This window comes from Papaver somniferum, chromosome 2, assembly GCF_003573695.1.
Source record: "Papaver somniferum cultivar HN1 chromosome 2, ASM357369v1, whole genome shotgun sequence".
Taxonomy (NCBI): Eukaryota; Viridiplantae; Streptophyta; class Magnoliopsida; order Ranunculales; family Papaveraceae; genus Papaver; species Papaver somniferum.
Window position 1 is genome coordinate 208,755,583 of NC_039359.1, and position 71,067 is coordinate 208,826,649.

The 71,067-nt window shown below is 36.6% G+C and overlaps 5 protein-coding genes, 1 long non-coding RNA gene and 4 other non-coding genes across 18 annotated transcripts; 8 read left to right on the forward strand and 2 right to left on the reverse strand.

Annotated features, from left to right (window-relative positions):
- Positions 1-20,578: 20,578 nt before the first annotated feature.
- Positions 20,579-26,390, forward strand: LOC113350367 (golgin candidate 6-like). The gene is made up of 19 exons (XM_026594481.1): positions 20,579-20,720; positions 20,806-20,858; positions 21,023-21,156; positions 21,315-21,367; positions 21,487-21,633; positions 21,720-21,793; positions 21,901-21,970; positions 22,172-22,225; positions 22,309-22,404; positions 22,505-22,552; positions 22,634-22,720; positions 22,854-22,964; positions 23,056-23,127; positions 23,472-23,657; positions 23,840-23,943; positions 24,048-24,096; positions 24,298-24,363; positions 24,811-25,551; positions 25,687-26,390. The coding sequence occupies exons 1-19, from the start codon at positions 20,676-20,678 to the stop codon at positions 26,200-26,202; spliced, it is 2,706 nt and encodes a 901-aa protein (XP_026450266.1). The 5' UTR covers positions 20,579-20,675; the 3' UTR covers positions 26,203-26,390.
- A 123-nt stretch (positions 26,391-26,513) lies between these two features.
- LOC113350368 (protein SENSITIVE TO PROTON RHIZOTOXICITY 1-like) lies at positions 26,514-28,823 on the forward strand. 4 transcript variants are annotated; one of them, XM_026594483.1, is made up of 2 exons: positions 26,514-26,863; positions 27,267-28,823. In XM_026594483.1, the coding sequence occupies exon 2, from the start codon at positions 27,301-27,303 to the stop codon at positions 28,612-28,614; it is 1,314 nt and encodes a 437-aa protein (XP_026450268.1). In that variant the 5' UTR covers positions 26,514-26,863; positions 27,267-27,300; the 3' UTR covers positions 28,615-28,823. The 4 variants fall into 4 exon arrangements, with proteins under 4 accessions (XP_026450268.1, XP_026450267.1, XP_026450269.1 ...); XM_026594482.1 differs by having other exon boundaries at positions 26,621-26,863; positions 27,243-28,823; XM_026594484.1 differs by having other exon boundaries at positions 26,643-26,863; positions 27,314-28,823.
- Positions 28,824-30,050: 1,227 nt separating this feature from the next.
- TRNAK-UUU lies at positions 30,051-30,122 on the forward strand. Its single transcript has one exon. It is a non-coding gene; the product is annotated as a tRNA-Lys (tRNA).
- Positions 30,123-31,547: 1,425 nt separating this feature from the next.
- Positions 31,548-32,797, forward strand: LOC113354462. Its single transcript, XR_003361890.1, has 3 exons — positions 31,548-31,626; positions 31,952-32,007; positions 32,662-32,797. It is a non-coding gene; the product is annotated as an uncharacterized LOC113354462 (long non-coding RNA).
- On the forward strand, positions 32,365-32,436 carry TRNAK-UUU. Its single transcript has one exon. It is a non-coding gene; the product is annotated as a tRNA-Lys (tRNA).
- A 554-nt stretch (positions 32,798-33,351) lies between the features above and the next one.
- Positions 33,352-33,423, forward strand: TRNAK-UUU. Its single transcript has one exon. It is a non-coding gene; the product is annotated as a tRNA-Lys (tRNA).
- Positions 33,424-33,946: 523 nt separating this feature from the next.
- Positions 33,947-37,648, forward strand: LOC113350369 (probable UDP-arabinose 4-epimerase 2). 4 transcript variants are annotated; one of them, XM_026594486.1, is made up of 8 exons: positions 33,947-34,208; positions 34,581-34,682; positions 34,838-34,959; positions 35,932-36,045; positions 36,134-36,333; positions 36,447-36,588; positions 36,671-36,895; positions 36,997-37,648. In XM_026594486.1, the coding sequence occupies exons 2-8, from the start codon at positions 34,643-34,645 to the stop codon at positions 37,369-37,371; spliced, it is 1,218 nt and encodes a 405-aa protein (XP_026450271.1). In that variant the 5' UTR covers positions 33,947-34,208; positions 34,581-34,642; the 3' UTR covers positions 37,372-37,648. The 4 variants fall into 4 exon arrangements, with proteins under 4 accessions (XP_026450271.1, XP_026450272.1, XP_026450273.1 ...); XM_026594487.1 differs by having other exon boundaries at positions 33,947-34,203; XM_026594488.1 differs by lacking the exon at positions 34,581-34,682.
- A 6,583-nt stretch (positions 37,649-44,231) lies between these two features.
- TRNAK-UUU lies at positions 44,232-44,303 on the forward strand. The gene has a single exon. It is a non-coding gene; the product is annotated as a tRNA-Lys (tRNA).
- Positions 44,304-50,186: 5,883 nt separating this feature from the next.
- LOC113350370 (solute carrier family 25 member 44-like) lies at positions 50,187-51,727 on the reverse strand. Its single transcript, XM_026594490.1, has one exon. It carries the CDS (start codon positions 51,495-51,497, stop codon positions 50,439-50,441), a length of 1,059 nt encoding a protein of 352 aa, XP_026450275.1. The 5' UTR covers positions 51,498-51,727; the 3' UTR covers positions 50,187-50,438.
- A 10,335-nt stretch (positions 51,728-62,062) lies between these two features.
- On the reverse strand, positions 62,063-66,658 carry LOC113354463 (F-box protein At3g07870-like). 3 transcript variants are annotated; one of them, XM_026597789.1, is made up of 4 exons: positions 66,448-66,658; positions 64,596-65,762; positions 63,952-64,012; positions 62,063-63,437 (listed from the first exon to the last, which is right to left on the reverse strand). In XM_026597789.1, exons 3-4 carry the CDS (start codon positions 63,971-63,973, stop codon positions 62,128-62,130), a joined length of 1,332 nt encoding a protein of 443 aa, XP_026453574.1. In that variant the 5' UTR covers positions 63,974-64,012; positions 64,596-65,762; positions 66,448-66,658; the 3' UTR covers positions 62,063-62,127. The 3 variants fall into 3 exon arrangements, with proteins under 3 accessions (XP_026453574.1, XP_026453575.1, XP_026453576.1); XM_026597790.1 differs by having other exon boundaries at positions 64,364-65,762; XM_026597791.1 differs by lacking the exon at positions 64,596-65,762.
- Between the last annotated feature and the right edge of the window lie 4,409 nt (positions 66,659-71,067).

Genomic DNA, 71,067 nt, shown 5'->3' on the forward strand with positions numbered 1-71,067 from the left:
ATCAGTTCTCAGAAGCATCCGACGGTCGCTCCTTCATAGAGCATCAAAATCTGAAGTCTCTGCCAAGCACCACAGCGATGAAATTCCAAGCCTTCAGATTAGATGGTATTTGAATCCAACGGTTGCTCCCTTGCTGTGCATCGAAGTTTGATATCTCCGCCTTACACTACAGCACCTAACCTAATCTAGCACCGTTCGTTTCGTTGTATCCCTTCATCCGACGGTCGATCCTCGCTCGCCTCCGCATCACCGTCCGATCTACCTACCAGCTCCACATCTCTCGGCTTAGTCTCGCTGAACATCAAAAATCGATGAACTCGCCTCACACCAAAACAACCCTAGGATATATAACCCAAAAAAATGAAGAAACCCTAATATTTTCACTTCTCCTTCTCTTTCTTCCTCTCTGCCCGTACCACCTTCTCCACCGAACACCATGTCCGCCACCGTACACCACACCATTTCTCCCCTAAACCTACCTTCACATACCCTTTCCTTTCACTCTCTCTAGCCCTCTATTTTAATGATTTCACACCATAACCCTAGGTGATAAATCATTAAAACAGATGAGTCTAGAGAACAAAATAGAGCATGGGAATGGAGTAGGAGCAGAGAAGAAGCATGGGTCGACATTTTGAAGCTGTTTTGTCACGTCAATTAGGTGAAGTTTCAAACCCTAGAAAAATTAGGGTTTTCAAAATTAGGGTTCTGCTTACATTTTTTTTGTATAAATAGAAGAGATGGGTATGGTGTAGAAGGTGTTCTTGGGCTAGCCGAGATTCCCCCAAAATTGGGTTAGTTTAGGTTTAATTTCAGTTCTTAAATTTCAATTAGATTTCAATTTAGGGTTTCAATTTTAATTTCAAGTTCTGTTAAATTCTGTCACTTTTTATTGCAATTTGTGTTTTAATTTTAAGTTCCTGTTAATGTGCTTGTTTTAATTTCATGTTTTAATTTCCTGTTTTCATATCCTGTTTGTCTCCTGTCAAATGTGCTCCTGTTAAAATTGTTGCTCCTGTTTAATCATGTGTTCTGTTAATGTGTGTTGTTACTGTTAGATGTTGTTTACATGTGTCCTGTTTAATGTTATGCATGTTTAGTTCCATGTAATGTTAATATACCTGTTTTGTGATACATGTGAAGTGATAGAATGCTAGGCTAGAAACCTTTGAAGCACTGAATTGATTGAGTAATGGAAGAAATCAGTGCTCATAGCAAGCTGATTATCTTGCCATTCCATTTTTGTATGCTTAGGTTGCACTGATTTGATTGAGCATTGGGAGAAATTAGTGCTCATAGCAAGCTAATTCTCTTCCCATTCTTTTTGAATGCCTTAGCTTTGCTTTGTTACTTCTTCTCCACACCCCTGCCCTTGGCCTTAGGCCTTGGTTCATTTATCTTGTTCACACTGTTTTCTTCATTGTCATCTTTCTTTTGCTGTTTAGTTTTTAGTCTGTTTAATCTTTGCTGTTTTTGCCATTCTTTTATTCTTTGGTTTGCTTCCAATTTGGCCTAGAGCCACTGTTTACACTCCTCTTTTGCTACTAAGCCAGAAACACCTGTGCTGTTGCTTTTGCCCTGTTGTTGCTTCCCTACCCTGCTACTCAGTGCTTGTGCAGCTGCTTTCTTTGCACTGCTGCTGCTGTTGCTGCTGTTTTCTCCAGCTTTGCTGCTGCAGTACTGCTGCTTTCCTTCTTCACTGCCTTGTGCTTCTGCTCCACTGCTGCTGCCTGTTCCCTGTCTGCTGATGCTCCAAAGCTCATAAGTTACAAAGCCCAAGTTCAATTCAGTGAAACCAAAGGCTAAAATCCCAGGTTTAATCCCAAGGCCCATCCAACTGAGCCCAAAGCTCAGCTCATTCCAAAAAGCTAAGGCCCAATTCACTGTGAAAGCCAAGTGCCTTCAAGGCTAATTTCAGTTCACTGAGCCCAAGCCTAAGTTTAAGGCCAAAGCCCATTTACACTTCAAAGACCAACTGAGCCCAAGCTCAGTTCATTTCATTGTTAAAAACAAACCCATTAGACCCAATTTACTCAAAGGAGAATCAAAGCCCAACAATAGCAATTTAGGAACCCAATTAGCTAGAAACAACAAAACACACCCGATCTCTGTGGATCGACCCGTACTTGCACGAGCTACAACCGACGACCGTGCACTTGCGGTATTACTGTAGGCCCCCGTTTTTATTGCGCTTAATTTTATACATATCTCCGGGCCCACCAAGTTTTTGGCCGGAGATAATTTTTAGGACCTTTTAGAAGCCTACCAAGTTTTTGGCGCCGCTGCCGGGGATTGGTGTTGTGTTTTTCTTGTTGTTTTATTAGCTATTTTTGCATTTCATTGCATAGCATTTGCATCTGCATCTGCTTCACTTCATTTGCTGTTGGACCTGCTGTTCTGAACCTGTTTTTCTCTGCTGGGACGCCACCAAGGAAAAGAACCAAAACCCAACTGGGTTTTTGCAACAATATCAGAGCAGCTGGGCTGTGCTTAAAAGGTAACCCATTTAAGAGAACCCGAATTGTGGGCTTCCAATTTTTAATTGTGGGATTGTAATATTAAAGCCAATTTTTGGGCTTTTTATTTTTTGTTGGGTTTGTAATTAATTTCTGTGGGCTTGTTTGTTTAATTTGTGGGCTTGCATTTAATTTTTGTGAGCTTGTTTAATTTGGACTTGTATTTTGTATTCTGGGTTTTTAAACCCAGCTGAGCTTGTAACCGATCACGCTAGTTGAACTCGTTAGTGGGCCGAGTACCCAAATTCTAGGCCGAGATTTTGGACTCAGTTCCACAAAAAGTTTTCAACCAAGCGGAGCCAAAGCAGACACAAAACAAACAGTGGGCTTGCTCCCATTCAAAAACCAAATTTTATTTTCTTTTTCTAAAAAAAAAAAAAAAAAAAAACCAAAATTTTCTTTTGCTCCCATTCAAAAACCAAATTTTATTTTCTTTGTTAAAAAAAAAAAAAAAAAAAAAATTTCTTTTGCTCCCAATTTCAAAACCAAAAATTTCTCCCATAAAAACCAAAGTTTTCCAAATGTCTCCCGACAAAACCAAATTTTTCCCAAAAAGTCCAATCCTATTAAAAAAAAAAAAAACCAAATTTTCTTGTAGATAATGTGTTAGTTAAAATTCCTTTTGTATATATTTTGTGCTCATCCATTGTGACTCCGAATATGTTGGAGTTTTGCCTTGGATAACGGAGTTTTAATTCTGCTTTCGCCGAAATCGGGTATTCTCTCTCCTTTTACTCTACTCAGCATGTCCCTTTCCATATGTTGCATTCTAATTCTTTCCATATTTTTAAACATTGAGGACAATGTTTAGTTTAGGTTTGGGGGTATAGAGTAGATACCACGATAATATGCCATAATTGAAAACAAAACTCCATCTTTTTGAAAAAATCGAAAAAATTCAAAAAAAAAAAAAAATTAAAAAATGAAAAATCATAAAAATGGAGCTCATTTACCTTGAAATGTTGACTCTTGTGCAAATATGTATTTTATTAGGAGTCTTAGTCTAGATATTTAGGCACCCTGATTCTAGCACAATTCACATAGTGATATGAAATTTGCACGCGCACGATCTACCAATACATGTATGGCCTCGATCTTCAAGGTGTTTGATAGGAAGTTACGATTGCCAATCACTTTAGAATACTGAACGAAACTTGACTAGCTTGTTCTTTGGTTGGTTGGGATAGAAGGTGGAGGTTACATTAAGAAAGACAACCATCGAATTTAACTGGGTGCATCAAAAAGGGCTACCTCTTGCAAAGTGTCATGTAATCTTTTGTTTCCTTTTGTATATGTATCAAAAGTGTTTCCTTCTTCTATTAAAAAAAAAAAAAAAAAAAAAACGATGTATATATTCAGAAAGAAAAAAAAAAAAAAAAAAAGAGAAAAAAATACAAAAAAAAAATCAAGTACTTATCAATTCCATCATCTCTTGTTCCAAAAATAAAAGAGAGTAGTCAATGTAAATAAGAGTCATGTAAATAGTCATTTTGTTGTTTTATTGTAATAAGCAAGGAGGGTGTATGCCATTGATGTACAACGCGAGTAATTGTGAAATACCTCCAACTCATTCACAATTCTCGTAAAGTCCGGACAGCTAGCTAGATTTCGACCTCAGTTCTTAGCCTGAGAAACTATCTCTTGGTGATTAGTAGTCATAACTTCAGATCTTTCTTTACACATGTGTAGATACACTTTACACTCTTATCACATGTCTTTTTTTGTTATCAGTGCTAGGATTGTGCCTTCGATAGCTAGATTGACATCTCCATTTTGCTGTGAGCTTAAACTGTTTTGCACATGTCACATTTGATGGAATCTGAGCTTATATTTTGACCTAGAACTTTGTAGGTACGTTCTAAGCAAACCTTCACGAGACTTCAACTCGTCCACTAGGGACACTTAGTGGTTTAAAAGGCTTAGTGCATACGCTAAATGCATTCGAGAGACCAGCGACAGTGGTATAGTTAGGATTTCCTTAGTTTTGTTTTATTTGATGAGTGCCTAATATTGTATATATTTATCCCTTTTTGTTGGCATTTAACTCATCTTTTGTGCATTAATTCTACATTTTATCCCATATTCTGTATTTTCATTGTTTTCAAGAATAAATATTTTTCTTACTTAATTTTGCATTTTTAGGTAATAAATAAAGTCTGGATGACTTGTGGAGCGAAAAGAGCAGAAAAGTAGTGAAAAGCCGGGAGAAATCACGCAAGGAAGCCGCGAAGAATGGTGCGCACAACCTCATTTTCTACACACAAAAACGCCTCCGTTCTCAGCCATCAGATCAGTTCTCAGAAGCATCTGACGGTCGCTCCTTCATAGAGCATCAAAATCTGAAGTCTCTGCCAAGCACCACAGCGATGAAATTCCAAGCCTTCAGATTAGATGGTATTTGAATCCAACGGTTGCTCCCTTGTTGTGCATCGAAGTTTGATATCTCCGCCTTACACTACAACACCTAACCTAATCTAGCACCGTTCGTTTCGTTGTATCCCTTCATCCGACGGTCGATCCTCGCTCGCCTCCGCATCACCGTCCGATCTACCTACCAGCTCCACATCTCTCGGCTTAGTCTCGCTGAACATCAAAAATCGATGAACTCGCCTCACACCAAAACAACCCTAGGATATATAACCCAAAAAAATGAAGAAAACCCTCCCGAGATTAACTCAGTCACTAGGTCCACCTAGTGAGTTAGGTTTTTATTTTTCTAGATTAGATTTGCTCGAGGACTAGCAAATAATAAGTTTGGGGGTATTTGATAGACACTTTTGTGTGTCTAAGTTGTCCTCAATTTTTTGTATTGTTGGGACTCGATTTCTTACTTATTGTGGTATTTTATGTGTTTGTAGATATTTTTTGGAAATAAACGTTTTTGGAAGAATCAGCTCGAAAAACTGCTAAAGGCACCCCCGGAGGACATTTTCTAAATGGACCCTAGATTTGGCTAAGGGGCTCCCAAGGTTATGTGCAGCCCAAATTCATTCTCAGCACCCACGACGATGTGTAGCCTAAATTTATCCATCGCACCCATCTTCATCGTTTGAATTTTATTTTGGCGGGAAAGCTTGTCAGACAACAGCATAACTTCTGGTGGGATATTTGGCGAGTTTTAAGGAGATTAAAGAGTGTGAATTGGTTGGAGATATCCTGTTTCGATTAAACAGGACTGGTATGCCAGTTGGATTCGTCTAAATTTTGCTACAATCTCGCGTGGACTTTGCAAAACAGAACAGGAAGATTCTCGGGATTATGCCGATACTGATATGGAAAGATTGCATGCATTTTCAACGTCTTGACCCATTCCTTGATGATCTGGGAGCATGTTTGGGGCGTGTAGACACTGATTGACAGCGTGAGAAGGCAAGAAAGGAAAGAATATATCTCGAGTTTATTTTTATTTACTGCGGAATGATGGAAAGATTTCCGTAAGTAACAAGGTGATATTCTTGTACCTGTTGAGTATAAATTAGAGGCTGCGATAGTAGAGAAAGGTTACGAAGTGATTAGGGAGAGTTCAGAGCATTACAGAGTCAAAAAAATCAGAGTTGTAGAGCACAACCATTGCTGCTGCTGTGAAGAACATAAGACGCACAACGGACAATCGTAATTGCCACAGTGACAACGACAGTTCATTTTTATCGTACTTTGTAACAGTTCGGTTTGTAACAAATATAATTGTTACAAACCCGGTTTTTCATTATTTCTCCCTTATTCATCATTTGTAAACCATTTTTGAGCATAAATAAATTCTTTGAGAGGGTTTTCAACATGATGAGCGGCTAAAATACACAGTGACCGAGGCAACTGAGGAAACTATTCACTCATGCTTGATTGGTAATTTCTTTTATAATTTCTTTAGTTATTTATTTTATTTAATTCACTAGGATCAATATAAAGATAAAATTGGTTTTCTTAATTAGTTGTGAATCAATTCGATGTGTTATGCTTAGAATCAATTCTTTGATAATTCATGCTTGGGGATTACAATTTAATGTTTGGACTCCATATAGATTAATAGTTAATTAATGAGAAAAAGAACTTAATAATAATTCTTTAAATATCATTATTAACCAATCAACTAGGAGGAATAGTGGAATCCGGAGCCTTGGTCTATTTTTAAATCTTGAAATCACTTTTTATAATAAGTTTTGTTTATTTTTAAGTCTCATTAAGTCTAAATTTTATTGCTTTCACAAGTCTTGAACGAACTTTTTACTACAACAACATTGAAAAATACCATCAGACGATCAGTAGCTCCTCTCGTGATAGTAGTTTAGCAAGCAACAATACGATTTATTCAACCAGAAGTGGCTTATGTTGTTCATGTTCTTCCACCACCAGAAGTTTGACTGCTCTTCTCCTCGTTTTAGATGTTACGAAAATTTTGGTGGTTTTTGTTTTAAATTTTTTGTTAGAACTCTAATTTTGATGAGATTTGGGTATGTCGACTGTTGTTTTCCGAGTTTGCTTAAAGATTAAGAATCACTTTTCATATCTATGTCTCTATGATTATAATTCTAGTTGATTATTTAATATGAGTTGTTAATGATGGTGGTGTGAATGGATAATCAGACCCATTTTCATGTTGTTGCTAGCTTTTGATGATATTGTTGAAATTTCGAAATTAGTGTCCATGTATGATATCCATTGGTTTTGTTGGTATATAGGTAGGCTAAAAATATATTAAGTGGGTAAGAATGCTTGATATTAATGGGCTAAAGACAAAATTTCAAAAAAAAACTGCATCTAAAATAATAGGAAAAATTTGACTTTGGTGCCTACAAAATGGTATATATGGTATTCTATTTGGTGCCTAACTTTGTTCAAATTTGAATTTGGTGCCCAGTCAATAAATTGACCACCTTTGACCGTGTTGACCATCCAGTTCAATGTTAAAATTGTGAAATGACCAAATAAAATAAGATTTTCAATTTATTTACTAACTTTACCGGTTAGGCACATGGGTTCATATCTGATTATTGTAGGATAGTGAATGGATAGGATCCTTAACATGGACGATACATTACCTTCTTCTTCTTCGGTTCCTCAGATTTGAAACTCCCCCTTTTCTTTTTTGATTTTTATTCTCTTCAACTCCAATCAAGGTAGGAACTAGACTATATTAAGCCACACCTATTATAGATCCTTTCAATCAACATAATAAGCTTTTTTTCCATATATATTGATTTGAAGATATTGGAAATCAATAACAAAAAAATTCAGAAAACTCAATGTATTTATACAAGAATTGTGTAGAGGACAATTAACAGTACTACGAAAATCAATTTTTTGATGTTAAAAGATGCTTGACACCGAGTCTCCAAATTTGCCAGAGAATAAGGCATACAAAACAAAACAATGAGAAAGGATGGTTTTGCTGCTAGTTCTTTTGTGATCATTAGAGTAAGTGTATGAATAACATCTTTAGATGTTAATCCAATTCAAATTCGCAGAGAAAAAGAAAATATAATAGGGTATCCGATACCATCTGCAAATGCATACAAAATGTTCGATAAAAGGCCTAACCACCATTGGTTAGTTAATTATTAATAAAAAAATATAATATTTGAATTATAAACGGTGGGTAAGGGCTTGTCCGTTTCGTCAACTGTTTGACTGGGACCCACCGGGCACCAAACTCAAATTTGGACAAAGTTGGGCACTAAATACAAAAGTATATCATTTTATAGGCACCAAACTCAAAATTTTCCAAAATAATATTGGGCTAAAATAGGGGCGGGCTATAGCTTAGGTTTTCCCTTGTTAACCCCATCCCTGACTTGATATTGATATTTGTTAAAGGATCCAACTAACAGATCGTAAATGGTAAGAATAGAAGTGAATTTCCAATTTTATCTATTTTCTAATTTAATAACGATGAAAATAAAGAAAGAGTATATAAACTTAATATATGAAGCCAAAAGTCACCTTTGTATTGGCAGACGAGTTTTAGCACGGTGGATTTGCACCACTGTTATATTTATAATGCTTTAGGAAATAATAAAGCCTGTATAAGGTGGCCCAGTATTGTATAACTCTATATCCTACATTATTATGTGATTTATGAAAGTTATTTTTCTTAGTTGGTGTTCTCTAGTTTTGCTATTGTGTTTGTGAATCTTTATTGATTTCACACCAGTTTTTTCATTATCAATTAGATTTTTGTTCCAACTTATACGCTTCTGCTACGTTAAGCGGTATCACAGGCTTGATTGAGATCCTCCACTAAGATAAGTATATATTGAGAAAAAGATTGAAGAGTTCAATAGCATGTTGAAGAAAGACCTAGAAGAATTTTTTTTTTTTTTTTTTATGTTGAATAAGAAGTTTATTAATCATTAATAGCCATAGTGGTCATATTGTCTAACAAAAGATTGTTTTCGATAATACTTGGCGGACTAGTTAACCAAGTTTTACTGACTCTAAACTTGTTGCTGAATTTAGCTAAAGTATCAACAACTTTATTACATTTCCTAGGAACAAAACTACAGTTCCAGGTTTGAATATTTTCAATCTTTCAATTGCATCAAGCAGGATTGTCTCATTTTCCCATGCTATTACTGAAGTATTTTTGTTTATGTAAATCTCGATTCCCTGAAGATCTGTCTCCAAGATAACTTGAGTTAATCTCAACTCCAAACTCTAGTTGACTGCACTTGAGAAAGCTAAGCACTCTGCTTGTTCCGAATTTGATATTTCTGCATAGCATTTTGAGCAACCTCCCCTCCATTGTCCTGCATGATCACACAACACAAGAGCCACACCATTTAGTCCTGTATTTGAATCATAAGAAGCATCACAATTTAGTTTTAATTAAGGGGAACTATGAGGTTTCCAATATGGGATAGAGGGCAACAAGTTATTGTCAGCTATCCTAGACACTTTATATTTATTATTCAGCTTCTCCATGTAATTTATGAAGCTCAAAGATTTTCTTGCAAATCCTTGCGGTTCCACTTTTAAGTTCTAAAATTGTACTTCACATCTTGTATTTTATATGGTCCAAGAGACTATCATAGCCGTATGAAGCCAACTTGTTCTGTCTGACTGTTGTTGATGCAGTTGGTACCAGCTTTCAAACATTGATTCTGTATTGTTATGAATTCGAAAGAGGACTCTTGAGCCGCCTAGTATCAACAACCATACATCTTTTGAGAAATGACAGTTGAAGAGAACATGCATGAAAGTTTCATTATACTGATTGTAGAGAGGACACTGCTGGTTGATGTAGTTGCAAGCTCTTGAACTCCTGTCTTTTGTTGGAAGTATATCAATGAAACATTTCCAAAAAAAATTTTTCGTTCTTGACCAAATTTGGATCCCCCAGAAGTATTTCCATCTTATATTAGTGCCAAGAATGAATATAGAGGATTGCTAATTCCCCTTTATTTCCTCAAAAAGTCTGTTGTAAGATGATTTTAGAGTGAAATCACCATTTCTAGTAAGGTTCCGTATCATCTTGTCTTCAGCAAAAGCAGGTATACTCATATTTAGAATTAGATTCGCAGTAGAAGTATCAAACAAATGCTTAACCAGGTCTGCATTCCATTAACTGTCATTATTCATTATGAGTTCTTGAACCCAAATGAAATTCTCAGAATCAAGAGATTCACTTCTTAGAATTGGAGGAGAATCCATTCTTGTAATCCAGACGTCAAGCCAAATTTTTATTATATTCGCTTTACCCAATCTTCAACGACTATGCTGCTTAATAAACTTGATTTGCTTTTGAATTCCATTCCAGACCCAAGAGCAGTTAAATTTGATACTAGCATGAAGAAAGGTAGTGCCTGGGAAATATTTTTATGCATTGCTTTAACTCATTGTGCTTCAGTATTGGTGCATATTATCCAAGCTTCCCTGACCAACAGAGCTTGATTGAGAACTTTTAAGTCTCTAAAACCTTGGCCACCAAGATTTTTATGGAAACTCAAACTCTTCCAAGAAACAAAATAAGTTCCTCTTTTTTCTTCAAATCCCCACCAGAAATCTCTCTATGCTACATCAATATTTTTATTCTCTCAGCTGGAATCTGAAGACAGCTCATTGAATAAGCCAGTATTGTGTTTGTAGCAGTCTTTATCATTAACGACTTTCCACATTGAGACATTGTCTTTCCATCCCAAGCAGATAACCTGTTTTTAACTCTGTCATACAAGTGCGTGAAGCAATGTATTTTTTTTCTTGCCAATTATGAGTGGTATCCCTAAGTACTTTTCAGTAGAGATCATCTTAGGCACCTTCAATCTTCTTGAAATAATTCTAGCAAATCTCTGCGGTACATTTTCACTGAAGTGCCCACTAGATTTTTTGAAATTTACCAGTTGACCTGAAGCATTACCAAAATCTTCAATGATCTTTAAAACATTATCAACACTATGGAGATCTGCTTTCATGAATAACAGGAAATCGTCGACGAAGAACAAATGAGAAATAGATGGTGCACCCTGAGCAATTTGAATCCCTTCAATCTGTTTCATCTGTTCAGCATGGTGTAATTTTCTGGAGAAAGCCTCCATTATGATAATGAATAGATAAGGTGACAATGGGTCACCTTGTCGCACCCCTCGAGTTGGTTGATATGCTTCACATGGAGCTCCATTAAGGAGTATAGATATTCGTGTGGTGCTAAGACATTGTAATATAAGATTACGTCATTCAAACAGAATCCCATATGTTCCATAATATCCATAAGGAATGACCACTCAAGGCGATCAAAATACTTTGACATATCGAGCTTCGGAGCTAGAGTTCTTGATTTTTATTTTTTATTTTTCATGGCATGCACAATCTCTTGAGCCAGCTGAATATTGTCTGAGATTTGTCTACCTGGAACTTATGATGCTTGGAGTGGAGATATGATTTTACTCATCAGTTTCTTCATTCTAGATGATAAAATTTTGGAGATGATCTTGTAGCTTGTATTGCACAACGCAATAGGTCATAAATCAGATTGGAATTGCTTATCTTTCGTCTTTGGTATAAGAGTAATATTTGTGGTGTTTAAGCATTTCAGCATATGGCCTATGCGAAAAACTATTGCACCATCTCTACTACATCAGATCCTACTACATCCCAATGACTTTTAAAGAATCCTGGGGGAAATCCGTCAGGTCCTGGTGATTTCCAAGATTTCATTCCTTTGAACGCCTTAAAGACCTCTACATTATCTGGTATTTTCATGAGCTCTAGATTATCCATATCTGTAATAACTTTTGGTATATGTTGAAGGATTTGCTCATTTCTCGCTGGTGAACAAGTAGTATGAATGGATCTGTAATGAGTTGTAAGTAATTCCTACAGGTCTCTCCTAGTCGTACAACAATTACCTTGATCATCCTTTAAAGAAACAATATTATTTCTCGATCTTCTCTTGTTTGCATTTGCGTGATGATACTTCGTATTTTGATCCATCTCCAAGTAGTATTCATCTCTTGCTTTTTGACCCCAAAAATCATTTTGAACCTAATGCCAATGTTCAATTTGATTCTCAATTTGCTGAACTTGATCAGTAGAATTACCATCTTGAGTACCAGCATGTATAGCTTCCATTTGTTGATGAAGAAGAGATATGTTGCTCTGTATATTCCCAAACTTTTCCTTATTCCATTTTGAGGCAAACTTCCTGGTAGTGATAATCTTTCTCGAAAATTGGTAAGCTTTTGACCCTGTGAACTGTTGATTCCAAGCAGCTGCGACTTCAGGTTTTAGTGTATCATCCTTCTCATAAAACTAGAAGTATTTCCAGTTACTTTTCTTGTCTCTAGTTGATGCAGCAGTATCAGGCATTATGGGGCAGTGATCCGAACCAAGCTGTGGCAAATGGAGCAATTTAGCATCTGGGAACTGAATGACATAATATTCATCGGTGATGTCCCTGTCAAGTCTTAATCTACGAATACCAGTACCATGAATGTTAGAAGACCAAGTAAAGGATCTACCTGAGTAGCCCATATCCTCCCGCTTCATGAATTAATTCGATGTAATGAGAATCTCTTGAAGAAGATGAAGAATAAGAAGTATTAGATGAGTTACTACCCCTTGCTCTTATGCCTTCATTTGGAAATATCAAGTTTAAGTCTCCTATAACAACCCATGGCTGGTGAATTGAAGGACTTAAATCTTTGATATAGTTCCATTGTTTATCTTTATTGTTTGGGTATGGAAACCCATACATGCATGTGACTAACCATTTCGGCTTACTTGGATCATCCTGCATAGTATAATTAATAATCCAAGACTCCGAATTGACAATATTAAGATGAAACCCGTCTTTCGATAAAAGAATTAATCCTCCAGCTAGACCTCCAGAGGGAACTAATTTGTTGTTGGGAAACCTAAATGGTATGGTGAACTTTCTCATTTTATCTTCCCCTATTTTGGCTTCTGACAAGAATATGATATCTGGGTCATATCTATAATTGAGGTCCCTAAGATGATCTCTAGTTTTTTTGTTTGCAAAACCTTGGAAATTCCAAGCTATAATCCTCATGATTAACCAATGGTAGTGATTATGCAAAAAATTAAACTTGCAAATATAACTAACTGACCAAAAATGAATTATGTAAGAACTGAAAAAATCATTAGCACAAAAAAAATCTAGGATAGAATTAACCCGAGTAATGTGGGCTCCTTGTTCTGGCATTGGATCCATCTTTGTGTCCAAGTTACAGTCTTTGTTTGCACCATTTTCCGCCATTTCCATAAGATCAGCTTGATTGCTTGTAGAAGCAGTATCATTATTGTTCCCTCCATGAGTAACTAGAATGGGACCATGAATGGATGGGTTTGAGCCATTTGTTTGGGTAGGTTGGTTCCTAGATCTTATAGACTGCCTAGATTCTTCAGAATTCATTTCTTGTTCATTCTCCACATGAACATAGTCATTGGCTTAAATATATGCTTCAGTTACAACTATTATTCCTGCATTTTGGCTTTTAGATGCACAATGCTCTTCATACTCCTCTTGAGTCATGGACCTTTCACGCAGCTGTTCGGCTACTTCTGCACACTTAGTATCATCATGGTCAATAGTGTAACACTGGTCACAAATATTGTGAGTTTTTTTAAGCCAGTGGTATCTTATCCAGATTTGCTCTCCTGTACTGGTATTCCACCATTCACATATCTTCAGTGGTTTTTTGAGATCCATCTCCACTCGAGCAGTTATCACGTTTGTTCCACGGGGCCTGCAATTTTTTTGATCTGTTGAGATCTTTTTTCCTAAGTCTTCAATTGCTTCATTGATAACATCTTCATGGTGATGTTCCAAAAATAATCCCTTGAACTGCACATTCCAAGCCTGAGTTGTAAACTCATAGTCCTTATAAGCCTTTGCAGTGGTATATTCTTGTAAAGCCATCAGACCCTTCATTACATTCCAAGGCGATTTTTTGATCACATCTTTCTGCGAGTAGAACTTAAAGACATAGAGGTATTTTCCCACAACTTTGAGTTCCCTATTCTTATACTTCTTTCATAAAACATCCAGTTCATCCTTGACTTACGAAGCTTCAATATATTCTTCATCAGTTTGAAGCTTTCAGATTAAACTATTTTACCAAGCCTCAGCAGCTTCATTCAGGGTTCTTCTAGAACCAATAGCTCCTCTATCTATCTTAATGGTAGCAGCTTCCATTCTGGCAGTGATATCTTGCATATTGTTATTGACGTTGTTGGCTTCCATTGATTTGCACAAGATGAAGGTGTTTTCTGAGAGAATAGTTTCTAGGTTTTGGTGGCAGTATCTATAGTTTTTGATATCTCTTATTAGGGTTTGCCTGTTAATGTAAAAGATATTTTGTTTCCTAAAGAAGTGCCCAAAATAATTCCGTTTTGGTAACCAAAGTAATCTGCTTAGCTGTCATTGCATGCTTATCCTTTTTTTCTTGTTGACTATGTAAGTTACGGGATTGAATAGGGAGAAAATTTGGAATTTGAATTTTCTGGGTTTGAATCGTATATGAGGCAAATGAACTCACCTGGTTACTCATGGTTTTCAAAACTTGAAAGGGATAATGATCATAGATCTCATATTGAGAAAGCTTCATGGATGATATATTTTGATGTAGCAAAAATGATGGACTGGGAAAATCTGTTTCAGGTAATACTACCACAGTTGATAAAAATATGTCGTGATCTTGATTTTTTTGTTTGTTGCAAGGTTTCCGATTTTCTAAATCGGTTTTCTATGTAATCTATTGAGGTTAGCCTTTTTTTTTGAATATGTTAAGAGATCTAGTAAGTAATTCTATATCTTCAATTCAAATCTCATCTCATTTTCGTAATTTGGCTAGCCCACAAATAGTACTCTGTAAATATCAGAATTTAACATGCATAGATATCACTATAATACAACGATAAGATGATGATGATATCAATGATCTAATTCCGAAACTCGCGAAGAATCTAACGTCCATTTCCAACCTATTTTTAGGTCTTTTCTACTGCACCAAGCACTCAACTAAAATATGAAACCCGGGACCACATAATATTTCCTTATCCACATCAAAATAACTTCTAGCAGGACCCACCCCTTCATCAAGACGTTCAAGTTCCATATTTTCAGTATCAACGACCCTAAATTGCTTACAACAACTTAACAGAACATAGTCAGTGTAATGCTCAATCATAAACGAGTTTCATAAAAATATTTCCACTGGGAGAGACAAGAGACAAAGGTTTCTTCAGGAAAATGCAAAACTCTTGAAAAAAATTTCAATCAAAACCTAATTAATTGAAACTCTTAATTATCAAATGGATTTCAAGCTTGGTTGAATCAATCTTAACAAATTTGCTCAGGTAATAACATAATTGATTGCTTGTTTTTTCTTTGTTTTCTTTTAGAAATTTATTGGTTAATTTTTGGTACAGGGAGTTGGGGGCTTTGTTTTTGGGAAGGATACTTCAAATTCTAATTATGACATGTAAAATTATCAAGTTAATTTTGTAATTAAAACTCTTTTTATAGCTTCATCTGTGCTAATGACGAAATAAAGAGGGGATAAGTGAGATCTTGTTTTTTTTTTTTTGGAATTGACTTTTGTTTTTTGCATACAATGATTTTTCTGATTTACATCCGCACCCGTTGGATTAAAGATATTTATAGTATTGTTACAAAATATGGGGTTAGTTTAGTACTTTAATTAATAGTACACTATATAAAAAACTTATCTCCTCGTCATTTTGTTCCATCAAACATTTAGCGTTTGAGATTGAGATGCAAATTCAAGTTTTTTTTTTTTCCATTTTTCTTGGTTGGTCATTGTATTTAAGTCATTTATGTTAGTTTTTTTTTCTACTTTAATGTTTTAATTATAAAAATATTATAAATATCTTTCAAATTCATTTATGTTTTTTTTTTTCAATTTCTCTTGATTGGTCATTGTATTTAAGTCATTTATTTTAGTATTTTTTTGTCAATTTAAAGTTTAAATTATAAAAAGCAAATTCATTAAATTATCGCATCCAATTCGTCCACCATCTTTATAGTTTTAGTATTATAAAGATGATAGTGTTGATGATATGATTGGTGGTGGAGGAGGTTCTGGTTCTGGTGATGGTGATGGTGGTGTAGGTCCTGTTGGTGATGATCATTGATGTTGGTTCTCATGTGGTGGGAACACATGCATGAAGAAGAGTTTATCATCATCAGTGGATTTATCTTTGTCAGTATTTTCCATTTTGTAGTTGGTGTGTTTAATTAATCTTTCATAGGATGTTGTTTTGCACTTGGATGGGAATTAAGTTTAATGGTTAAAAAGATGTGATTTTGATCTGTTCATCTTTACTTTTGTACGATCTAGTTTAGGTTTTGTTATGGATATAATCTTTTAATTTTTACAATTTAGGTTTGGTCAGTTTGTTTCGTCTTCTTGATTAATATAGGGTTAGTGGGTTATGTTTGGATTGTGATCCATCCAAAGTCAGATTGGGTGTGTGGATTTGGGTTTATCATATCATTTAGTTTGTCTATGATATTTTTTCCCCTTGTTTGTTTTTAAAGTACCCGCCCCCAATTCGATTGGATGGGTCTATTTTGTTTTCTTTGGGTACCTTAATTAGGAGGGTACCATTCTTTTTTTATGGATGTGCAGTAGAACTACCAACAACCTAACTTATGTAGCAAAAAAGATGGGTTTAACAAATGAAGCATACAACTTATGCAGCAAAGTAACGGGTTTAAAATTATATAAGAGACACAAATTATGTGACAAAACAATGGACTTAAAATGAAGGGACGAAACTTAATTATATTACAACTTTCCATGTTTTCCAAGAGAATGTCACATTTATATATTGTATGTTTAACATATCAGACACATTTTCATAATTAAGTTATGGTTGTTGCATATAGTGGATACATTATGGTAATATAAATTGATCTAATTTTTTTTCATAGTCGAAGGAGATGAAGAATGAGGGTTAGAAATCTGATTTGGCGGTTTGGGCATACTTGTTTTAAGATGTTTTACTTGAGAACCCTAATTTTGATGGTTGGGGTGTTTTTTCTACAAGATTGTATTCTTAAAGCCCTTAATAATTGGGGTATGTTTCCTTCATCTTATTGATGTTTACAAGAGTTTGATTTGAAGATTAAGAATCCTTTCAATGTTTATCTTTCTATTTGATTTTTTAATACGTGTTGTTAATGATGGTGATATGAATAGTGACTTACCATATACAACTTACTCTTCTATTACTGTTATTTTTGTGTGTGATTTATCTATTGAATTCATGTCATATACTACTCATTTTTCTGTAATGTCACCTTTGAGAAAACAAGTTGGATAGTTAGAGGTTCAAAATGTCCTCCTTAATTTTTTGCTTGACATGGTTTTTTGGTTGCCATAGTAGGGAGACGGGAAATCAACATATCATGTGATGATAGATTGTCAAGCTCTTTCTGCTTATATTCTTACTTAACTCTATTAGTTATTGTTTCTCAATTTCTTAAAATATATTTCTTAGCAATTCATGTGTATGTTCAGATTTGGATCATATTTGGTTTATAACATGTTATCGGAGTGAAGATTATATTTTGTATCCCGTTTCTCGTAATGCATCTTTCTAACTATAAAAGAAGTTATGAAGATTGGAATGAGAACTGTATTTCGCTTACTCGTTAGTGATACTGAATCATGTGGTCGTCAATTCGAAGTTTTAAAAATTTTGTGATTCTAGAATGTTTATATGATCATCTACTCTCTTTTATGTGGTAATACTATTATACTAGGTAACTTGTTCGCTATAGTAAATTAGTTAACTATTGTGACTCCAGTTCCTTATAAGGATGTTATTTATTTTAGACTCGAGGAAACATTGTTGTATGAGATTTTTTCCCAATCTAAGTTAGTGAACTCATGGTTAAGGAAATGACGTTTCGAGAGTTTCATTTTCTTATTTATAAGTTGGCATACATGGCCAAGGTCTTTCAGTGGACTAGGCGTCATGTACGTTAAAATTCTTGGTTTTTCTATCTCAAAGAAGAATCATCATAACTACGAGTACGCCAGACACTCGATACCATCAGTAGATCCTCTCATGATAATAGTTAGCAAGCAACAATACATTTTATTAAACCAGAAATAGCTTATGTTGTTCATCTTCTTCCACCACCAGAATTTTGACTTCTCTTCTCCTCGTTTTAGATGTTAAGAAATTTTTGGCGGTCTTTGTTTTAAATGTTTTTCAAAACCCTAATTTTCATAAGATTTGTAGTTCTTTTAAAACCCTTAATAACTTTGGGTCTGTCGATTATTGTTTTCCATGAGTTTGATTAAGATTAAGAATCACTTTTCATGTCTATGTCTCTATGATTATAGTTCTATTATTAGACCCAGTTTCATGTTGTTGTTAATTTTAGATGATATTGTTAAAATCTTGAAATTAGTGTCTGTGTATGTTATCCCATGGTTTTGTTGGTATATAGGTAGGCTAAAATATATTAAGAGGATAAGAATGCTTGATATTAGCGTGCTAAAGATAAAATTTCCCAAAAAAAATGCATGTAAAATAATGTTGGGATAAAATAGGGGCAGGCAATAACCTAGGTTAGCCCCTTGCTAGGCCCATCCCTGGCTTGATTTTGATATTTGTTAAAGGGGCCAACTAGAATATCGTAAACGGTAACAATAGAACTGGATTTCCATTTTAATCTATTTTCTAATTTGATAACGATGAAAATATTGAAAGAGTATATAAAGTTGATATATAAAGCCAAAAGTAACATTTGTTTTGGCGGGTGAGTTTTGACACAGTGGATTTGCACCATTGTTATATTTATAATGCTTTTAGAAAATAATTTTAAAGCCTATATAAGGTGGCCCAGTATTTTATAATTCTACATCCAACATTATTATGTCATTTATTAAAGTTGTTTTTCTTATAGTTATTATTTTCTAGTTTTTTTATTGCCTTTGTGAATCTGTATTGATTTCACAACAGTTTTCATTATCTATTAGATTTTTGATCCAACTTATACGCTTCCGCTACGTTAAGTGGTGTCACCACGGGCTTGATTGAGATCCTCCACTAAAATAACTGTTAAGGAAAAGCTTGAAGAGTTCAAGAGTGTGTTGAAGACATACCTAGAAGAATATTTTCAAGCATTGAAACTTAAAGAAGAGATGGTCAAATACTTTGCAGATCTCAAAGAGGTGTTATCTTCTTCTATCCTAGTATTCTCTGATCTACGTTTATATTCTAGTTTTTATTTTGGGATTAGTCCTTTTCCGAAATTGTTCTTGTTGTTTCTTATGGGTTTCTTATTAGATTCGTGGAATTGTAGTGCATGTATGGTTTGTGCGAGAAGGATTCGGACCATGTCGGCACCATCGGTTAGAATCTATGATCAAATTCAAGCAACAAGAACCGTATTAGTTCTTTCAACAGATCCATTAAAGCTAAGCAGACCTACTTTAGCTTCTGCTTTTGGTGGTAATTTGTTTGTATTTTTAATTTATTTACGTGTGTTAATTAGGATGTTTAATAGATCGAGATCTTTTTAGATCTCTTTTTGTCTTGGCAGTTAGGTCTTGGTGCATGACATTTTGAGGAGCTTGTGATTATCTAAGTAATGTTGTTATTAATATATTTTTAATTCTTGTTTGTGGTGTTGTTGATACTTTAGTTTATCCTGACTTAATTTTAATTTGGAAGGTTAAAAGATCAGTTTTTCTTGTTTTAGCTTTGGTTTGTTTTAGACTTTGTAGTAAAGGAAAAAGACAATACCAATTCGTCCAAGATCATCATCAAGTTCAAGTCAGCCTTATTCGTTCCGAGACAAACACTTAAAGACCGACTTAGATTACCGCCATTACTTGAGACACTTTGGTTACTATTTGAGAAACTTCGGGTTTTTTTTTTTGGTTATTGTTACTACTAATTGGGTCACTACTACCTTGATTGCATTAGGCAACCTAAATTTTCAAAACTCCATTTCATGTTATTTACATGTTCTGATGAACATTGAGTTGGATTTGATCCAGTCATTGCCTTGTGCTTTGACACGTATTGGTATTGTTTTCAAAGTCAGTTTGGCGTTAGTTGTTTGGTCCTCTTCTTTCCGAAAAAGAAGGTCTTCTGAAATTGTTTTTAGTTTTGATAAGATAGATTTGATAGGCACAAATTGATGGAGATACAACAACTTATATGAATATGTTGTGATCATGATTTTTTTTTACAAAGTTTCCGATTTTCTAAATCGGTTTTCAATTTAAATCACGTCTCATTTCGTAATTCGACCAAGCTACACGCAGTACTCTATAAATATCAAAATTTAACGTGCATAGATATCACTATAATACATTGATAAGATCATCATTGGGTGATGATATGAATGATCTAATTCTGAAACTCCAAAGAATATATGAAACCCGGGCCCGCATAATTTTTGCTTATCCACATCTAAATAACTTCTATCAGGGCCCACCTCTTCATCGAGAGGTTCAAATTTCATATTTTCAATATCAGCGACCCAAAATTGCTTACAGCAACTTAACAAAACATAGTCAGTGCAGTATTAAATCATAAACGAGTTTCATAAAAATATTGCCACTGGGAGAGAGACGAAGGTTTCTTCAGGAAAATGCAGAACTCTTGAAAAAAAATTCAATCAAACCCTAATTAATTGAAACTCTTAATTATCAAATGGATTTCAAGCTTGGTCGAATCAATCTTAACAAAGTTGCTCAGGTAATACCAATACTTGATTGATTCTTTATTTTATTTTTATGATTTTGATGAGAAATTAATTTATTGGTTAATTTTTTTGGTACAGGGAGTTGGGGGCTTTGTTTTTGGGAAGGATACTTCAAATTCTAATGATGACAGGTAAATTATCAAGTTAATTTTGTAATTAAGCATCTTTTTTTATAGCTTCAACTGTGATAATGATGAAATACTGATGGGATAAGTGAGATCTTGGTCTTTTTTTTTTTGGAATTTGAAATTGACTTTTATTTTATTGCATGCAATGATTTCTTTTTTATTTACAGTTATGTTCAAAGTTTGCTTGAGCGTATAAAGAATGTTGAGGAGGATAATGATAATAAAAGGATTGAAGCTTTGGATGAACTTCAGTCTGTTGTTGAAGAAAGTGTTTCTGCTCAGCTGGCATTTGGGGAACTAGGTATGTCTCTCTCTTTGTTAGGTTTTTGATTTAAGTGGCTAACTTAGTAGTACAATTTGAACCGCCGATAAGTACAATTTGAATCGCAGATAACCGAAACCAATAAATGTTAATTAGATTACTATTATAATGATACTTGTGATTGATTTTGGCTACAGGGATATCAGTGCTAATGGGAGTAATAAAGGGAGAGCGTGATAATGAAAAAATGGTATGTCACGTCATTATATCGACTCTGCTGATTTGTTCATATTGCGATTTGTGAACCTTTTTTAGTTTTGGTTATGAATTAGTATTCTTGACTATGACACTTGGGTTGGGAATATGAAGGTAAAAGGTGCTTTGGAAGCCCTTGCTAGTGCGTTGACTCCGATTGCTCCAGAAGGAGGAGTGAAGAATGAGATACATCCAGCTATGATGAATTCTGATTTGCTTTGTAGAGAAGCTGAAAACATATCTCTTCTCTTAGGTTTGCTGGTGAGTTTTACATGGTTTGGAGTGCTGTCTACTAGCATTGCTGCGTTGTGCGTGTCCTTAGTGTTTATTCTTTTGTACTTGATCAGGACTCGGACAACTTCACTGTCCAGTATCATACACTTCAACTACTGACAGCCCTACTTACTACTTCTCGAAATAGGTACCTATGAACACCAGATTGACAAATGCTGATTCCTTTTTCTTGGTGCTCTTAGATTTCTGAATTCGTCGTGTCACTAAGAAGGAGTATTTTTTAATCTGTTTCAGGGTACAAGAAGCAATACTTACGATCCCCCAAGGAATAACTCGCCTTATGGATATGCTTATGAGCCGAGAGGTAGGATGTGATTCTATTTTCTGATGTGGTTTCAAAATATTTCACCGTTAAGCTGTTATAATGTGTAGTGGATACATTTTTCCTCAAAAGCATGGAGTTCTGTTCCTTACTTCCTTACTTTATCCTCTAAGAGAAAATAAAGTAACAGTTATGTCCTGCATATGCTGTTTTGGAGACTAATTTTTGTTTTTTCCTTATTAGGCTATACGAAATGAGGCGTTGTTACTTCTTACTTATTTGACTCACGAAGCCGAGGTGATTCGTTTTTCTCCTTTCTTAGTTGTATTTTTGGGTCAAAATGCATATGGGTATTCTAAATTTGGTCTATTTAATTTCAGGAAATTCAAAAAATTGTGGTGTTTGAAGGTGCATTTGAGAAGATATTTATTATTATTCAAGACGAAGGTGGTGCTGAAGGTGGTGTTGTCGTTGAGGTGTTTATTTGTGACCTCTTTGCTCGTTATATCTTCCCTTATTTATTGTCACTGTTCATTACTGCTTACTTGCTTCACTAATCTCTCTCTTACATCACAGGACTGTCTTGTACTGCTGAACAATCTTCTACACTGTTTGTCAAATCAGGTTTGTCACAATTTATTGCTTTTCTTATACTTGCCCTTCCACATATACCAGACGGTAAAGTTTGTTCGTTCCGTGTTTCAGAGATTACTCAGGGAAACAACAGGTTTTGAGCCTTTAATATCAATATTGGTGCTTGAAAGTAGGGTCTCTAAATTCTCAAAGCAAAAGGTAAGATATGGTTAACTGGTTTCTAATTGTTTTGTGCTGCGTCGAGTACCAGATTATATAGCCAATCACATCAGGACTAGTCGTGTGATCCTTACTGGTATGTTATGTCTGAAAATAAACTTCATGCCAGTAGACATCAAATCTCCTTAGAGCGTTGGAAATCGTTGAGATGCTGTTAGTGGGAGGACCAGCAGCTGAGTCTGGGAAAGATAACAGGATTTCTAACCAAACTGTCCTGTATCAGGTTCGTGAACATACTAAACAGCCTAATGTTACTCCATGGTGTACCTTTTAAATGTCAAGAGTTTCATCTTCTGCATTTTGATGGATTTCAGAAAAAACTTATGGATGAACTTCTAATGCTGGGAGTTGAGAACCAACGGGCGGCAGTTAGTCTACGTTGTTCAGTAAGTTTCCTGTACTTTTTGGTGTTCTAATATATATACTATTGGACTTAACATAGAATCAAATGATTCTGGCGAGGAATGTGATCTACCGCAGCAAATACTTTAATTTAGTGACTTAGTGTATTGAGCAGGTGTCTGCTGCATTTGTATTTATTCTAAGAGGCTTTGTTTTTTCATGAAAAGTGAACTGTACTGCCTGCTAGAGCTTTATTCTTGAGCCATTTGTGTATTTCTCGTCTATTTGCCTAAATGTCTCACTTTTCTTGGGTGCTTTAGTCTATCATCGAGTCTATACAGCCAAGCAGTTTCCATATTGCTATCTAATTTAAGTGGATACGTTTCAGGCACTTCGATGCATTGGTTATTTGGTTGTCGGTCATCGTCAGAACCTTGATGCGTTCGCGAGTAAAGTACTTGGGGAAGAACCAAATGTTGAACCTGCCCTAAACTCAATACTCCGCATCCTTTTAAGAGGTTCTACTGCACAAGAATTTGTGGCGGCGGACTTTGTGTTTAGGTGCTTTTGTGAGGTTTGTCATCTTTCCTAATCCAAACTTTGTATGCTCTCTAACAGTTAATCGCATAGTGTACAGTTGTTCAATGCAATAATGTCCCACAAAATGAACAAGAATGTGCATTCTTTTGTATACATGCAGAAATCCATCAGTTAACATTTTTTCACCAATGGTTTGTTTGTTTTTGTACCAATCAGAAAAATAGTGATGGCCAAGGATTGTTAGCATCCACAATGATTCCACAACCACAATCAATGTCGGATACTCCTTTAGAGGAGGACATCAACATGTCTTTTGGAAGGTAGTTGCGCAACCCAATTTCATGGTGCTTTTATGTGCAGGTAGAATCTTTTACTGCTGTCATTTCTTTATAACACAATCTTTCTAACTTCATTATTATGGCAGCATGCTGTTACGTGGTCTAACTGTAAGCGAGACTGACGGAGATCTAGAGGTAACACACCTATTCTTGTGCTCATATTTCCACTGGACCTTTCTGCTTTTTATGCGTTAGATTTAGCTCCCTGGGTTATTGTATGTGTCCATCAATGTCATTTTAACAAAGTTTGTGTTCCTCATACTGCTTTGTGATTGTTGTTATTTTGACATGTATGGCTTGTATCTAGTTTTTGATTAGTTATTGTTTTTTATACAGACTTGCTGCAGAGCTGCCAGTGTTCTTTCACATATACTGATGGACAATATTCAATGCAAGGAAAAGGTATGCAAAATGTGGTTGAGATTACATACTATCTTCTTCTCTTTATTTTCCTTCTTCATTTTGTATGCTATGCCCAACAGCTTGTGCCCCTACTCTACCATCAGATTCCTCTTCAGTTGTCCGATAACTACTTGCATCTCCATAACATTAGTAAACCAACGGCAACATTAAACTAGAATATTTTTGAAGTAAGGGATCATTTCAGAGAAAATAAGAAGAGTAGAAGACACCTATGTTGTGTTAGGCGCGCTTAGGCGCCCGTGGAAACTAAAAAACAAAACAAAAACTATACACATCTTGGCGCCTAGGGCGCTTTATTGCCTAGGCTCCCCTTGGGCGACTCGTGTGCCTAGGGCGCCTTCCACAACATAGGAAGACACACTTTACAATTTACATGCTTGATGATTCACCTGTGTCCTATTTTAATGCCATTTGGGAATTGCTTAGGTTTTACGAATTGAAGTTGAGGCACCAATCCCATCCTTGGGTTCACAAGAGCCACTAATGCACAGGATAGTGAAGTACTTGGCTCTTTCCTCCATTAAATTTAAAGATGGAAACCATAAGACGTCAGCTAGAGACTCATATATACAACCCGTTATCCTCAAGCTCCTAGTTACATGGTTGGCAGATTTCCCAGATGCAGTTCACTGCTTTCTAGTTTTGCGGCCGCACCTCACGTATCTTCTTGAGCTTGTGTCAAACCTATCTGTATCCGTATGTACAAAAGGGTTAGCAGCCATTCTCTTGGGGGAGTGTTTTCTCTACAACAAATCCGATGACAAAAGTAAAGATGCTTCTTTAGTGGTTGATGTCATAAGTGAGAAAGTCGGGCTTACCTCATATCTATTAAAGCTAGACGATCTGCAGAGAAGTTATGTGTTCACGTCTACAAAAGCGGGATTGCGTGATAGTATGGCGGAGATGGATGATATTAGTGCTAATAACGAGACTGATTGGAAGCATGATGAGCATCCAGTTCTCAACTCGCTCTTTGATGCCCAGTTTGTCGACCTTGTCAAAAAGCTGGAAGAAAATCTTAGAGCGAGTATCGTGGAGATCTCAAGTCATTTAAAGAACAAGGTGGTTGCACTACCAGTTGAATTGGAGCAGCAAAGTGGGGAGAGCGACGGGGACTATATCAAACGTCTGAAATTATTTGTAGAGAAGCAGTGTACTGAGATGAAGGTATGCCATTTGCATAATTTTTAAGTTAAAGTAATTGCATTGTCATATGTTGTATTGCAAGGTTTCCAAAGCAGCTATGCCTGTGTACATCCAAATATTGTCTTTTCCTAAGATATTGGTGCTTGTTTTTCTTAGGACCTTCTTGGCCTTAATGGGACTTCAGCCGAGGCTTTGGTGAGGGCAACTGCAAGTGATTCTGCCGGTACAGATAAACTCCGTCGGGACCTTCAAGAAGCAGCCAAACAAGTCCAGGTTCTCAAGTCAGAAAAAGCTAAAGTTCAAGACGAGGCACATGCACATCGCAGCTTGGCAGACAAGATGAAATCTGATCTAAAGAGTCTATCGGATGCCTACAAGAGCCTTGAGCAAGCAAAGTCTCTATTAGAATCCGAGGTGAAGGCTTTGAAATTTGAAGCCAAGAAATCTCCAGATCTCGATGCAATCAAAGAAGAAGCAAAGGAGGAGGGTCGAAAAGAGAGCGAGGTAGAACTTAACGATCTACTTGTTTGCTTAGGGCAAGAACAGGCCAAGGTGGAAAAGTTAAGTTCAAGGTTAGAGGAGTTGGGCGAGGATGTAAGTTCCCTTCTTGAAGGAGTCGGAGAAGATCTTGAGATGCCTGAAGACAGTGATGATGACGATGATGGAAAATAACGAAAACTTCGATTTGCCACGCAATTCTCTCATGTCATTTAGTAATCTGTACATATTTATGCAGTTTGATACATTAATGTTAGTACTGTAGAATCTTTCGCTGTATGTTAACAATTTTGCCAGAGATCCTTGCTTTTAATGGACTGTGGTTGCATGTTCTTTTAAAGAAAAATTGTTCTGTTGTTATCTTTGTACTTGGTATTGTCATTCAGATTAGAAAATTGTAATAATCTTTCTAAATAACAATCCTGAAGTTAATAAAAAGAAAGCATCAAGCTCTCATGTAAGATGTATGGATTTACCATCTTGCAATTACTGTTGGGTAGCACCAGCAATGTCAAAGCTGCTTCTTCCAATGCAGTACATGACTGGCTGTAAGGTTTAATAATATCTCTGCTGAAGATGCAGCCAATAAGGCAATGACATAAAATAATATGATGTGCTCCCCCATTTGTCAAATGGATTTAGTTTAGTGTTATCTTTCTCCTTGTGTCCACTGGATTCTGTATAAAATGGAAAGCTGAAGACAATTGACTTCCTTGTCCAATAAAACACAGCACTTTGAACAAAACCAGAAAAAGAAGAAGATATACTTGTATTGTATACTACTAATTCAAAGCCGACAAACCACCACCACCACCAGCAGCAGCTCACATATCAGGTACTTCGTTTTTCTTTTCTTTTCCACAGATATGATTGATTATGAGACAAACCCACCAATATAAACAAGTTTTTTATGATTGAAATGGGTTTAATTTTGATTTTTTTTTTTTTTTTTTCTGTTCATGGGTAGAAAAACATGAGATATGAAGTTGATTTGAGTTGAAAAGATTCAATTTTTTTTATTAGTAGTAAAGATTTCACTAATTTTGAGGTTAAGTAGTCCATACTTTCACTAAACAACATGAACCCCCTTTGAATCCTTTGATCCTTGGATTTGGGGTTGATTCAAATTTCCGTATTTCATCCGAATTTCTAAGGCATGAATTTGTGTTTGTTTGATGAATGTTATTTGTCTTGTATAAATATCGATTTTGCAGTAAGTATTTGTGGTTGCTAATTAGGATTTGATTGCTTCGGATAAGAAATTGAAACTAAATGGATTTTGAAGATACACCACTAGGGCATCAGAAGTGTGATAAAGAGATGGATGAAGATGCTGCTGCTAGAAAGCTCCCAGATTGGGATCCGCAAGCGATGTTATGGAACTTATCGTTCCTTGAGCACAAGATCCATCAACTCCGAAGCATGGTGCATTTGATTGTTCAGCAACAAGATTGTGTTTCGCATCGATCAAATGGACTCTTAGCTCAACAGCAGCAACTTGTTTCGGCTGACTTAACGTCTATCATTGTTCAATTGATATCAACAGCTGGAAGTCTTCTGCCATCATCAAAAACTAGCCCCTCCACGGCAAATGTTCCCAGAAGCGTACATGTAAGCGAGGCAGTGGAACAAAATAATGTTATTGAACATTTGGAGATTGGACAGGCGGTTAATTACGTGCTTGAGCAAAATGATATAGGTAAGTCTAATCTGACCGCTGCGGCAGTTGAAGAACATGAGTTCAAGGAGGAAGAAGATGTTGAAGAGGGACATGATCTTCATCCTGGTTCTTATGAAGTCTTGCAGCTAGAAAAAGAAGAAATACTAGCACAGCATACACACTTCTGTTTGATATGTGCCAAAGGATTTAAGAGAGACGCCAATCTAAGGATGCATATGCGAGGTCACGGGAATCAGTACAAGACTCCAGCTGCACTTGCAAAACCAGCCAAGGATTTGAGTACGGAGCCAGTTGTTTTAAGAAGGTACTCGTGTCCCTTTGTGGGTTGCAAAAGGAACAAGGAACACAAAAAATTCCTGCCCTTGAAGACCATTTTGTGTGTGAAGAATCACTACAAACGGACCCATTGTGAAAAAAGCTACATCTGCAGCAGATGCAACAACAAGAGGTTTTCTGTTAGTGCTGATCTCAAAACCCATGAGAAACATTGTGGCCGTGATAATTGGCTTTGTTCATGTGGTTCAACTTTCTCGAGAAAAGACAAGCTTTTTGGGCATGTTGCTCTCTTTCAAGGACATACTCCTGTCCTTCCTTCTGATGAAACTAAAGGATCAGTATCAGATGGAGGTGAAAGCCATGAACTCACAACAAGGGCTGGAAGTACTAGATTCAACTTTAGCTCAGGTGCTTCTAGTGGAATTGATATTCAGAATGTTCTGGGTTCAAGAAACGGTGAGGATGATCCGTCAAGTTCCTACTCTCAAATGGATTTCGAAGCGTGCAATTTTTATGGGTTTCCTGAGTTGCCTCGAATACCATCAGAAGTTTCAGAAGGTTCGCTTTCCTTTCTTCTTTCTGAATCCTCTAGCGTCAGAAATGGAGGGTCACTAGATGATGCTTTATAGTACCTGTTTCCATTTTCATTTTCAGTTGTTCTTCCAAAACTCTACTGTAGATGTATTTGTACAACAATACCATCACCATGTACCTTTCATATTTGGAATCCGAATCCATGTGTTACATTCATCACCTCTTGCCTTGTACGTTGTATCCAACGCCACATTCTTCAGTAAAAATTGTTTCCATTGAATAAAACGATATCTTTTCGACCTCTTATGGAATCATTGCTGGCCTGGTGATAAAATTACATGCCATAATCAGCTATCAGTTACGGTAATCAGTTGAGGTATTGAAAGTCTACCTACCGTAGCCTACGGTATTGATATTTCTCGTTCCATTTACCCTCTGTGTTTTTACCAGCTCTTAATGATATGCATAATTTGTTGTAGCCTGAAATAAGTTGCTAATCTCATTTCTTTCAAGCTTGGAAAGAAAATGGCTGAGCTGTGGACGAGTTTTCCCTGTTCGGGAGTTGGTATTCCTCATCAGTTCGATTCAAGATTAAGCTTTTCTTTTGTTTCAACAAAGGGATGCAATCCTAAACACCACACAGGGTAGCTTGGAAAAGTGGGTTCCACGTGTTTCATCTCTGCCCTCAGTTGGGGAGCGTTGGTACGGATCAGGTATGGTTAACATTTATTTCCGTAGTCCTAAATTGGATAGTTGTCTTGGAGATATGAAGGTCTGAGGTACCTTCAAAGCTCTTGCAAGTATCTCCAATTGGATTGATGATTCAGAGTTACTAATACCTGCTGTTCTCACTACTGGCGTGGAAACATCTTTGTCTCTAAGTTTTTAGTGAGTGACCAAGTGTTCCCTGGTTTAGAGTGTTGTCTACTGGCATTGCATGGTTTACCTTTGTACTGTACTATTCATTTTTGTGTATTTGAGAAATCAGAAAGCTCCATAGCTCAGTGCCGTATTCGTAAATTTTTGTGTGTCCTTGTTGCTCATCAGGATGTACCCTTGTATCACAACTTTGACAAGGGTGCTCGTACGTTACTGAACTAATCAAGTTGCTCTGGTATGAAGTTTTCTGAGTATACTCCAGGATACGGAAAGCAATTCTGACAATCTGTTTGCCGAGTGTGATTGGGTTTCCTAAAAAATGGTTCTTGTTTCATTGCAGGAAATTTGAAAGTGGGAAAGTGCATCTGATACTATGCTTATGGTGAGCGAAAGTGCGTCTGGGAAATGTTTTCAAGACGAACAAGGTACAAAAAGGCGGGTGTGCCTGTGTCACATGGTTCTGGAGTCATTCAGGACTTTATTTCATTGCCTTTATAATGTATCCCTCCCCAGCTCTGCTCTTCTTGTTTGCTTAGCAGTTCTGGAGTAATTGAGTATCTGCTTCCCTAGTTGCCTTACAAATGACTGTCTGACTGCTTGCCTCTTATCATGGCAACATGTTATCAGACTGCATTTATCTATTCAGCAACGAGCCGACTTAGCTCAGTGGTAGAGCGCGTGACTTTTAATCCCGTGGTCAAGGGTTCGATCCCCTTAGTCGGCGGCTAAGAATCTGTTTTGCATAGCCGCTGCTGGACAGTTTCTAATGCAAGAAAAAGGTATCCAACCCAAAATATCAACTCTGTTTATTTTTGGTCATTAATTTGGTATTGGTGTTGTTGCAACATTAAAGATGCTGACCTGATTGCCTATTGGCCTCCACTTGGCCAGCAATATGGTTTGATGGAGAGATAAACAAGTAGAATAATCTCCAAGGATTGGTAGACCCGAAGAGATGAATGAATTCTAGCAATCATCTCTGTGTCCAACAAATAGGAGTTACTGCTTGCCAAAGAGAATCATGTTTACATATTCTACTTTGTAATTCTTCCAACCATGTTTGGCAAGCTTTATCATTGTTCAATTATGTGAATTTCTGAAGTCACCTGCTGGTAAAGTCGTTTTTGGTTGACATAGGCAATCTTCATTTTTTTCAGCTGTTTAATATATGCAAATCTTTTTTTTTTCCTTTCTTTTTTCTTAATGATATTCACAACCTAAATTGAAAACATGTTATCATTCTGATTCAGGAGTTACCAATTACCCATAATTATGACTTCAGATATGAACCCTTGAACTGTTTCAGTGAATAAAAAAGCCGACTTAGCTCAGTGGTAGAGCGCGTGACTTTTATCCCATGAACTCACGACTAGAGTTGCAAGTCCTGGATTCAACTTCAGCCCAGGTGCTTCTGGTGGAATTGATGTTCAGCATGTTCTGGAGTCAAAAGATGGTGAAGATGATTTGTCAAGTTCCTGCTCTCCAACGCACACAATTTTTATGGGTTTCCTGAGTTGCCTCGAATACCATCTGAAGTTGCAGAAGGTTAATTTCCTTCCTTCTTTTCGAATCCTCTAGCTTCAGAAATGGAGGGTCACTGGATGATGCTTTATAGAACTGTTTCCATTTTCATTTTCAGTTGATTTTCCGAAATTCTACTGTAGATGTCTTTGTACAACAATACCATCACCATGTACCATTCAATCCATGTGTTACAGTTTCAGCCTCTTGCTGTTGTATCCAACGCCACATTCGTCAGTTAAGATTGTTTCCATTGAATAAAACGGTATCTTTTGGACCCATAGTAACATGAGTTGAGGAATCATTGCTGGCCTGGTGATAAAATTACATGCCATAACCAGCTATCAGTTACGTTAATCAGCTGAGGTATTTAAAGTTAAGCTATTGAGCCTATGATAATGTTATTTATCGTTCCAGTGACTGTCTGCATTTTTTTACTAGCTCTTAATGATATGCATAATTTGTTGTAGCCTGCAATACGTTGTTAATCTCATTTCTTTCAAGCTTGGAAAGAAAATGGCTGATCCGTGGATGAGGTTTGGAAGTTTGTATTTTTTTTAATCAGTTTGATTCAAGAGTAAGCTTTTCGTATGTCTGAATGAAAGGATGAAATCCTAATCACCACACAGGGTAGCTTGGAAAAGTGGGTTCCACGTGGTTCATCTCTAGCTCTCTGCTCTCATTTGGGTTGCGTTGGTACGAATCAGGTATGACTAACATTGGTTTTCGTAGGTTACTGAGCTAGTCAAGTTGCTTTGATATGAAGTTTTTCGAGTCTACTTCAGGATACAGAAAGCAAATCTGACAATCATTGTGAATTTACTCTTCTTATGGATATGCTTAGGATACATGAGATATTATGTAAATTCCAGTGTTTATCAATGTTTCAAAATCGATTTCTGTTCTGATCCTTAAATTCAAGCCCTTGAGAAACTACAGGCCTTAACTCGCAAAGATGATTTCTCAAGTATCTGTGTGTGCAGAGTGCTACTGTATTGGGTTTCCTAAACAATTGTTCCTGTTTAATTGCAGGAAACTCGAAATATGCTGTATCCGAAAGTGCACCCGGGAAACATTTATCGAATAAGGTAGAAAAGGAGAATGTGTCACATAGTTCTGGAGTCACTCAGTACTCTGTTTCATGGCTTTTATAATGCATTAATGCGTATTTTTTTCTCCCCGGCCAGTTCTGCTCTTCTTGTTTGCTAATCAGTTCTGGAGTAATTCATTATCGCTAACTGCTTGCCTTCCTTACAAAAGAGTATCTCAGCTCTGACTGCTTGCTTCATACAATATGGCTTTTTTCGTTCACTCTTCTCGTATGTCAGTGGACTGTCCTTTGCTGCTGATCAATCATGTTTGTCAGTTGGCACGATCTGTTGCTTTTTTCCTCTATGGCTATAGATAACCAAACTCGATTTGGTTGCTTGTCATGAACAACAACAGCCGACTTAGCTCAGTGGTAGAGCGCGTGACTTTTAATCCCGTGGTCAAGGGTTCGATCCCCTTAGTCGGCGAAATGAAATGCATTTTCATTTTCGTGTTTATTTTTATGCTTTTTTTTTTTCCTTCCATGGTTCCATGATCTCCTAGTGTTCTTATGCAGTTGAACAATCAGGTTTGTCTGTCATAATTTGGTGCTTTTTACCATGTTCTTCCGGTAATTATGATCCGTAATTTGGTGTATCATCTTACAGCTCAAGAATTTTCTGTGTCTGACGTTGTGTTTTGGTTTTGTGAAGGGGCATACTGTTTGCAATCCCTCGGGTCATGCTCCCGCAAAATTAATCACTTCCTGGATGACATGTTCAACCTAAACTGGAAATATGTTGGCTGTTGATATGACATCCTCCGGTAAGAATTACCCATCACAATGACTTATTTGGCATAATTGCGCTTCCTGTTGGAGACGTGGATGCAGAGTTGTCAAAAGGACTGTGCTCCAGGGGAAGGTGATGTTGTATTTTGCTGTAATGGAGCTTCGTCAGATCATCCTTGGAATACAGGCTTTGGTATCCAGTGGAAGGAATCTGGCAGGGACTATTGCAGATGGTGTTGTATTATATTAGATCAGACTCAAAGGAGAATGTAGATGACTAGCTTCTGCAGAGATAATGTTCCTAGGTGTGTTTTTGAGCAAGATGGGACTTTCCAGGATATAAATCATTGCTACGAGGCCAATTTTTCTGCAGATTTATCAGCTTAAATGAGCTCTAGACTTGACGCTTGGAATCCAAGTGTGCGTATTAGTCATCTTTGAGATGCCTGCTTAAGATTCTGTAATTAGTCATCTTTGTTCCTTCCTTTAGCTTTTTTCATGTATTGTTAATTAGCTTATGTTGAGCTGAATTAGCAACAGTAATAAAGTTTAGCAGTGCTAATTTTCTTCAGATTTTATTTTGAAGTCTCAACAAGGAGAACCGCACAAAAGTGCCGACTTAGCTCAGTGGTAGAGCGCGTGACTTTTAATCCCGTGGTCAAGGGTTCGATCCCCTTAGTCGGCGAGATTGATTTTATTTTCATTTTACTAAAAGTCATCCTTTGATTAGGAGGAATATTCAATTGAAAGACGTAATTAATCAAAACGAGAATATATTTAACCGGACGAGGATTATTATTATTCCGTCTGTCCTCTATTTTATTTTCGTTTGTCCTAAAATATTGGCTAATTTCTGTTTATAGTTATATTTTTAAATCAAACTCTCAAATATATCCTTCAAAATTTTATAATTATAAAATTACTTTAAATATCACCAATCTATATATTAAATGATATCTTCTTCAATAGGAAATAAATCTACTAAATCAAATCATAAAGATATTTATTATTATCTTCTATTTAAATATATATATATATATATATATTATAATTACAAATATATTTTTCTTAGATATTCCATATACTCCTTTTAATTTTAATAAGGATAGATTTGTACACTCCTCCGATCTCCCTAAAATCTTAACTTAGTCAAAGCGGACTAATAATTTATGAGGGGGATTATTAATTATGAGAGAGTTACACAACCCCATAAAAACAAACGATAACTGTTAGAAGAAGGTGTCCCTCCCTAATATTCAGGATTCATCCCACATTAACAACATGAATAGATATGCATAAGATTTTTCATCACAACAACAACAACAAGTGTTTAATTTGGATCACAACACCTCTCTCTCTTTGCATAAGTTTAGGACTTCCAAATTCACTCTTCTCCCAAATCTCAATCTCATCATCAAATCTTCATTTTTCTTTAATATCAACGGGTCAACTTCATCCATCACAAGTAAGGTAATTCTTTCTTTTTCTGTTCTACTCTATCTTGATTCATCATCACTTAAAGTCTTAATCACAATTATTAAGACTCATTCATTCATTCATCTTGGTCTCATGTTTGTTATATATAAACTTATTTGATGATCATCAAAATCATCCCATCTGTGTGTAAAAAATCACGTGTGATCAGGTTATAAACGTTACGTTGAATTATATTACAACAGGTAGAATACGTTACATGAATTGAATTTGAGGTTACAAGAAGAAGAAAGAATATTAGATCTTTGTTCTTGTTGTTTCGGAGTATTAATTAGTTTAATGATGGTACTGTACTGTTTTGTCTTATAATTCTTGTTTTTTTTTTTTTTTTTAATTTTGTGTGCATAGGTTATGCCGAGTGAATGTGAGTTGTTGAATCGGATTAGTGTGCTCTTTGATTTAGTATAATAATGCTAGGTATTACCAGAAACAGACCTCTTCCAAGATCAGGTAAATTACATTCTATTGTAGAGCCATCTGCATTTTTCTTTTAGTCGTTTTGATTTTTATTTTTTTGGTGCAATTAACGTCAGGTCGTTCGAAAGAATTGAATTCAATGTGATTGACGCGTTCCTTGTTTGATTTTTCTTGTTCTATTGATGCAGGGATGGATTTTGCGGAGTCAAGACAAAGGAGTAGTTTAGCTGGGAAAGTTCTGTTTGCCGTTATTCTCACGGTTGTATGCGTCATTGTCTTGACACAATCGTCGACCTACAATTCTAGCATTGTAAGTCTTTGTTTTTCATGCTCGACTACTAAAGTATCAATTCATTAGTTTTTCAAATTTGCACTTCTCTTTTGGGATTATTGTGGTTCAGGAGATAAGAATATTACATCATAACAATGGTACAAAACATCTCATCCAAAACAGAATCTAAATTGTCAAAAAAGACGAGAAGAAAAAACCCTTGAAATCGTCAAATATGCCATTTTGACATTGTCAAATTATAGCATTACGAGTTTGCTATGCGTATAATGCAAGACCGTTACAGGGAGTTATCGAATTCCACACGGGAGATCACGGGTACGAAGTCCAAAGAGAACTCCAATCATGTAAAATTAGTAACCCCCTCCTTGTAGCAGCCTTGGTATACTATAATGCATCTCAACTTATGGTTATGTTGAGAAAGTTGCACCCAATTTTCAAATTATCTTATCTTGTCATCCATGTTGACTGTCCTAAATTATTGAACATGCAACTATTGTTACATTTGCATTAAGATATTTGCATTACCGCACCATTATTCCTCATTCTGAATGTTTATTCGCATCATTAGAAAATTTCAGTAATACTATTAAAATGACAAGTGACAACACTGACAAGGTGTGCCATGTTTGCTCACCAACTTGAATTTAATACTATTATCGAAGAAATGTTTGGGTAAGCCATATTTTAATTATGCGAATATTTGACTAGCTTGGATTAGTCTATCGGAACTCCATGTGGTGATGGATAGTTGGCTTGATTTACACCAATATAATTAGGAGATTATTATTTATTTATTTATTTTGAAGATTAGGAGATTATTGCTATTTGTGAGATTATATACCTTTTAAGTTTGTACCTGAAACATAATGATGAACACTTGCTTATAATGTTTATATTAAGTACAACTTCTTGCGGTTATAATTTTTTGCGTAAGATTGATTTGCTAGTTGATGATTTAGTTCATTTGTTAATTTGATGTTGGATTTTCAGTTCTCTCGTCATGAGGCGGGGGTAACACATATCTTAGTAACAGGAGGTGCTGGTTACATTGGTTCACATGCTACGCTTCGGCTTCTGACAGACTCTTACCGTGTCACAATACTGGTATGTCATGAATTCAATTTACCTCTTTCATCACTCAAATGGCCGATTTCAATTGTTGGGTTCAATATGATGCTATCCATGTCAACAGGACAACTTATCAAGAGGAAACCTTGGCGCTGTTAAAGTACTCCAGAAGCAATTTCCGGAATCTGGACGGCTCCAGTTCATTTACGCTGATTTGGGGGATGCAAAAGCTGTGAACAAAATATTTTCTGACAATGCATTTGATGCTGTCATGCATTTTGCTGCTGTTGCTTATGTGGGTGAAAGCACACTTGAACCTCTGAGGTATTGCTCTAAATGAAATCCTTACATTTCATTTTCAGCTTCATGCCTAGTGCCAAAAGAATTTAAACAAAAAGTATCTTTTGCCTATAATGGACTCTTTCGCGTCGTTGTAGGTACTACCATAACATTACAGCTAACACCTTGTTACTACTGGAGGCAATGGCGGCCCATAACGTCAAGACGTTGATCTATTCTAGCACATGTGCAACATATGGAGAACCTGATAAGATGCCAATTACAGAACTAACTCCTCAGGTAAGAAAGCATAAACTAAAATTGGTATTTGCTTGTACCGTGAATTCTTGTGCCGCAACTGATCCATGTGTGCTGAATTCAGGTCCCAATTAATCCGTACGGAAAGGCCAAGAAGATGGCAGAAGATATCATCTTAGATTTCTCGAAGAATTCAGATATGGCAGTAATGATATTAAGGTACTTTAATGTGATTGGGTCGGACCCAGAAGGAAGATTAGGGGAGGCCCCTAGACCTGAACTGCGGGAACAAGGCAGGATATCTGGTGCTTGTTTTGATGCTGCTTTGGGGATTATACCTGGTCTAAAGGTGTGCTTAATCGTATTTGCTTTGCCTTCAACTGTGGTTTTTAAGCAAGCATATAAAAATCTGAAAAAGAATAAAATGTAATGCTTCTCTTGCTGCTGCAGGTTAAAGGAACGGACTATAAGACACCTGACGGCACTTGCGTCAGAGATTACATCGATGTGACAGATCTCGTTGACGCTCATGTTAAAGCCCTTGCAAAAGCGAGGCCGAGTAAAGTTGGAATTTACAATGTCGGAACAGGAAGAGGTAGATCAGTTAAGGAGTTTGTGGAGGCATGTAAAAAGGCAACTGGTGTAAACATCCAAGTTGAATTTCTTGATCGTCGTCCTGGTGATTATGCTGAAGTGTACAGTGACCCATCCAAGATTTTGCGTGAGTTAAACTGGAGTGCTCAACATACTGATCTTCAAGAGAGTTTGCAGACAGCATGGAAATGGCAAAAATCTCACAAAAATGGGTACGGATCTTCTTTGTAAACGTGTACCTGATAATATACTGCATGCACAAATTGTTTCTTCTCCGGTGAAGGCGTTTACATGAACATTGGTGGGTGTAAGATTGATTTTCAAGCACACCTACAACTTTTGCATTACATTAGGCAATGAGGAAGGTTAGAGAAGGTACTTATTGTAGGGAGTAACAGAAAGGAGATTGAGTGATGTAACCTAGCTATTTGTTTGTCAATTGAACATCGAAAACACAATAATAAAAGAATTCAGCATTTCATTTTTTTTGCTGCGAATTCTGAAGAAATTTGTTGTGCATCCACATTAATGCTTTTGATTATCAAATGACCAATATTTACTACCCTTGCGTTCGTCCGTGGTTCTTTTTAAGATAGCTAGCATACAAATCTAAAAACAAATTGTTTCGATCTGGTGAAGATGTTTAGTGTAAGATTGGATTTTGAGCACCTACAAATATTGTATTGGTTCAACTTGGTTGTACGTTTAATCACATAGTCTCATAAAATGCATTGGTTGGGCACCTTGAAAACCTCTAAATTAGGTAGTTTGGGGAACAACCAACCTTGGAACCTTTTACTCGCTCCCACCAGTCCTGAATTTCTAGCGTCTGAGCATATGCATAAATTGCAAAATGTATCATTCATTGTCAATGTCACAAGCTTCCGAGCATGTTTGGAGGAAACATGCATGAGAGAAGCTTCCATGCATTCTCAAGAACTTCTCTAGGAAACATGTCCCACTGAAGGACCAGATTTCAATGGGAATCGATTCATAATTAGTTTAGATTAGTGGGATTTAGGGAGCTAATCACCAATTCGGAGGATGCAATTGAAAGAAATATTTAGTGAAAACTACAGCGAGATCCATTCTTCCTGATGTTTTTACTGTGAAACCCACGCTTCCAAAACTACAGGCGCGCACCCAAATTCTGGAAGAAAATTATTCTCAAACCCAAAATATATAAAATTCTGTTTCTGTCTTTTTTTTCATCTTCTTCTTCGTCTTTTTTTCTTCTTCTCCATTATACCTAGATCTCAGAAAAAGGGAGAGATTCGATTGATTTCGAGAACAAATTCATGCCTAAATTTGATTGATCTCAACAACATCACCAAATCGTCTTCTTCTTCGAATTAACGACGAACCCCTCTTACTACCAATTCTCTTCATTACAATTTCAATTCACTACTGTTATTAATGGTAGCAGCAAAAATCGCTAAATGGGTTTGTAGAACACGGTTTGGTCATCATAGATTTATGATCAAAACTTGTTTTCAATGAAGATTTTGAAATAAATTTCAGAATTTTATGAAACTCTCAGCCGTGAATTGAGTTGGAGTAAGCAATACTGGATGAGTTGTGAAGAAGGTTTAATTGCAGATGATGGTGTAAATACATGATTTTGACCAAGAGCGCCCGAATAACTGAAAGATAATGGTTTGCGTGGGAGTTAATGAAACATGAAAGAAGATGATGATGTGGTTATGACTGCACAACATGTCATTCAGTCGAGAAACTGTCTGCGTATATAACATGTTATGCATTCGTGAAAATGGATGCATAACCTGTTATGCATCTACAAAATTTGTTGTATAACTTTTTATGTAGTCCAGAAAACCTGCATAACCTGTTATGCGTCCGAAAATATGGCTACATAATGTATTATGCATCGAGAAAATAGATGCATAACCTGATATGCATCCGTAAATATGGATGCATACTGCATTATGCATCAATTTTTTATATGTACGGCTAAAATCAACCAAAAAAAATGGTAATATAACTTGTTATAGATGCATAATTTTTTATAATTCGTTATGCGTCTGCAGAATGTGTTACACATCGTTTTTGGTGACTGCATAATGGTTAAGTATCAAGTTTTCAAAAAATTCCCTAAAATGAGGATCACCTCCGATTTTTTCGTTAAAAACAAAATTTTGATATTATTGTTTGTACTCGTTGCATAGCTCTTTTAAAAAGATTTCCAACGATATAAAATTTGTAAAATTCTATGGCGCGGATTTTTAGATATGTTATATCCAAGTTGCGCTGCCAATTATACCCCTGAAAAATTAGGCTGCGTAACGAGTTATGCCTGAAAAGATAGTATGCATAACCAGTTATGTATTGATTCATATAATAATTTCATATAATTATGGGTGTCACGGTATACAAAATTAATTGTGGGCCTGAGAATGAGAATATTATTTTTTTTGGGTCTCCCCCTAAATTCCCCAAATATTTAATGAGCTTGGGTGCAGAAATATTTTGGGCCTGTTGCATGGGCTCAAGCTGTTGCTCTTTTCCTTTCTCTTTGAACGATTTTTTGGGGACTACTCAAAAAATAGGGGACTACTCTCAAGTTTTTGGGGTGCTTATTGATATGGATGTGCAACGGACGGACGGACGCGGATTAGGAATCACCCGCATCCAATCCGTCAAAATTACGGATTTGAAAAATCCAACCGTGTCCGGTCCAATCACCCGCGGATTTAGCATCCACGGTTTATCGGATGATACGGACGGATGCGGATTAACAACAGATTTAACCATAAAAAAAAGTCAACCTCAGGATAGTGATCTACTGTGTACACTATTTAGTGGTCGCAATAGTATGAAATGAAAACTATATATAAAGTTGGTTAAATTTTCCGTGTTGCATTCTTTTAAGTGGTGGCAGTGACATCACTTACTGAAGCTTGAGTAACTTTCTGCAATTCAAAAGGACACTTGGCCTGAGCATAATTTTAAATTTCCAATCACTCTTCATTGATTTTTTTTAAAATACCTACCTTACCCTTAACGATGAACTTAGTTAGTGTGATGATTAATTAGTGTTAGTATTATCATTAATAACTGACTAATTAGTGATTAGTGAGTTGTATTAGTAGGATTGTTTTGTTATAACATTATTATTGAGAGAAGAAGAAGAAGAAGAAGAAGAAGAAGAAGAAGAAGGAAATAGGAAGAAGAAGATGGGTGAACCCAAAAAATACTTTTTTGAGTTTAGTAATTATGATTTGAGTGATTCATGTGATGATATTTCAGAATCAGAATCAGAACCCCCTTCACCTCATTGTGTATTTGTCAATACTTCATATGATCCAAATATGAGTTATTTGTTAGATGATGAAAACTTTTTTCCCCAATCTCAAGCTAACCAAACAAATGTTGGATTTCATCAGCCACAACCTGAAGATGAAGCTATGGGTACTCAGGTATGCCTCATATTTAGTTAATGTAGCTTGAATTGTGCAAAAATTTGGCCAAACTCAAAATCTCTGGAAAAAATTCGTTTACGTAAACCTAGATCGGTTACCAAATTTTTTTTGCGAGGAAACCGAACTGTTCTTAATGTGTAGTTCGGTTACTAACTTGAGCACACAAAGGTAACCGAACTGCATGTTAATGGTGGTTTTTTAGAGTTCGATTATGTAATCCCCGGAACATTATACCGAACTCTTTTTATAGAGTTTACAGAGCATAGTTCGGTTAAGTGAATATCAATACCTTTGTTACCGAACTTTCTGTTTGGTAATGTCGCAGAATATATGTATATTCATTCCTAACCGAACTTTCACATACAAAATCTAAATACATAGTTCGGTAAGGCCAAAATTTATTTCTAGGAACTAGTTAACCGAACTTTGAGCTCGGTAGGGTCGCAAAAAAAACTAGATTACCGAACTTTAAGTGTAAAATGTTTATGGTATTGACATTGTGCTATTGCATGTAGGTTCCATGTGATCCAATTGAACCAATGGAAAACCAACCTTCCCCGGTTGGTATTTTGTACGATGACACATCCCATCACTACATGAATGACTTGGTATTCACAACTCCGGGAGATGCAAAGGTTTGGGCTAGACAACATGCACAAAAAGACATGTGCGTATTAGTATTGAATGGGAGAGAAAGCAAAACTCGCTTTGAATTACATTTCCTTGCTCAACCTCTTCATTTCCTTGCTCTTCTTCATTATCAGTCTCTTCTTCATTACCAGTCTCTTCTTCATCATCATTCTCCATCACCTCTTCATTGACATCTTGAATTACATCACGAACATTATCTTGGTTGACTTCGGGTAACAAGACCCCTCCATGTTTAGCATTTGTGGTACCACGCTTTCGAAAATCTAAATGCTTTGCTCCGCGGGGGTGGGAGTTTTCAAATCCTCATCTACTTGTTGTCTCAATCTTTATCCTTTGTTCCTAATGAAAAAAAAACCAAAGTATTAGCTAAACATAAGAGAATATTGTGTTATCAAATGAAATAGGAAATAGAACTAAAGAATAAAGTAAACACAACACTTAATAGACAATAGTTCGGTTACCTGAAAAAAATGCGAGGAAACCGAACTAAATATTTCAAAAGTTCGGTTAGCCAAAAAAACCAACGCCAAAACCGAACTCAGTCTTTACCTTTGAAAAATTGAGTTCGGTTACGAGAGTTTTTATGCAAGCACACCGAACTAACTATTCCAAAAGTTCGGTTACTGAGATAAATTATCGACAAAACCTAACTCATTCTTTTAAAGGAAATATTGAGTTCGGTAAACAAATATTAGTCTTATAGTTGCGAGCACACCGAACTGTTTTTATTTTGAAAGTTCGGTTATCAATTATAGGGTTACAAAAAACATTCTCCTGACCGAACTATCAACTGTAACTACCATTTTGAATGGGTTTTGATGATTTCTAATCGATTTCTTCAACAAACAACGAATTGAAAAGAATGGGTATGAAGGAAATTACCCGCGGATTTGCATTTCACTTGAATCGGACTTCTGTTTTGCGGTTGGATGATTGATTTTGCCTGTAAACGGTTCTTCAAGTTCTTTGAACTTTAGAAATTCTTTTGGGAGATTCACTATATGTGGGAGCCCCGGAATCAATCCTGGTTGTCTGGGTGTGTTCTTGGAACGCATTGCTTATAAAGATTGATTAATCGACGATGAAATTTTTTCGAATCGACGATTAACGTCGATGTTGACGAAGAAGAAGAAGAGTAAGAGGGGGAAGAAGATAAAGAAAAAAAAAAGAATCAGTTTTGAAACTGATTTTAGATTTTAAATTAGATTTTAATTAGGGTTTAATTAGTGGGTTGGATTAGTGGGTAGTGGGTTAGATTAGTGGGTTATTAGGGTTCGTTATAACCTTAATTAGAATAAGGGCAGATTAGTCTTCCCAAATGTTTTAAGACACCCCTTATAATGTAGGGGTGGAAATTTGTATCACAAAGTAGTCCCCCACCCTTTTTGAGTAGTCCCCCAAAAATCGTTCTTCTCTTTTCTCCTTGGGAAAATTAGGCGCAGGCCCAAAAAAAAATAGTCTCATTGTCAGGCGTTTACATACTGTGACACCCATAATCATCCAAAATTATTAAAAATGTCTGCATGATGGTTTATGCATCCGCATGACGGATTATGCATACTATTTTTCGGGGATAACTGGTTATGCATCTTAATTTTTCAGGGGTATAATTGGCAACGCAACTTCGATATAATATATCTGAAAAACCGCGCCTTGGAATTTAACAAATTTTATATCGTTTGAAATCTTTTTAAGAGAGCTGCACAACGAGTACAAACAACAATATCAAATTTTTGTTTTTCACGAAAAAATCGGAGGTGATCATCGTTTTATGGAAAATTTTCGAAAACTGACTACATATTCATTATGCAGCCTCCAAAAAAAATGCATAACACATTACGCAGACGCATAACAGATTATGCAGACACATAACAAATTATGCAACCATTTTCTCGACTGCATAACAAAGTTATGCATCTATAACGAGTTATGTAGCCATTGTTTTGGTTGATTTTAGTGCGTACATAAAAATTGATGTATAATTGGTTATGCAGCCATATTTAAGGATGCATATCAGGTTATGCATCCATTTTCTCGATGCATAAAAGATTATGCAACAATTTTCTCTATGCATAATGCATTATGCAGCCGTATTTTTGCATATCAGGTTATGCATCCATTTTCTCGACTGCACGGTGCATTATGCATCAATTTTCAATTTCACACAAAATAACAAAGATGCATGATAATGTGTTATGCATCCATTCTTTCGACTGCATGACATGTTATGCACTCATAACAACATCATCTTCTTCTTCTTCTTTGTTGTTCATCATCCCAGCTCAAATAAGCTTTATTATTATTCCCTGTATTTTCTAAATCTCAAATCAACTTTTCTTCCTGTTCTACTTGATTGAAACAATTACAAACCCAATCTCCATGTCAGAACCCATCTCAGATCCATATTCTCAATCATAATACATAATTAAATAAACACACCCATTCTTACATCTTTCAGAAATAACAAACAACAAGATCTCGATTCATCGCAGAACATCACCTCAAATCCTAACTTTCGATTTCATTCATCTATTGTTTCCAATCTTCATGTGATTGTACTGTCTATCAATATTATTGATCGTAAGTCACAGTTGGGAGGAAGAAAAGAAAAATAATTGAAGAAGAAATTCCCGTGAAGAAGAAGAAGAAAAGATACGAAGAAACCAAATTTTATAAATTGTGGGTTTGGGAGAAATTTTCTCACGAAAATTGGGTGCACGCGTGAACTTTTCCGCCCGTGGGTTTCACGGTGTAGAAAATCTGTAGAATGGATCTCCCTGTAATTTTCACTTTCTCCTTTCAATGCTTTCATTACATTTTATCCCTCCCTCTCCGTTTCAAGAAAATGTCACAAGCTTCCACATTATGGGAGATGCCTCCGTAATACACTGGTAAAGCCGTTGGTGATCATACCAACGTTGCTTCAAAAAAATACCAACATTAACTAATCAATTAAAAATGCTTAGATTAAATAACTTAAGATTTACATTAGTACTCAAAGCCGACTTAGCTCAGTGGTAGAGCGCGTGACTTTTAATCCCGTGGTCAAGGGTTCGATCCCCTTAGTCGGCGTTTTCTATAACAATTTTTTCTTTTTTGCATTTTCCCCATCCGGTCGCTGTCAGTTCCTTGTCTACATTAAAGTTGAGAATTCTATTAAGTAGTGAATTGCATTTCATTAATAAGCTTTGGTGTAGTCTGCTTTGCAACCCTTAAATTTGCCTTTCGTAGAGGCAAAGAAAATGTGCCCGAAAAATAAAATACAGTCCAAAAAAGTAATTTATTGTCAGTAATGCTGATTATGGATACGCACGACCCCCCCCCATTCTATTGTTGCCACATAGCTTGATACTCCAAGATAGCAGCATCAAGGAGTAGAATTTATTTGAAAAACATCAGAACAAAAATTTGATCTTTACAGCACTTAAGCAGTTTTATAAAAAAATAATCCGTGGAACTCAAGATTTCTGTACCAAACCCACGTTACGTGGAAAGTTATGTTGGGGAATAAAAATTAAAATTGATCAAACAACTAAATAATATAAGAGGCACTTATCTGATTTTTTGTATCTTCTCCTTTAGTTAACTGTTGATGTATTGAAGATTTGAACATCCTGCTAAACACCATAAAAAGAAGAAACTAGTACCGGTGGATTGAGGCGCATGTTCAACATACTGTCCTTAAAATAAGAAGATGTTGCTATAACCCTACTGGACATCTGCCTCCAAGATACAACAATCTCAATAAAGTTTGAAGAGCACACTCAAACCTTATTCTATCTAGAACTTGGCAGCGAAAAACACATGAAAAGTACTAAAACCCTTGTATCAAAACGTAGAAGACGAAGAAGTAATTCTCAGTGTATGACAGAAAAAAAAAAAAAGGCTCTTATTTTTTTTTTAAAACCCTAACCCAAATTCAAAATATATAAGGTGAACTTATCCCGTAAAAACTAAGAGATAAATTTGGAAGGTGTTTTTATTTTTGGAAAAACCGTTTTATTTTTTTTATTATTTTTTTGGTATCCATAAGTAAAAAGAGGGAGACCTAGAAATTGTCTACATACCAGAGGCCGACAATTCTAGCAGGGAGATTAGAGCTTGTCCACATATGTTGGACGTTGTGAGTAAAAGCAAGTGCCGCTAAAGAATGAGCCGCAGAATTGGATGGTTTTGGCACATCGTTGTAGGAGCCTGCACTGTTGAGAGAAAGCATTTTTTGAGTTATGTCATCCTTCAATCTCCATATTCTCCAATGGGTGTTCTACAACTCTCCTTTTAAGCTTTTGACAACGATCTGACTGTCTCCTTCAATAATGATGGCATTGAGTTGTAGCCATATGACAAGATCTGCCGCTGAGCAAAATCCATCTGCTTCAGCGTACTCCACCTTGTCTGATCTTCCTAGACGGGTTCCAGCTCCTAAGCAGGTGCCTTCACTGTTTCTTGCCACTGCAGCACACGAGTAGCGACCATCTTTCCAGACTGCGTCAACATTTATCTTGATGCGGGGATGGATGGGAGCAGTCTAGGTGACTGGAATGGACACGTCTAGGTTGGCATTCAGATCTGTGACATGAGAGTCTTCATCATCATTAAAGTTGAAATAAAGATTGTACCAATACAATGCTATTGTGAGGATCCCTTGACATTAATACTCTTGTTCTCGAAAACTTTTTCATTCCGGGCTTTCCAAATTGCCCAGCAAAGGCACATTCCCATGATCAGAGAAGCTTCATTATGAAAAACCGTTTTATTATTAATTTTTATTCACATAAAACTGTATTTTTCCAACAAGTTATAGTCACCATACCACAACTGTTGAATGTGAATGCCAGACATAATTACTGGGACAAGCTGAACTTGACATGCCGATTTTTTATGATCTGAACTCAAATCTCATCGGCACCGACAAAAAAATTTTGCAGAACAAAATATATCACCACATTGTGCACAATTGAACCTATGTATTTTGGATTTCATTTGGATATAACATGTTAAGAAAGTACACATTTTCTTTTATGATTGATGAATTTCGAACTAAAACCATTCATACCATCGGATAATTTCACCACTGTACTACAGTAACATAGGTAAAAAAATAAAAGTCGGCATCTACCTTTCTTTCACCTGCTCATTCTTTTTATTTTTCGATGAAAAGCACCTGAGGTTTCCTATATTTAAGAGCTTGCCGGTGCACTACAAGAAAAAATAAAGAAAAGCTATGTTGTTGTCCAGTCTTCTTGAAGAGACTAAGCTTGAATCTTTTTTTATGAAGTAACGAATACTAAACTCCATCTTAGTGCAGGCTTTGGTGTGGTCTGCTTTCCAACCCTACAGTTGTCTAAACTCCGACAGACGACGAACATCTTAATTAAAGGAGGTACATGCATTAGAAACCATCAGCATGTGCCCTATACAATAAAAAAAAACACACACACAATCGAAGTATCAAACATAATTTATTTTGCTTAATAATGCAATCTATGGCATGATCTCTTGTTTAATAATGCAGAAACGGATCTGCATGACACGCATTCCCTTGTTGCTTGCCAGAGGCATAATCCAGTTCCAGATATAGCATGATCTCCAAAACAGCAACTTAGATAAACATTAGAACATGTCCACGACTCCACGCACGAACAGTTAGCTTCTGTGCTACTGGCTAAATATGATTTTTTTAGCACTCCAAATGATTTCTGGATCCGCAAATGAGACGTATAATAAAATGGCTGGGTTAGAACACGAAAAATAAGAAGAAAAAGAACTTGGAACGTTGAGATTATTTGTCACACACACATTGTCTGGACAATCTAAAATCATGCGGTTTATAATCCTTATTCCCCTGCCAAGTTTAGATATGGGCCTCGCTCCGTGGGCTGGCTTTATAATCAACTGCTCTACTCCAAATCTTATGCAAAATCTCAAGGTAGAAACAGAGGGTTAGGTATTGCCAACCTAGGGCTCACATTTTCTTGTCATTTACTTTCTTTGTGATAGCATCTTCTGTGTACAGTTGTACTGTACTCAAACTACACTGCTGAATAAGCACTGTCCTGGTGGTCACACAGATGACTGCAAACCTTATCCACTTTGTATAACTTATTCACAAAAGAATTGTTAGTATTCCTTTATTTGCACCCCACCACCTACACTTTAGTGGTATGGGTGCGCGGTGGGGTGGGGGACTCCCTGATTTCTTTTGTCTTAAACTATGAACCCTTGCCTTTTACGTTTCCAGAGTTTCAGGCCATAATGTGGCACGTGCATATCTCCATCTGTCCATGTGTGTCTTGCTAAAATCAGATTCTCTTACTGATATAAATGAATGATAGAAAACATGCCTGATCGACCGTACGTACCTGCCGTAGCTGATTTGGCATGGTTTCCAAGATAAATGAAAATAAGTTTTCCCGGACATCTAAATATCCCCAGATTAATTGGGTATTTAAATGGAGCTAGTGCTCTTGTTAAGGGATGGTCAAAATTGGTGATTTTACTTTAATATTTTTGGACTAATTAACTAAAAATTAAACCCTAAAATTAAAAAACTCTTAATCTTCCCTAATCTCTCTTCTCTAATCTCTCTGTTCTTCCCCTTCATCTTCTTCCATTTCTTCCATCAACCGAAAATCTTCAACATTGATTTTCCAACATTGACCGGCGAAAAGAAGACTCTAGGTGATGTCTAAACTTAAACCCATCATTGTGTTGTGTGATTTGGTTGTTATATAATTGTTATATTAGGTTAGAAATCAAAAATTGTGATTTCCATGTCTTCGGCCGGCAAGGTCGTGACATGCATATCTTGCCAATTTTTCATAATAGCCATGGCGACTGTAAATTTTTTTCAACAGCCGGCAGGGTATTTTTTGAAAAACTTGCCGGCCAATACAGCCGGCAAGGTCGTGACATGCATATCTTGCCGACTTTTCATAATAGCCATGGCGACTGTAAAAATTTTCAACATCCGGCAAGGTATTTTTTGAAGACCTTGCCGACTAATAAACAGCCGGCGGGATATTTATTGAAAACCTTGCCGACTAATACATTTTTCTCAACAGCCGGCGGGGTATTTTCAACAGCCGACAGGGTATTTTTTGAAGACCTTGTCGACTTTTTTTTTCTGTCGTCTCATGTATGTCAAAAAAAAAAAGTCGGCAAGGTCTTCATCGTCGACCTTGCCGACATTTCATACTTTCAGAATTGAAAGTGTTGATTTCTGATCTAATTTTAACTAATCTCGCTACAAAGAGGAGATTCCTTCGACCAGAAGCTTACAAGGGCAGGATTTTTAATTCCAGGTCAATGCAACATTTTTATGTCCTCCAGATCAATAATTGTTCTATTTGTTTTTCCGGTTTAACAGCATATTGTTTTCGATTTCAGCCCCCTGTTTTCATTCGGTATTAATGTGTTGTGTTGCACACTAAAAGCATGAGAACAAACTCAAAAGGCCAAAGACTGTATGGTAGTCTAGTCAGCAACAAATTGTTAGGCAAGTTGCAAGTTGGTTGCCCACCTTTTGTTGTGGTGCCCGGAAAATGTTATGGGACCATATAACACGTAATAATGCCCGTATATTTCCAAATGAGCATTTTACAAAATACCTTTAATCAGTGTTTACAGAGTGATCTTTTTCCATCCGATTTAATATTTTTCCAAATACATGAACTTAGCCAGTGTATTCACCAATGAAACTTGTAAAATAAAAAAGAAAGCAAACCAGCCGCTCATCGTATAAAATCTACTTGATATATGCATAAATTTCTATCGTAAATTAACTGTGTATTTTTACAGGATTTTGTAGATGGCTTGCAATAATCTACCACGCACGTTTGGATGCGTATTCAAAAGTTATTTTTTGATTCTCTAAAGTCATAAAGAAACTAGTTTACTTTGGTATAAAATTTCCAGACAATTTTCAAAAACAAAAAATTAACTTTTTGTGAAGCAGAACAGAATCAGTTCTGCTAGTTGCATTTAAACAGATCGTGCAATACCAAGGAGGGCTATAGTGTCGGACTGTTACTTGCACTTATAGTTAAGAATCTATGATTAATAATTGAAACATGTTTAAGAGAAGAAGAGGGTGGTAATTAAGCCTTCCAAGCAATGATGAGGTGAAGGTCATTCATGGAGTGCTCAATATGCCTTTTGGTGCATCTCCAAAGCCAGACCCTTTTTCATCCAAGCCATACCCGGCTCAAATTCATTAACCATTTTGTAAACTTAAAGTCCACCTTCTTTGCAACAACAAATTGACTACACAATTTTTAAGCACCCATCACTCCAAATTGTATTTAAGAATCTAAAAGTGATATTTCTGAGATCTTTTAATTTTTAATGGACTTCCAATTAACAACTAACAGATAATGTTTTTTTTGGTATTAAGATATAATAGTAATCTAAAGCTGAATTAGACTTGATTGAATTGAATTGATTGAAAATGAATCTATACCAACTTTTCTTAGAAAAAACAACAACAAAAAGATCATATATCCAGATAATGACATTTGGATCAACTTCAGTCGTGTTTTTGTCTAGAAAATGAACTAAAACATATTTATCCATCAACATGTATGTATACCTAAGTTAGGCATAATAATAGATAGTAGAGAAAGATGATACATGCTGCATTCCGTCCAAGTGTTGAACAGATAGATATTCTAGAACGAGATCTTAAATACGCATGATATGATATTTGTATATATATTTTTTAATAATACACAGTTCCATAGAAATTATGGGGCAAATTTCAGAATCCCAATGGTTCGTTTCATTTCATTTCATTTCTTCTGATAAATAAATGAATGAACAATTTTGTATTATTTTTGCAAAACCTAATAACACATAAATTATGAGAATTCTAAGAATCCAAACATGTTCCTTTCGATTCATAGATTTGTATTGTTTCCGCAAAACCTAATAACACATAAATTACGAGAATTCGAGGATCCCAAAAAAAGTTGATTGCATTTCTTCCAACAAAATATAAGACATTGAGATTCTCAAATCTCCATTTTTTTCTTCCATTCACATTCATATACAACGTATCTCTCTATTTGCCCATCCCTTGTACCATATTAACATGTCAACAACATCAAAAAAGAAAACCCCCCAAAAAACCACAAACAAAAAAAAAAAAGAACCCCAACAAATTTGTCCATCCCTCTACCATCATCTCAGCATTCACGAACCCTGAATTCACATAGTCTCATAATTCTTAGCAGACAGTCTCTTCAGAAGCTCATAAGTAGTAATCATAGTAGTCGCCGAGAACGAACTCGATACCCACCTCGGACCCAAACCTCTGTAACAAGCAGACCATCCACCTTCCTTAACTAAATTCCTAACTGTATGTCTAATTGTTGGTTGCGCCGAGCTCCCGCTGCCATTCCCACAACCATCTAATACCTGTAATCTAGTCTTAATTGTATCTAACGGCATTGTCACCAATGCCGAAAACCCGCCAGCCATTGCTGCACTCAATCCTTGCACAGCCATTACAGTCTTGGCACTAGGACTAATGCATCCACCATTACAACTACTAGTACCATTTTCTTTCTTTGCTAAGTAACAACTATAACCTCCCCACATAACCCTCTGCGAAATCGAATACGACGCCCACCAGATCGCATTCGAAGGCGCATAAGTCACAGTCGACATCCCAAATCCTCTGTACAACCCACGGATTCCATCCGATTTCACAATCTTGCGAAACGCATCGATTCCGCCGGAATACTGAAATGCGGGATTCTTGTTAATCCCACTGCTGCCACCACTGCCCTGCACCATCAATCTCTGACTAACAACATCAATCGGAGTCCAGACCAATTGTGCAGCCATGGCGGCGGTTAACCCTGCAATTGCATTAGCACTTGCCATGGCCGTCCCCTCAGAAAACCCCATTTTCATCACGAACGGACCAACATTGCTCTTTGTAACTTCCAGAGCAGTCATGTATAAAGCTCTAGCTGGTATTGTACCCATTAATGAAGTACCAAAACCTCTGTAGAAACCCTTGAAGAAACCCTCGTACCGGATAATCGAACCGGCGGTCTTGAAGGATGATAACTGAGTGTTTGATGATGAAATCTGTTGTCTGGTTTTTAATACTACTACTGGGTAAAGAATAAATGAAACCCCAGAGAATAATCCTGCTCCTAGTATGAAGAACTTTGATTTATCTAACATATCCCAGTTTATGTCTGTTGGTATGTGGATTTTTCCTGAATCTTGTTCTTCTGCTCTTCTTAAACTCATTTTTGTGTGTAGATCTATGTTAATAAGTAACTAAAATGTTGTTTTGAATCAAAAATTTTGAAAACCCACTTCTGGGAAGATCTGAAAAGTGTATTGGAAGATTAATATGAGATGATTAGATGTTGAGATTGATTCTTACCGATGGATTTGTGGGTGTTTTCAGGATTTCGCCATTAGAGCTCTGTTTTTCTATTTACAGTAGAGATAGAAAAGCGTGTTGTTTGTTCAGTGTAGATGATGAGTAAAGGAGAAGATGGGACAGTGTTTTTTTATAAATGAAGGTATCGAAGATAGACACGTGGAGGTGATGGGACTGGTTTGTCCGGTGAGTGCTTATTGGTGCTCAGATACTGATGTGGGTGAACGATACTCTCTTGAATAATGTTGCATTCTAGCGACGCTCGTTTCTCGGATGACTCGGTATCTGAATTCACGTCGATCTTTATTTTTGAATGGCTCGACATCTGAAAGGACGGCGAGCTTGTCTATAGATAGATTGAAGATTTTTTTGTTCGTTGTTCTTAAATGTTTTATTCAAAGCTGAATTATGAATAAGCAGTATCAAGTGCAGTGAACAAACATCTGACTAGATTCGAAAAAACACTTACGACCATCGGCAGAACAAAAGTTTTGTATAACGTGGTTACATAAAAATTTATTACTGAAACAAATAAGAAATAAAATGAAAATTTTATTCAGTAAGTGGGGATAACTGGGCTCAGTTTTCCTGTTCAAACACGACAATAATATTGCTGAATTACATACATTATTCAATACTACTCGTGTTTGTAATTTCAAAGTTTAACAATATTCAAGTTGTACGTGATTTAGACGAGTCAGTTGAATGTGAGAAAATGTTAAAAATTATATACATGTTGGATTGATTGGTGGGCAGTTGGTGATGGTTGTGATGATTACGCATGTTATAACGGGGTCAAGGAAGTTTGAGAATGTTTGTGAGTGGATAATAATATAGCCAGTGGTTTTGATTGGGATACAGTTTGATGATGATTAACCGTTGGATTGGATCTTGTTTTGTAGCGTAGAAAAGTAGTTGACTAGTATGGTACAGTACGTGGTTTTGGGATTTGTTTTGTCCTAGAGACATGTAATCCTTGAGGTATCCCTACGTTTTTGGTCCTAGCGCGGCGCCTGATTAAAAACTGAGTGCCCCTAGCAGTAGATTGGTCCATATAGAGGTGCTGGACCTAATACAGCCCTTCTATCAGTGGATTAACAATGTTCATCTTAAAGCACGAATGAATGACCTGTAAACATGAGCTGATGGATGTTGTCTTCCCACCATTAAATTTTCGTACGGAAAAGGTCTCCCACCATAGCTAGAATAGCTGGTGTGATTTAAAAAAATTTGAAACAAAGAAGCAGAAGTCGAAAACATATTTGTATCCAAACGCACTATAAGCTTTCAATGGAGAATGGAGGATTTGTGTACCAATATTACTCAGTAATTCTTTTGGTCGCCTCGTGATTAGTATAGTTTAACAAGATCATAATTCCTGTTTGATCTCAAAAAGTTCAGTACATAATCTATCAAGCGAGTACACCTTTCTCCGTTTGTTCGATTACTCTGGCTTAGTTTTCTCTCTTTCAATTTGAAGTTTCTTTCACAATATGGCATTAGTTCACTGACCACCATTGAGCAGTACTAGTAGTATAGCTGATAGCAAGCGTAATAATTCTAGAAGTATTGCTAGAAGCAGTGACAGTTTCAACATTTTGTGGCACCATCAATACATAGACTTCTGCAAGGTAGTAGTAGAAAATCCTTAGCTTTCTCTTGCAATTAGCCCTTTTACGAGTTATTAATCACATTCCGACAACATTTGACAACAAATTAACAAACAAATGAGCATCATCTCTTTATACTCCAGTTATAGTAGTAGAAGATCCTACTACGACACCCCTTAAACGATCTATATATCAAACTAAGAAAACATTATGAAGAACATCAAGGAATAGTTTATTAAGTACAAAAATCAATACAAAGATGATAGATAGAACCCTAACTTGGAAAATAAATAATTTTCTCTCTCCTAAAATTCTATCTCCACTCTCCAAAAAAACCTCTCTCCTAACACATGGGTGGTTGGTCCTGTATATAGGGATTTTATATAGTGGAGGACAACTAATAAAGCCCCTATATTCGGATCTCGCATGCGAGTTGCTCGCTCCCGTACACTGTGTCTTCTCGCACATACTTTTGGACTTCACACAGCTCTCACACTTTACTCGTGACTTCGTGACGTCACTGAGCAAATGAGTTTGAGGTAATTGTTCTTTTCTTTGAATTTTGTTAAGTTATGCAGTTCTGTTGTTGAATTTATGGAATTATCTTTAGACAATGAATTGAGATGGATTTGATGAGTAAGGATTGGAATTATGAGTGTTTATGGTGTACCTTGAATTACAGAGAATGAAGATGATGCATGGATTGATTAATTAGTTGTGTGTTGTTGGCAATGAGATGTTGAGAATGCTGGTTGTATGTGTATGTGCTAGTTTGAAATGGAATGGAGTTGTTATTGATCTGAGTTGCAAATGTGATAACTGAGGCAGGTGGTAATGTGTATGTAATGGATTAGTAGTTCTTGTAGTGAGTCTTAAATGGAAGTTCATGAGGTGGTGTTGATAGTAATGGGTTTGAGTAACTGTGGGTAATGGTTTGAGTTGAATCTTAAACTGAAATTGCAGGAGGTGTATGAATTGATGAAGGTGTTGCCAGAGTTGAAGTTATCGAATGCAGAAGTTATTATGGTTGCAGCTGGTGATAGTTCTAGTAGAAGTTTACTATTGCAGGTACTGAGAATGTTGGAGTTGTTGAATGTGCAGATGAGGTGTGGCAGAGATGTTTGAACTGTAAGTGAAACTGAAGTTGCAGTATGACTGAGATGTTGCTGGGAAGGCTTTGTGTGTGTTTGAATTAGTGGAATGGAGAAAGGTTAGGTGAATGTGTTGAATTGAATCTCTAGGGGAAGCTTGTAACCGCTATTACAGGTAGGCTTAAATTATTGTTGTATTGAATTATATAGAATTACGTTTTTATGAATAGTTTGTGTATTGATCAAATGATATAATCAGGTTGGTAAAATTGAACTAGGATTAGAGCTGCAGGTGTGGTAGGCTTGTGCTTGTGGCTCAGGCCTAAACATTGTGCCCGTCTGACTGAACAGATTCAGTCTGACTTAGATTTCTTTTCTGTCTGACTCAGTTTATCTGACTGAGGCGAGTTAACCCTGTTAACCTAAGTTGAATCTGTTTGACTCAGCGAGTCACTAGACCTGAGTCAATGACCAGTTGACTCGTTTCACCTTGGACTTTGATTGTTGACCTGACCTTTAGACGTTGACCCCGTGGACTGTTAGTGACCGTTAGTTGATCCAGTTGGGTCAACACTTGTGTAATGGGCCGAGTCTAGTGGACTTGGGCTTAGTGTCATGTATTCTTAGTTAGACATTCTGATTTAACCTTTGACTGCTTCTACAAAGTTGTAGATATTTATAAGGAACCATTTTTTAGGGACCATGGTTTTTTTGGGGGACCATGGTCTTATTAGGCCAACCACCCTATACTTATAAGGGGTGTCTTAAAGTTAGGTATATACACATTTACCCTTTACTTTAATTAAATTAAAACTTACTTAATAACTATATAAATCTAATCATATACATTTAATGTAAATGAATTTATTAACCAATACCAAAATCAAAAACAAAAACATGAGGGGAATATAAATTTTTTAGTTTTGAAAAAAAAAGTTATTCTCTTCTTCTTCTCTCTTTCCTTGACGTTCCTCGTTCGATTGAAAAACCCATCAATCTTTTTAATTCGTTCTTTGATTGAGAAAATTGAGTAGAAATCATCAAAATATGGTTTAAATGGAAGTTAAAGTGGCATGTTCGGTTAGGATAGTTTTAAAAAAGCTAGTGTTGTAACCGAACATTCTGAAACCAAGAACACGAAGAACACTTCAGTTATCACGAATTTAATTTTTCGTAAATGAACTCTGAGTTCGGCTGGTTCGCAATAAATAGTTTTAACCGAACTCCTCATTGAAACCAATATATTATGTTCGGTTGGTCCCCAAAAAATTCTAAAACTAGTTAGTAACCGAACTCTACCCATAATACCAAAAAAAACACCAATGTAACCGAACTGTTTTATTTTTCCCATTATGTTGAGTTATGATTTAACCGAACTTTGCCTACTCTGTTTGTTTGGTTCGCAAAAATTTCTAAAACTATTTAGTAACCGAACTCTACCTATATTACAAAAAAAATAATCCAATGTAACCAAACTGTGCTATTTTTCCTACTATGTTGAGTTTCAATTTAACCGACCTTGTCCCACTATGTTAGGCATGTTCGCAAAAAATCTTAACAAACCGAACTCTTCACTAATTGCATACATGTGGAGTTCGGTTAGATATGTTGTTGGGTTAAAGTTTGCGAACCAACGAACATTACTCTATAAATCCTATAAACAAAGTTCGGTAACATGTCTGTTAACCGAACGACTAAAAACCTCCATTAAATAGCGAGTTCGGTAACCTGTGTGTTTGGAAAAAGTAACCGAACTACACTTTCAGATGAGTTCGGTAACCTGTTCTTCAGATAAGGCAACCGAACAAGCCCAAATCAACTCTAAAAATTTACAGTTTTTTGAAAATTTGGAGCAATTCAACCAACATTATCTAAGTTTGAAGCATACCTGGGTACCCAAATACTCTTCCTCCGGTTGAAGTTGGTAAAATCCATCGTTTTTCATGTTTTCCTTCTTCATCTTCTCTAACTTTACCCTCTCAATAATTCTGCTTCTTAAAAAAAACATCTGATTTTTTAATCTCACTAATTATCTTTAACTTAATCATTTTACTAATCATTACACTAACTATTATTAACACTAACTAATCATTACCCAAAATTAATCATGAGGGTAATTTAGGTATTAATATAAATATCTAGATAAGGGGTGACCTAGATTTACTTCTAATGTCTTACCCAAAATAAAATCATGGTCCCCCACAAAAAAACCATGGTCCCCAAAAAATGGTTCTTTATAAGACTTAGATAATGGATTATGGAACCAACCCAATTCACTTAGTAAACCTTAGCTATGCTAAAAATAGATAATGAAAAGGTGTAAAGTTATAAATGGGCTTAAGAACCATTAGATAGACTTGTATGAGCCTTTTGGCTAAATACTTAGAGTGCTTGTGTGATTAACAGTTAGTCTATTAACAACGATCGATTCAAAGGACGAACCAGTGGATCGCGGATCTCGAGGTAGGAGTGGCTTGTCATCAAAAGAGGTGGGAATACATTTTACTCTTTTGTAACCATTGTTGTTTCTTTTACAAAAGTCTTTGTTTAACAAACTCATGCATTGTCTGATTGTACATTCCATGCGTTATTTAGTTTGCATTACGATTGTTCTGTTGTTTCTTTGAATCTTTCCACGATTTGGAAATGACTTGTAATGTATTGTTTGTCACTATGAATTGTTACGGGAAATGAGAATTTCCACTTGTGGTATGTAGGATATGCTCCTTTATATTTATATCTACATGAATTCAGTTTTTATGCTTAAATTTGGTCATCATTAATGGGTGATATCAATAGCTATTCGGTGTGGAACAACCCGACATCAATATTATACATTGTTTGAAGAGGAAGTTTTTCCATATACATGTTTTTTTATTTGAGTGACTTGGTCACTTTTTATTGTTTGGGAAAACTCTATTATTTTCCGACTCTTGCTTATGATTACTTTAAAGTTAAATGTTATTCCTACTGGGCACCCCTTTTAGGGATGATGTGCTCACTCATTCCCACTTTCAGTTTCAGAGACAGATCAGAGTTGCGCAGCGAAAGCTTTGAGGAGTTGAGTCCGTTTGGTTAACTTCTGATATGTTTATCATGTTGTATATTCTATTTGTAAACCAAATGACTATTGTACATGTATCATTTGTGAGCAGTTATTGTATATAAATATTTCTGAGCGGGGCTAGTGTGGATTAAGTTAAGTAGTAGATTTCTTATTTGAATGTTTAAGTAAATGATTTAGATTCTTAGTGCCTCTTTTTCTAGCTTAATTTCTTGGATTAGTCAGCTGCTAGCTTTGGGGCACTACAAATAGTATATATGATAAAACCAAGTATGTCTCTTTAAAGGGGACAAACATGCATGTATCAAAAGAAATGCAATTTTTTTGTTTATTTTTCTTTTTCAAAAATGAAAGAGAAAGTACAATATCACATGTTGAGTTAAGAACAAAATCAGATGGGTTTTGCTTTTGGTCTAAAAAAAACGTCTACCGCATGCTTTGTTAAAAGAAAATTATCACCATCAAGGAAGTATACAATCAAGTGAAAAAGTAAATAACAATAAATTATCATGTGATGAAGAAGAATGACATATACTAATTTGTATCATCATGTGATATCAACATAGAGAGAAATATATCACAATCAAGGAAAAATGCATGTGTAGAGGAATACATGCATGTATTTTCTTAACAAATCAAGAAATACTCATAATTTAGATATACCTTCTTTAGCTTTCCTTTCTTGATTTAATTATAAAAAAATAAGAACTAGCAGTGGTGAAGGATCACTTCTCAGTTGAACTAGTAATTGTAGTTAATGTAAAAAAATAGCAATTAATTTGGCTAAAAGCAAGGTGCGAATAACGTGTTTAAGTATATTGGAAATAGGAGACCAACATAATAGAAACAAAAGTAGAGGAGAAGGAGAATCTATGTATTCTATTAATTGAATATGAGATAACTCTACCTATTACATGTGTTATCTTGCAAGTGAGGTGGTATCACATGTGTCTAGAACAAGGGAGGTGCATGACACGTGTCCAAGGAGAATAGGGATGCTTGACATTTGTATAAGGAAAAAGGAGGTGCATAAAATGTGGTCACCCACACATATTTCTACAATAGTATATTAAATTTTCTAATTGGTTTCCAAACTCTATAATTAGAGAATAGTTGAGGGAGATCATCTTGGTCATAGTGGCCGACCACTTTGGCATAGTGCCGAAGTGGCCGGAGGGAGAAAGGGACAATAGAAGAATAAAACTCAACCAAATAAATAATTTCTACTTACCATTTTTTGGAGAATTGAAATGTGGAGTCAACGCGAAAATATTGAGGTCATTTTGAGGTCGTCCGGAGAAGTTACGAGCAAAACGAATTAATGAACCATGATGGGGTTTTTGTTGTCTAATGGCCTGGGAAGGTAGGAAAGTATATCTGAAAATTGGTTTCATATATCAATGAAACTTCTTACAATAGTTTTCCTTTATAAGTAGATAATATTCGAGGGACGTCCATCTTGGTCATAGTGGCCGACCATCTTGGCATAGTGGCTGACCACTGGTGATTATGGATGACCATCCTTATATTAGTTATTTTATCTTGTATATTAATTTTTCTAACAGGATTTCAAACTCTATAAGTAGAGAATAGTTGAGGGAGACCATCATAGTCATAGTGGGCGACCAGTTTAGCATAATGCCGAAATGACCGACCACCTTGGGAATGTGACCGACCTTAATGGAGAAAAGGACAATGGAAGAATAAAACTCAACCTAAATGAATGGTTTCTTCTCACCATTTTGTAGTGAATTGAAATACGGCGTCAACGCAAAAAGATTGAGGTCATTCTGAGGCCGTCCTAATGAAACTTTTTCTAATACGTTTCCAAACACTATAAGTAGAGAATATTTGAGGGACGTCCATCTTGGTCATAATGGCCGGTCACCTTGACATAGTTGGCCAGGCCACTGGTGAAGTGGACGACCATCCTTGTTTTAGTTATTTCTCTTGTCTATTAATTTTTCCAATAGGTTTCCAAACTATATAAGTAGAGAATAGTTGATGGAGACCATCTTGGTCAAAGTGTCCGACCACTTTGGCATAGTGCCGAAATGACCGGTCACCTTGGGAATGTGATCAACCCTAATGGAGAAAGGGATAATGGAAGGATAAAACTCAACCAAATAAATGAGTTCTTCTCACCATTTTGTAGAATTGAAATATGGAGTCAACGCAAAAAAATTGAGGTCATTCTGAGGCCGTCCCAATGAAACTTTTTCCAATAGTTTTCCAAACTCCATAAATAGAGAATATTTAAGGGACGTCCACTTGGTCAGAGTGGCCGGCCACCTCGGCGTAGTGGTCGGCCACCTTGGTGATTGTGGATGACCATTCTTATATTGGTTATTTCTCTTGTATATTATTTTTAAATAGGTTTCCAAACTCCGTAAGTTGAGAATAGTTAAGGGAGACCATCTTGATCATAGTGAGGGAGACCATCTTGGTCATAGTGGCCGGCCACTTTGGCATAATGCCGAAATGGCCGACCACCTTGGGAATGTGACTGACCCTACTGGAAAAATGGACAATGGAAGAATAATACTCAACCAGATAAATGAATTCTTCTCACCATTTTGTAGAGAATCGAAATATAGAGTCAACATGAAAAGATTGAGGTCATTTTGAGGCCGCCCGGAGAAGTTATGAGCAAAGCGGGTTAATCAACAATAATGGGTTTTTTTTTGCCGTTGTCTTGGGAGAATAGGAAAGTATATCTTCAATTTGGTTTAACAAATCAATGAACTTTTTCCAATTGGTTTCCAAACTCTATAAGCAAAGAATACTTGAGAAACGTCCACCTTGGCCATAGTGGCTGGCCACCTTGATGATTGTGGATGACCATCTTTATATTAGTTCTTATTCTTGTATATTAATTTTTCCAATTGGTTTCCAAACTCTATAAGTAGAGAATATTTGAACGAGACCATCTTAGTCATAGTGGCCGGCCACTTTGACATAATGCCGAAATGGCTGGCCACCTTGGGATTATGTGGTCGACCCTAATAGAGAAAGGGACAATGGAAGAATAAAAATCAACCAGATAAATGATTTCTTCGTAACATTTTGTAAATAATTGAAATATGAGTCAATTCTGAGGTCATTCTGAGGTGTCCCATTATAACTTTTTCCAAATAAGTTTCCGAACTCTATCAGTAGAGAATATTTGAGGGATGTCCATCTTGGTCATAGCGGCTGGCCACTTTGGCCACCTTGGCATAGTTGCTGGCCACCTTAGTGATTGTAATGACCATCCTTGTATTTAATATTATTATTGTATATTAATTTTTTCCAATAGGTTTCCAAACTCTATAAGTAGAGAATAGTCGAGACCATCTTGGTCATAGTGACCGACCACTTTGGCATAGTGCCGAAATGGCTGGCCACCTTGGGAATGTGACCCACCCTAATGGAAAAGGGAATGTAAAAATATAACCAAACCATACAAATTATTTCTTCTCACCATTTTGCAGAGAATTGAAATATGGAGTCAACGAGAAGAGATTAAGGTCATTATGAGGCCATCCAGAGAAGTTATGAGTAAAACAGGTTAATCAACCATGATGGGGTTTTTTGTTAGTTGTTGGCTTGGGAGAATAGCATAGTATAGCTGCTATTTGGTTTAATAAATCAATGAAACTTTTTCCAATAGGTTTCAAAACTCTACAAGGAGAGAATACTGAGGGACGTCCATCTTGGCCATAGTACCTGGCCACCTTCGTGATTATGGATGCCCATTCTTATATTAGTTATTATTCTTGTATATTAATTTTTCCAATAGGTTTACAAATTCTATAAGTAGAGAATAGTTGAGGGATACCATCTTGGTCATAGTGTCCGACCATTTTGGCGTAGTTCCGAAATGGCCGGCCACCTTGGGAATGTGACCGACCCTAAGGAGAAGGACAATATAAGAATAAAACTCAACCAAATAAATGATTTATTCTCACCATTTTGTAGAGAATTAAAATATAGAATCAACGCAAAGAGATTGAGGTCATTCTGAGGCCGTCCCAATGAAACTTTTTCCAATAGGTTTCCAAACTCTATAGGTAGAGAATATTTGAGGGACGTTCATGTTGGTCATAGTGGCCGGCCACCTTGGTGATTATGGTTTCCAAACTCTACAGGTAGAAAATGTGGAGGTGATGATTCTCGTTATTAGTAGTACTTGCACACTGATATGCAAACTCATGTCCAATGTATAGTTTATAATTTAAATTGTACATTTTTTTCGTGGATTCAATGATAGATTTCCATCTACACATAGTCTTTTGCAGGGAAACCATCACAAATAATACTTGCTACTGAACCCTACAAAAAAGAAGTCAGGTAAGATAATTTCCTGCAAGCTCTTGTGCCTTCCATTAAAGTTAATGGTGTTCCCTCTGAATGACTCATATAACAGCATAAGGGATCAAATGCAAAAAGGCATTCAATCAATAGCATTCTCAGAACAGGACCATATTACAAAGGGCAACTCTTCAACCAATCAAAGGAACTACCATTAGCAAATATATTGAATTGGATTATTCATCTGAACTTAAAAGAACGAAGAAATAGTAATCACTTGAAGATTCAACTTATCTTAAAACAGAGAAGCAGTAATAATATCTGATCATAAAAACTAAAGAGACAGAATCACAGAAAGTGGTGTCAGGTGCACCTAAAATTGAATGACATCAAATTCTCCATTTGCCTTCCTCTGCTGTTCTATGAAATATTCCTATGGTGCTGGATTAACAGCGTATCTTTTTCTGCATCGACACTTTTCTCCAAGAGCCTTGAGCGAAACAAAGCTATTCATGTGAGGAACTGGATAACAGAAATCACCATCTAACATGAGCTTTTTCATAGTTGCAGTCTTAGGATCATAAGAGCAGATAGCAGAAGACTTGCAGTACCACATTAGGAATTCACCACTCTTTGTAAGGGCGAAAGGCCACGCATCAACTGGTAAGCTCAACTCCATGACCCAGGTCAATAAGTCGAACTCTTGCTCATTCAGGTCGTAACTACAGCTCTCCCCTTTCTTTTTTAAAAACCATATTTCCAAGAATGCATCCCCTTTTTTATGAATAAAACACAAGCATCCTCCCAAAACCTTAAGGTCAAATTTGTTTTTCACATTTGAAGCACTGACAAAAGGCGGTGATGGGAGCAAGTAAAAATTCTCCTCGGCCAAATTGAAGGACACAATCTTTTGCTCTTTGACAAGCCAATGAAGTGCTCCGTTTGCAAATTCACCAAATGGGCAACGAAGACATCGAAAACCTTCTTCAATTGTACGTCGCAGTGAATAAGGGATTTCCCCAATGTCTCTCCAGCCACTGCATCTGCCACCACCAAGTGTATATACCTGGACTCGTCCCATGGGTTGGTTCTGGATATAATAGATTTTTATAATTTTATACTTGTCAATAAAAGGAAGGTAACCGAAACCACACACCATAGTGTCGACCTTGTTTTCACCACTAACTTGTAGTCTTGGAAAATTCATGAATTCTCTGGTGATTGGATTACTAATATAAATAGGTTCATAGATATAAGAAATGCAGTCGCCATCAGAAAAGCAGACCAGACCGTTACGTGAACCAGCTATTGAGAGACAATCATGGGAAGGCTGGTTGAGCCTTCTGAGTTTGGTATTAGGCTGGCCATCATACTCTCCGTAGTACAACATGTATTTGATTTTCGGTGTCAGAATACGAAATTCATTAAGGAAACCAAAACCAACCTTAGCACCAATAGCAGAAGAATGACACGGGTAGATGTTACCATTCCGACGTAGGTGCATATGAGCCAAGGATGGATGGCGGATTAAGTTTCGCCATGTTTTGCATACTTGTCTGCACTCTAAGATTGAATCAGTGGGTAACCGAGATATTATGTCTATAATAATTTCTGAGGGGAGTCTGTTCACCATGGACATATCTATCTTTGCTGGAATTCTACATTTACCCTTTGATCCCAAAACATGCTGAATATTCTTCATTTTACGACTTATCTTCTTCTCCTTCTCGTATTCACCTGCTCCTGTTGACAATGGAATTGTAAAGTAAGAAAGTGCCAACATCTGATATGACCCTAAATGAGATTTAATATGTTAGTAATATGAGTCAGGTTAAGCACTTGCTTGTTTCCTCAAAGGCACCATTGTTAATATGCACACATATGACAACTACTTCTTTAAACTTCTAATCTGGTAATTAGCCTAGTTAAATGAGATATCAATACCTTTATCTTTCTAAACGTTGATTACCATATTCTCTGTTGTTAACACTCCTAGATCTATTATCACATCTGTAATTTCTACATAACCACATTCCGGTTATCTTGTAATTGCCAAACTAAAAGAGCTAATCTATCAACACAAGTAGTTAGACCTCACGCTCATCCAGGAGGAGAACCCAATGCCTCATAGGTTAATATTCGAGAGGTACCTCGACATATTTACATGTACATATGACAAATGAAACACATGTATCTCTGCCAGTGAAAGATACTACAACAACTGCAACATAACCACACATAAAATTGAGAAAGATACCTTTAAAAGCTTCGGGCGCCATAAGCTCATGAATTTCTCAGTGTTTGCCAGGACTTTGCTTCTACGAAATGAAAAACGATATCATGTTAAATACAACGGGGCAGTCAAATTCATATCAATTCGCTAAAACACCTAATCCAATCATAATGTTACACAAAACTATATCTAGATGAGCAATTACATCAAACAGTATTTATGCAATTTCAAGAATTACAACAAATATTATTTTTTTTAAAAACCCTTACAAACAAATCTATTAGAGATTGAGATTGCATCCATACCCATACCAACCCCAAATCATATTTATATCCATTGATTCAAACAGAAAAATCAAGTTCCCAAAATCTTCTCTATTCATTACACCCAAGAATACAAAATATCAAAGCAATAATAAACAAAGAAATGCACATACTCCTCAACTGGAACAATTCCTTGGACTTCTCCTTTGAAACTCTAGTTAAAAGGAAGGAAATTGGGCGGGATTTTTCAAAGTAGTTATCAATTTGGGCGGGGGGGTTTGTTTAGTGGCGGGTTATTTGCCTCCACAAATTTGAAATAAAATTTGATTTTTTGACTATTTTTGCGGGTTAATATCCTACAAGTCGTAATGGAAATTGGTGCTGCAGAGATTATTAGACTTGTACCACATTAGAAATTGACCACTCTTCGTAATGGAAATTGGTGCTGCATCAATTGGTAAACTCAATTCCATGTTCCAGGTCAACAAGTCGTACTCTTGCTCATTCAAGTCGCAAGTACTACTCTCCCCTTTCTTCCTTAAGAACCATATGTCTAAGGATTTGTCCTGCTTTCGATGAATAAAACACAAGCATCCTCCCAGAACCCTAAGATCAAATCTGTTTTTATCACCAGGAGCACTAACAAAAGGTGGTGACGGGAGCAAGTAGAACTTTTCTTCTGCAAAGTCGAAGGACACAATCTTTTGCTCAGTGTCAAGCCAATGAAGAGCTCCATTTGCAAACGCACCAAATGGACAAGGATGACGCGGTATTCAATATAATGTCGCAGTGAGTAAGTGATTTCTCTAATGTCTCTCCAGCCACTGCAACTGCCACCTCCAAGAGTGTATATCTGGACCATTCCCATGGGTTGGTTCTGGATATAATAGATTTTTATAATTTTGGATTTACCAGTAGAAGGAAGGTAACCGAAACCACACACCATAGTATGGACCCTGTTCACACCATTAACTTCTATTCTTGGAAATCTCATGTATTCTCTGGTTATAGGATTACTAATGTAGATAGGCTCATGGATATAAGAAACGTAGTCACTATCAGAAACAGAAAAGCAAATCAGCCCGTTGTGTGAACCAACTATTGAGAGACAATTAATGGAAGGCTGGTTGATCCTTCTGAGTTTCTTATTAGGCTGGTCGTCATACTCTCCATAGTACAATATGTATTCGATCTTTGGTGAGAGAATACGCAATTCAAAAATCAAACCAAAATCAACCTTGGCATCAGTAGCAGAAGAATGAAATGGGAGGATGTTACCATTCTGATGTAGGTGCATATGAGCAAAGGAAGGATGCCGAATTAGGTTTCGCCATGTTTTGCATACTTGTCTGCACTCTAAGACTGAATCAGTGGGTAAGCGAGAGAGTATTTCTATAATAAATTTCTGAGGGAAGTCTGTTCACCATGGACATACACATACCCATCTTTGCTGGAATTTTACGTTTACCCTTTGATCTCAAAACGTGCTGGATTGTCTTCATTTTAAGACCTGTCTATTTCTCCTTCCTGTATTCTCTTGCTCCTACTGATAGTGGAAGAAGAAAGTGCCAACTGATGATATTACACCAGTCACCAGATGAGATTTTAGTATCATGAAGAGTTGAAAGCATCTTAAACGAAAAGAAAAAAAAAAGGAAACTACTTTTGCAAAGCTTATAATCTAGCATTTCATGGGCTAATTCGCGTATCCCTGTCGTTAAATCTATTAATCCAGTATCACTTCTATAATTTTCTACAATAACCATGCTTTGTATAATTGTTAAAGTGGATGACATTTGCGTTTGACGCCAATTAAGTATTAACACACAATAAACCCCCTTGATACTATACTGACAGAGTTAATCTCTGAACCAGCAGGTTTGACATCATTCTAATCCTATAAAAGAGCCCATCCTCTGGTAGGTTTATAGTTCAAAGGGCACATCCATGAAAACATGAACATATGACAAACTAAAAACGAAATATCTCTACCAATGATCCTACAACAACTGCTCTTGAACTTCTCATTTGGAGTATTCTTCTGTAAATATAAAAATGATATCACGTCAAGTACATACCAGAATATTAAAAATAAATAAATCTGGATGAGAAATTTTATCAAACATTATTAGCGCATTCCAAAAAATTACAAAATCAGCTAAATTTTTTTTTTACCAAAATATTCTTTATACTTATTCATTGATACGATGAATACTCAAAATCAAAGCAATAAAAAGAACAATGGAGCAGCATATACCTTTCAACTGGATCGGATCTCCAAGTTTATATCCTCTTAAACTGTAGTGAGTAGTGTGTGTTCTTATAATGGGAAATAACGCGGGAGCAGTTACCAATTTAGGCGGGACTAAGTGAGAATTTAGTTTTCGTTTTAAAAGAAAAACAGATTTTTGGCGCGATTGTTCAGCCCACGTCAATGCCGACTAACGAAAAAAATGCAATAATCTCCGCCATCCACTTTTTACGAGTCTCGTGACAAGTGTGTGGTAGTAACTACTAGATCGCTGCTTATTTTAGTGTTGACAACACTGATTTTTACTTGTGAATGACTACGTGGAAGTGAAACTACCGGTAAGAATTCAACTATTTATTTAAAAATCTTTGAAAGGAGTATTATAGAATATATTATATTGCTTTACTTATTTTATTAAGGAGAATATCTTCTATCATAATTATTGTAATGAGTAAATTATCTCTGCCATAATTTTTGTATTCCCAAAAGGGATATTATTGTTTTATATAATAAGAATCTTGGTGAATAGAAATCACTAAGGAAGTTATCATCAAATCCAAGATGGTATCAGCCCCTACGATCCTATTTTCTCTAAACCATTAAAAATTAATTGCGAGGGAACAACTGAAGCTCACAGACATTGCTGAGGCATATAGTTCTATGCATCTACAACAACCCGATGATGCTTTCTACATCGATACCCGTGCTACGTCGCACCTCACTGCTGATCCAGGTAATCTACACAACGTTTTCAATTCTAGCAATGTACGATATATCTTAGTTGGAAATGAAAATAGTATTCCAGTTACTGCCAGTGGTACCAAGTTCATAACCCTTCCCTCTCGTACTCTTCAACTCAAAAATACCCTTGTTGTTCCCGATATTATCAAAAACTTAGTTTCCGTTCGTAAGTTCACCACTGATAATCGTGTGTCTGTTGAATTTGATCCTTCTGGTTTTTCTGTGAAAGATCTGAGTTCGAGGAAAATTATCAAAAACTTAGTTTCCGTTCGTAAGTTCACCACTGATAATCGTGTGTCTGTTGAGTTTGATCCTTCTGGTTTTTCTGTGAAAGATCTGAGTTCGAGGAAAATTATCCTTCGATTTAATAGTTCCGGGGAGCTCTACCCGATCACCAACTCTGCCGTGCCACCACAAATATCATCCCAGTTTTCCCCCATTTCTCTTGCTGTCTTTTCGCCAGATATTTGGCATAGTCGCCTTGGTCATCCCGGCAAGGCTGTTTTAGATGTTCTTCGTACTAATAATTCTATTCATTGTAATAAGAATCAACATTTTAAACTTTGTCATTCATGTCAAGTTAGTAAACATGTTAGATTACCATTTTATGAATCAAATTCCATTACTTTTGCACCATTCGATATCATTCACAGTGATTTATGGACCTCTCCTTTACACATAGAGACCGGTTTCCGTTATTATCTTATATTACTGGATGATTTTACCAACTATCTTTGGGTTTATCCACTAATGTTTAAATCCCAAGTTTATGAAAAGTTCTTGGAATTTCGTTCATTTGTTCAAACGTCAAATTAAATGTTTTCAATGCGACATGGGCCGCGAATTTGACAATTCTTCCTTCCATACTTTTGCTCGTAACAATGGTCTTGTTTTTCGTTTCTCTTGCCCCCAAACTTCCTCCCAAAATGGCAAGGCTGAACGCATGATTCGCCGTGTCAACGACATCACTCTCCCTCTTATGTCTCACGCTTCCGTTCCTCCTAAATATTGGGTTTATTCTCTTCATATGACTGTCTATCTCCATAATATTCTACCCACCAAAGTCCTTCATAATCAATCACCTGTGTATATTCTTTATCAACGGCAACCAACGTATGATCATCTTCGTACATTCGGTTGCCTTTGCTATCCAAATCTCTCCTCCACAACTCCCCACAAACTCGCCCCTCGTTCCACTAGGTGTATCTTTCTTGGTTTTCCTCACCGTGGATACCGCTGCTTAGATGTCACCACACACAAAATAATCCTGTCCCGTCATGTGACATTTGACGAGAGTGTTTTCCCATTTTCTACCCCTCCTCAAAACAACCCCCCTGATGACGACGATGTGTCTCCTTCTTTTTTTAACTCCTCCCACAATAATCACCTCTCTTACCCATCCTCTAGTACTGCTCCTACTGTACACCAATCATCTCCTATTCAGCCTACTCCACCTGACATCTACATCCCACCTCATCGTCGCAACACATTATCTACTCCTCCCATCCAAACGTCTTTCTTCCCTCCTGCCACTTCCGTCCCCACTAAGTCAGCAGACCCCATCACCATTTCTTCTTCCCCCAATACGTCAGTTCCCACTCCCACTCCCCAATGTCAGTTTCCACTCCCACCTCCATACCCCCCTGAGTCAGCAGCTCCCCTCACCTCTTTTTCTTCTTCTTTTCCCACTGCGTCAGATCCCACTCCAACCATTTCTGCACCATCCAATCATTGCGTACATCCTACTGACGTTAACCCCTCATCCCCACCAACCACTTCTTCCCCTACAACAACCACTGTCCATACACCTTTTTGCATACCTCCAATCACTACTGTTCCTCCAGCTCCTTCTCTCCCCACCACTCGCGCCTCCCGTGGCATCTTCCGCCCTGTCCATCGCCTTAATCTTCATGTCCAAACCCTTCGTCATATCTCTCCTCTCCCTCGTTCTCACTTGTATGCTCTTAGAGACATAAACTGGAATGATGCCATGAAAGATGAGTACAATGCTATGTTGAAAACTAATACTTGGGAACTGGTACCACGACCACGTGACGCTTATGTTATTCGTTCCATATGGCTCTTTCGTCACAAATATCATGCTGATGGCTCCTTGCAGCGATACAAGGCTCGTCTAGTTGCTAATGGTTAATCTCAACAGGTTGGGGTTGACTGTTTTGAAACGTTTAGTCCGGTTGTCAAACCAGCTACTATTCGTACCGTTATTACTATTGCTACTTCGCATTCTTGGCCCATACATCAACTAGATGTCAAGAATGCGTTTCTTCATGGTGACTTGACCGAGACAGTATATATGCATCAGCCTCCGGGGTTTGTTGATCCTGATCACCCTGATTACGTATGTCGACTACGTAGGTCTCTCTATGGTCTTAAGCAGGCTCCACGGGCGTGGTTTCAGAGGTTTGCCAAATTTATCACTAATTGTGGTTGCTAGTGTGTGTGATCCCTCCCTCTTCGTTTATCAATCAGGTTCCGAGACGGCATACCTATTATTATATGTTGATGATATTATTTTAACTGCCTCTACTGATGCTCTCCTATGCCGCTTCATTGATTTGATGAAAAGGGAATTTGCTATGTCTGACCTTGGCCCGTTACATCATTTTTTGGGTATTACTGTTACTCATTCATCCTCAGGGCTATTTTTGTCTCAGTCATTATATGCTCAGGACATCATTGCACGTGCGTCCATGACAAAATGCAATCCAGTGGCTACTCCGGTCGACACCAATGCCAAGCTCAGTGCTACCTATGGCCCTGCTCTCACGGACCCCACTTTGTATAGAAGCCTAGCCGGTGCTTTGAAGTACCTCAATTTCACACGGCCAGATATATCCTATGCAGTCCAGCAGGTATGTTTATTCATGCATGATCCTCGAGAGCCTCACATGCAGGCCCTTAAGAGGATTATTCGCTATCTTCAGGGCACAATTGATCACGAATTATTTCTATCGGTCTCCGCTATCTCTGGCTTAACAGCATACTCTGATGCTGAATGGGCGGGTTGTCCTGATTCACGTCGTTCGACTTCTGGATTTTGTGTATTTCTTGGAGACAACCTCATCTCATGGTCATCAAAACGTCAAGCAAAAGTTTCTCGATCCAGTGCTGAAGCAGAATACCGGGGGGTAGCAAACGCTGTTGCTGAAACAACATGGATTCACAACCTTCTTCTAGAGCTCCATCTACCTTTACGACGTGCTACTATCGTGTATTGTGATAATGTAATTGCGATATATATGTCTGGAGATCCTTTTCAACAAACATGTGGATATTGACATACACTTTGTTCGTGAATGCGTTCGTATTGGTGATATTCATGTCTTGCACATCCCGTCTGAAAACCAGTATGCTGACATCTTCACCAAGGTTCTTCCACGACAGCTATTTGTTCGTTTTCGTTCTAGTCTTAGCGTTTGCTCCTCTCCCGCTCAGACTAAGGGGGTGTATTAGAGAATATATTATACTGCTTTACTTATTTTTATTAAGGAAAATATCTCCTGTCATAATTATTGTAATGAGGAGATTATCTCCACAATAACTTTTGTATTCCCAAAAGGGATACTATTGTTTTATATAATAAGAATCCTAGTGAATAGAAATCACTAAGAAAGTTATCATCAAATCCAAGAAGGACTTTACCAATCAAAGATATTCTTCACAGACGTATTCGTACATATCTAAAATTGTGCAAGATGCAAGTTTAAATCTAAAATAATTATACATATCCTGATAACCTGCAACTGCCTTACTAAAGTTTGAAGACTTGGAAATGTACAAACTACTTAACTTTAAAATTTTACCATTCACCAGTGGGTTATTATTGGTTCCAACCTATATCCGATAAAGCTGATAACTTCGTTT

Coding starts and splice junctions, on each gene's coding strand:
- LOC113350367 (XM_026594481.1), top strand. CDS start 20,676: ATGGATTTCAAGCTTGGTCGAATCAATCTTAACAAAGTTGCTCAG. Junction 21,157..21,314: donor GCTGGCATTTGGGGAACTAG/GTATGTCTCTCT, acceptor TTTTGGCTACAG/GGATATCAGTGCTAATGGGA. Junction 21,794..21,900: donor CTTACTACTTCTCGAAATAG/GTACCTATGAAC, acceptor AATCTGTTTCAG/GGTACAAGAAGCAATACTTA.
- LOC113350368 (XM_026594483.1), top strand. CDS start 27,301: ATGGATTTTGAAGATACACCACTAGGGCATCAGAAGTGTGATAAAGAG.
- LOC113350369 (XM_026594486.1), top strand. CDS start 34,643: ATGCTAGGTATTACCAGAAACAGACCTCTTCCAAGATCAG. Junction 36,046..36,133: donor CTTACCGTGTCACAATACTG/GTATGTCATGAA, acceptor CCATGTCAACAG/GACAACTTATCAAGAGGAAA. Junction 36,589..36,670: donor TTACAGAACTAACTCCTCAG/GTAAGAAAGCAT, acceptor TGCTGAATTCAG/GTCCCAATTAATCCGTACGG.
- LOC113350370 (XM_026594490.1), bottom strand. CDS start 51,497: ATGAGTTTAAGAAGAGCAGAAGAACAAGATTCAGGAAAAATCCACATA.
- LOC113354463 (XM_026597791.1), bottom strand. CDS start 63,973: ATGGCGCCCGAAGCTTTTAAAG. Junction 63,438..63,951: donor GGCGCCCGAAGCTTTTAAAG/GTATCTTTCTCA, acceptor CATTGTCAACAG/GAGCAGGTGAATACGAGAAG.